This window comes from Trachurus trachurus, assembly GCF_905171665.1.
Source record: "Trachurus trachurus genome assembly, chromosome: 24".
Taxonomy (NCBI): domain Eukaryota; kingdom Metazoa; phylum Chordata; class Actinopteri; order Carangiformes; family Carangidae; genus Trachurus; species Trachurus trachurus.
In genome coordinates, this window is record NC_139910.1 from 28,635,788 (window position 1) to 28,707,429 (window position 71,642).

Below are 71,642 nucleotides of genomic sequence, written 5' to 3' on the forward strand. Positions count from 1 at the left end.
TTTGTACCTGGTATGTTTGTACTTATGGGAATATGCGGTCCAGTCTCATATTTTTTTTTTTTCTTTTGGTTTGGTTATATGGGCAAGTGGAGATCAGTAGGGGGGAATGTAACGGAGTTAAAAGATAATTTGATTCCACTTGCCATAAAAACTCACCACACAACACAAAAACTTGTTTTTCCTATGGTAATTAAATGCATCGCCCCTGCGGATTAGGGTCGTGCACCCCGGGGGGTAGCCGCAGTCGGACGATGCTATTTCCCTGGTAGGTGCACAAGCTACGAGCTCCGCTATTGTTTCATATTAATTACTTTATTTTCAATGCTAAGGGGTGGTTTAAGTTGTATTTCTTAAGCATATAGCTCTCAAACGGTCAAGCATGTCCTTTTCCATATAAAGTTGACGGTGTTTTTCTTTTATTTCTGTTTACAACATGGCTAAGGTTACATGTGGTAGCTAACCTGCACTTTCCTTTCGTTTTACATTTTTCAGCCGTGTATGTGTGTGTGTGTGAGAAAAGAAGAGCTGGACTGACTGTAAATGTGGATTTCTCTGCCAGGTACGCTTTGTGTTATTTTATGTTAGTTTTGAGAATGTTTAGGCAGTCGGAGATGCTGTTTCCCTGCCGTGTATGTGTGTGTGTGTGAGAAAAGAAGAGCTGGACTGACTGTAAATGTGGATTTCTCTGCCAGGTCAGTCCCTGTGTGCACAATAAACGGCGAGGTTGCCAACGGTGAAAGTCTGACTCGTATGTTAAAACTACACAACGCAAGGATGAGTACCAAAACCGCTACATAAAGGAGGATTCTATTGTTCCCTATGGTGCCCTGATGCTCTGTCCCCTCCCAGGTTAACCACAGAGATACTGAAACTGTGATGCAAGACCATAATGGACACATGATATCTGTGATAATGGCTTCTTACTGGCTCAGAGAGGGTATTTTGATGATCAGTTCTGTCTTTTGCAAGTGACGTTCATCAGGGAAAAAAAAAACAACAACGCCAAAGGCAGACACAGATGCAGGAGATTGTTTAGCAGGTTTATTACAACAACAAAAAAGACTATGATGAAGAAAAGGGGGAAGCGAGGCAGAGCGGGACCGAGGCAAAAAAAAACACGGAGCCGGGGGCAGAACCAGGAAGGCTGACCGGGAAAAGACAGGGAAGCAGGCTGGTTATGGCAAGGCTGCAGGCAGAGGGAGACAAACAGCAGGTAAAACTCAAGAGCAAACCCATCAGAGAAACACGAGGGCTGAGGAGTTACCACCAGTCCATCAACAACCAACTGGCAGAGAGATGGTTAAGCTGCAGGTGGTGGGAGTGGCAACCAGTGAAGATGTGTTGGAAGATCAGGTGTGGGATGTGTGGGGGCAACACCAACATTTTTTGTTTGATTCACAGTTGCCAACTTGATAATGTTTGGATAAATGAATTACAGGAAGAGTTTTGACAGCAGTTAGCTAGAAGATAGATCACGAGTTGAGTTCAGGTGCTTTTGTTTTGGACAGAGAAGGACTGTTGAATGTGATGTTGAATGTCTGAAGTAACTGTGAACTTTTCACTTCACCCACCTTAAAGGAGCAATTTGAAAATTTTTCAATAACTGCTTCATCGTCAACTTCATCTCTAGGCAATTGAACCAAGTCAACTGGACTTAGTTTCGCCCCTTGTCCAAGTGACTTCATCAGTTTGTGTAGACTAGACTGGCTAGACTGGCATCTGTTTGTCAGCCGATTCACAAGTCCAGAAGAAATTTTGTGAGTTCAGTATCAAACATTTTACCTTTACTCACCAACAGCTATGTTCAGAGGTGGAAAACAATGTCTAATGACTTCTATCACTTTCTGAGGTTAGCATGCTAACAGCTAGTCCCAGCTGAGTTGGACTGTGTTGAACATAGCGCTCAAAAGACAAAATACAACTCATTGTCTTGTAAACAAGGCTGGCTGAGGCTCTTGGCAATAAACAGCTGTTGGCTAAGTAGCAACTGAAAAACGTACGTACATACAACAAACATCATCACGTTTATTCTTAATCAACATACGGCTGTAGGGAATTCAATGACCTCTTTTGACTCTGCAATGGAAAAAAAGAAAAATCCTGACTGCTGTCATCAGCTGCGGTCTTTACTTCTCATTATTAACCAAGCCTTAAAAGTTATGCAGCTGTTAGGACTTCACAAACTGACCGTTTTACTGATTTAGAGACTAAGAAGATGCTGAACATTTGTTGAAGATTGTTAACACGAGTGCAAAACTCTCCACCTCCACATTTCAAAACCCATGTCTCTGAGCAGATTACTTGACGCTAAGAGCTAATCCTGTATTCTGAGCTCATAGGAAGGAATTTCCACCCATTTGCAACCTCACAACACAAGACAACTTTTCAAAGAGGTTGCATCATAAGCCTGTATGTGTAAGCCATGACTGTTTGTTTTTCTCTGTGAAAACTGTAACATTTAAGATGATATCAGACTCCCTGATCTCTGTCATAGTTTGCATGCTGTTTGCTCAGCTGTTTGCTCAGCTCCCTGCATCATAAACAGGAAGATCAGGTCACACCAAAGGTGCTTCTGCGTCTTATGTAAAGAATGTGTCCGTCAAACACCTCATTATATAACGACTCATTCCTGTGAAATTATTCAGCGCAATCTGCCTCGCTGACACCTCAGATATCAGGCCTTCAAAAGGCACAAGTGACGAGCAGGCTGATCGTACCGGGCTGAGTCTGCTGTTTGGGAAAGTGTGTGTGTGTGAGGTGAGTACACAGCGCACTGCACCTGAAGCACCTGTCACTCTGTTGCAGCACACACACATCGTGGGGATGAGCGCTGAGCTGGCCTCCGTCTGTCTCCTGACTCACCTGGCTGCCAAACAAATGGAAGAGATCATGTTTTTTTCATTTGAAGCACAGATTCTGATGAGACATTCCCCTTTGGATGTGTTTTTAATAAGAGAAACTGAAGAGAAAATGAGGTGAAGGTGCAATAAAACACTGCACAATTATTGCTCACATCAGCGATTAAAACAACACTGCTTAATACTTTTGCCGCCAGTGTATTTCTTTTTATTTCTTAAAATGTTTTTTCATTAGTAAGTATAGTTGAGAGACAGAGAGGTGCATGAGATGGGTAAAGATTCTAGATTTCTGTAAGATGTTAATCTTTCTCCACTGTGATTTGATACATTAATACATTTTTCTTTTTTATTAATGCCATATTTTCTGTTGACATGTGCAAGTCACTATACACATCAATTGTTGTATTATTTATGATTTTATTACAACTTTCCAGTGTGTGTGTGTGTGTGTGTGTGTGTGTATGTGTGTATATATTCACATACCTAAACCTGACTGTTTTTGATGGTGTATAAGCACAGGCACATGAAAACTCAGTAGCAGTAGCAGCAGTAGCAGTGGTAGTGTAGCTTCTCTTTGATGTCTGATGGAAGTGATTATTGTGCTGCATAATGAGACTTGTGCTGACCTTTGTGGAATAAATTGGCTTTATTAATTCAAGAACAAAGTAATCTCAGAGTTTGTGCAGCAAAGACTGGTTCATCTGTCTTTTCCTCTCTCTCTCTCTCTCTCTGTGTGTGTGTGTGTGTGTGTGTGTGTGTGTGTGTGTGTGTGTGTGTGTGTGTGTGTGTGTGTGTGTGTGTGTGTGTGTGTGTGTGTGTGTGTGTGTGTGTGTGTGTGCCATCTGATGTGATGTGTATAGATGTGTATTGCCATGGGAACAAATGGACAGTTCACCGAGGGCAGCTCCCAGTCTTCAGAGGGTAATGTGATATGATAAAATTATTTTGGCATAGGCGCCTTAAAATGTCCCATTCACTTGGTGAACGTAGAGAATGTGACGTGTGACAGAGGTCAGTTTACTGTACTGGATGGAAAAGAAAAAAAAAGAAGAAAAGAAGAAGAAGAAATCAAGACAGGGTTTGTCCTCTGAATTCTTCCTGTCACACAGTCTTTGTGTGTTTTAAAGCAAGTCAACATTTTAATAATGATCAGTTTTCTACAACTAATTAATTTTACACTTAACAAAAAAACTGACTGTTTTTAGTGGCAATGGAAAGGGATACAATTGGAATTCACCCGAGATCAAATGAATGACACTCCAGTTAGCATTAATGCAGACCAATAGTTCTATTCTTGACTTTTCTTTAAAAAAAAAAATCATTTCTATTTAGTTTCAATGTTGTGCAAAACTGCAACTCCAGCTGCTGAGCTGTCTTTCCACATAGCCTACGTACGTACTTCAGCTGAGTCTCTGATTTATTCTGATTAATAGCATTGCAGTCCAAATGTTACAGCTCAGCTCTTGCTCCTTTTTCATTCTCTTGGTTATTTGATCGTGATATTGCATTAGGTCCCCAAACACTTGTCCAAGTCCTCATGTCCAATAAAGCTTTGCAGGATAATTTCTTCAACGTCCCTTGAGAATTATTTTTAATTTAAAAAGTTAACAGGTTGCTTGTCATGCGAGTTAGCTTATATATTTTAAATAATCTAATAATATTTTGCTATGTAAGTTATAAATTATTAATTACATGTAGGAGACTGTACTGACAACTGTCAAACATGATGGAGAAGGTATTCCAGTTACACGTGTGCTGTATCCATGCTGTAACCAAAGACATGATAGGATGTAAGAATGAGAACACCATCACACAATGTCATTGTCATGACAACAAAGCCAGGACAGGTTGTCAGACTGTCTCGGCTTCTGGTCCCTGAGTCCGTAACTAGCTGCTGTCACACATATCCACAGCACAGAATCAGCAGCTGTGGCTGAACCGCTTTTAAAACATCTCATCTGATCCCTCCAAGTGAAGAGAAACCTGAACTGGATCCATCCCATCATTCAGACACAAGTTCCTGCTTCCAGAAGATGGAGCTGTGTTTTTTCCACAGGTCAGAGAAATCCACCACTTCTGCTTACACTGACATTAAGAGGTGGTTTATCATAAAATATGCTCCATCTTCTACACCCCGATTTACCAGGTTTGATGGTTTTCTTCAGTTTTTAGGATTTATTATGCAATAGTGTTTCATATAATATCTGTGGATGAGCGTGTCAGAGTGAGGCTGTCTCTGATTGTCTAAATATCTATTGAAATAGTCATCTTAGTGCCTGATGTGGTGGTTTTATTTGTAAAAACAATAATATCCTAATAATAATAGCGAATAATAGCAAACTACAGATTTCTTTGGCCTTTTTTTTTTCTTTAATGGAAACAGGCAATAGCATACACAATGTATAAACTGACACTACACTGACCAAAACAGACAAAACAGAAAACAAAGGACAGAACAAACCTGACGATGTAATAAAACAGGACCAAAACAGGATCTTTGGCATTGGCCCGACAGTAAAATATGTATTGTGCTTCATTTGACAGCAGGAACATGTTGACTGCTGGGGGGACTTCCCATGATGCACTGAGCTCCTTTCTCCTCCTCTCACTCTCCATCTGTACACACACATCCCATTAATACATGTTCCAAACTCAGCTTCTCCTCTTCAGCAGTTCTGTGTTTTCTCCTCCTTTCTGTCTTTGCCAGTGTTGATGCCTCTGGAGTTCTAGAGTCTCAGTCTGTGACTGTGAGCCTGAGTACTGTCCCACGATCCTGCTCAACACTTGCTGCTCCTGTCATAATTAGAGTAATGAAGCTTAGTGTTGGTTCAGTTAAAAAGACTATCGCTTTTCCACTTACAATTACGATTCTCCTGTTTTCTCCATCACTGACCTCGCTCAGCTGAACTCTTGTTTAACAACCAATCAGATCTCACAGCCCTTCCCACCTCCTCATCCATCCTGCTTCACCAGGTAAAGTTAAACCACAATGTTTGTATCTGGTCTTCCCCTCGGTAGGCGTGATCTGAGATGACCTGCTGGACTTTAGCTGGACTGGCTCCATTTTACAGGATTCAGTGAGTTTGACTTTCACATCATCTCATGTCTTCTCCAGTGACTTTGGGCCGGAAAGAGATGGCTCAGGTATGGCACATTTGTTCTTATGCCAGGTCCAGGTCCTCTCTCTGGACCTCTGGTTCTTGGAGACCTCGTCATCATTTTCCCCCACTGCCACTATCTCACAGAGGTGATCAGCTGTTTTATGATCAGTGTCACGTTACCTTCCAGTGGTCTTGGAGTTGAGGTTTATGCCTGCTCAGTGGGGTAAGCATGAGCTCTTCCCTGTGCAACAATTACCTGGGTTGCTTGGTAAAACCTGTACCACAGGCCTCTGCCGAAACTATTGTTTTTAAACAATTTATTTATTAACATTTTTCATACACAGATTACAGCATCAATAGCAGCAATAGAACTACAAATTCCACCCAAACCCACTCCCCTCCCAGAACAAACCTTGTGGGCCAACTCTTGCCTTCATCCCTATAGAAAAAAAATAAGAATAAAAATAAAAATTACAATAATAATAATAATAATAATAATAATAATAATAATAATAATAATAATAATAATAATAATAATAATAATAAACAATTACTTAATTAATTGAAATAAATTAAAATTATAAAACGAGAAAGAAAATACAAAGCACAGCAAAGTACATACAGCAAAGGTCACGACATTGGCAATGGAGAGGCACAGCTACTCCTATAGGTGTGCTAAAACCAACAACCACCACCATACCATTGGCAACAATCAACTAGTTAACTATGAGAAGTTATCCAGATACATTTTAAAGTCACTCCAGCATTTGTCAAAAAGATGGGCTTTCGCCTCTGTGGAAGCTATTTAATGTCAGTGTGCACTGGAGACCTGGGATTAGGTTACCCATCAGGCATCAGGCATCAGGCAATTGTTGATGCATTGAAGGAGGTTTGGTGATGATCAGTGACTTAATGATATGAGTCATAAGCAAGATTCAGAGACACTTCAGTGACTGCTCGGCTCACATCATCAGCACTAAAATAGACTAATAGACTAATTAACTGAGGCTCCTCGTCGAGTGTTAATGATTTCTTAATGGTTAAGTCCAGCAGCATCTCCACAGCTGTTACACCGGGATTCCCTCAACCTTTAGTAGCCTATGACGTATTTATTTTTTGAGAAGATTGAGGTCATTTGGAGCAAACAAACACATCCTGTTATTATTTTTTCAATCTATAGTGCAGAGTGTTATGCAGTACGGAATTAGTGCCTGGTTTAGTTGTTTGTCTGTCCAACTTAAAACCAAACTAACCAGACTGCTTCATATCTGTTCAAAGATTGTGGGTCAAACTTTGGAGTTACATTTTCAAGCAGCATACACTAAAAGAATGTTGTCTCTTGCAAGTAACATCTCATCTGACCCCTCTCACGTGTTATTCGAGGAATATCAGCTTCTGCCATCAAACAGAAGGTTTAGAGAAGGTTCCACAAGCTGGACTGAACAGGCTGAGGAACTCTTCTGTCCCTCAGTCTGTCAAACTGTTAAATCAGAGTTTGGTCTCTAAGTCGACCCTAGGGTTCATGTACAGACTGAGCACTGGGTGTTGCACCAAAGACACATTGTAATGTTGGATTTATGTTGTGAATGGAGTTAGGAGGTAGTTTGTGTTTTTCTTTAAATGTGACTTTTGAGGGTAACATTTATGCTTTCTGTAAATGTATGTTTTTTTGGATTTTGTTATTATTTGTGTGAAACTTTGGACGTCATGGGACGCAAGACAAATTTCAGAGTGATCTGACAATAAAGTATAATCTTATCTTATCTTATGATGTCAGTGTCAGCCTCTGCATGGGTCAGCAGATGATTCCTGTCTGTACCTCTGTTGGACTGATCTCAGAGCAGGCTTTAGTCATGTTCATCTTCACTGGCTCAGATCCCAGAGCTGCTTGGTGCTCTGCGTTTTTCTTCTCCTGAGCTGTTTTCCTTGGCTCCTTCAGCCTAACTGTTGGTAACTGTTGCTGTCCCCCAGCTGGTAGTTTAGACCTACAGCATGTAGATGTGTCCAGGCTAACTCATTCAGTCTTTAGGCAGACTTCTCTTCTTTTTCACTGAAGATGCCATCATGCTCAAGATGGTATCTTCTTCATCTTCTAGTTTAAAGCAGAAGTGAGTGATCCGGTCGTTTTCGCTAATGCTGCGTTCCAGGCAGGCTTTTGAAATCGTAAATTACAGATTCAAGTCACAACTTACGACTTTGTAGCGTTCCAGGCAACCCACTCGTGTTTTTCCGACCCGTTTTACCGGTGAAAGTCACTATAACGGCCACTCGTAACTTCCGACCGGTGAACTCGTACCAGATCGAACTGGTACCACTTCACGGTCGGAAAAATACGAGTTTCCTTGAACGCACCATAACAGTCCTCGTCGCTACGTCGCCACATTCACGGCGTTCCTTGGCTGCACACACAGCCCTGCATGCCGTTCTCTCTCCTCATTGGATAAAAACTGTAGGATACGATAAATGTTTTCTCCTCGGCTCAGAGCAGAGCAGAGTGACTGACAGACCCGTGTTTCAGTCCAAACACTCTATGTAAGTGATTGCTGTCGGAAGATATAACTATTTAAGACTTATATTAACACAAATATATCACTCACTTCTGCTTTAATGTCTAATACTTGATACAGTGTTGTGAGCTGTACTTCATCCTCTGATGGTTGTTGGCCGTCAGTGGCGGCCTTAGACATCTGGGGGCCCGTTTCAATATTTCATATGAGGCCCTACCCTGTTAAACATAAAATTATTTGCCAGCCATGTGCCCATGTGTCGCTGATGCTTTAAACCCTGAAAGGACGCAGTAAACGCACTATCCATGCATCCCAGGTACGCACAGTGTTAAAATCACTACCAGGGCAAGAAACCAGGACTTAGCAGAAAAAAACGAGGACTGAAAAAAAAAACATGAACAGGAATCTTAACCCAATCAAAAACTACAGGCTTTATAATAATATTCTGAATTCAAATTGGCAACAAAAGTAAAGAGAGCAAAGTGCTCCGAGTTATTTCAGCACCACGGACAAGGAAAGGACGAGACATGCGGACAGACAGACGTCTACAGGTGCTGCGGTGCTGGAGCAGCAGACAGACAGCTGAGTGTGTGACCGCACGGTGGACAGAGCTGTTTGTGTGTGTGGTGGATGTAGGCCTGTGTGTGTGTGTGTATGTTAAGGTGAAACCGAGGTGATGAATTATTGTACTGTCTTTTACTTGGTGGCTGGCAGCTGGGGGCCCCCCTGGTGGCTGGGGCCCGTTTCAATTGAAACGGTTGAAACATAGGTAAGGCCGCCTATGTTGGCCGTGCTGCTACTGAGGTGCTTCATTCTTGGTCAGGTTGAGTTGAACCGAGGTACTAGCAGCATCTCTCTGGGGTCTGAGTGAGACATGGTTCCTACCCCCTCCACTGCAGCTGTAAAGGCTTTCAAGGCCGTGCTGTCCTCACCTGGTCAGTCACCAGGAACCATCTCCCTCCCTCTGGATCAAGTGTTGCTGGAACTTCTTCTCAGGTCGTCTCCAACTGAAACAGTCTCTGATGCCTATGATCATTGGACTGCTAACTGCCACTGCAGTCAGTCCTTATAGACACTGAATAATTGACAACCACTTGACAGGCAGACATTTCTGGTCTCTGCAGCAGTCAGTGACTCTTTATCTGGGCCATGAGTATACTCGTGGACAGTGACCTGTTATTAAGGTGCATTTAAGGAACCAGAAATATTACACTGCCACTCCAGATGAGTAGCTGAGGCACTTTAAAGTGATGAAGATGACCTTGTGTGCTCTCTGAGCTACACAGGCAGTTCTGTCAACCTCATAGCATGCTTTTTCTGCTATATGCATTGTCATCTGTGACATCAAATCACATCATGTCTAATGAGTTATGCAAGGTCTAAAACATCTCAAATGTTGTCAAGAGAATGGGAGGAGAGCTAAAAGTGTTTCACTTGAATACCTGATGTTAGAGTACTTATTTCAACAATATTGGCATAAGGTTACAACATTACAAAATGTGAAAGTGAAGAGGTTTGAATCATTTCTGAATGTTGTGTCCTAATGGGGGCTGCTGCATCACTCAGTACGTTTACATGCAGAGCTTAATCGAGCTATGCTCAAAATTCGATTTTGGCGTCAAGTCGGACTTCTGTCCTTGTCTCAATATACATGCAACTGAGAAAACCGAATAACTGACGGGGTCCGCCCCCGCATGCGGCGTCACCCGTTGCTTCAGCCGGTTAATACGCCCCCCTGTCCTGTTGACTTCTCTGTCACCTCGTAAAAACACTGAATATAAACAACGTAGTAAGCTTAATACTAAATTCTCAACTGCAGTTCCCGACCAGACGCGTCAGTCTGGGCTGGATGCGCGGAGAATAGGATACGGGCTCTCTCTCTTTTTTCTTTTTTTTTTTTTAAACAAAACACTCTTGCTGGTGGCGCTGTGTGAAATGCATTGAATCGGCGCTGATGTTGGTTTTTTTCTTTACTTCGCCGGGATCGGGCGGCTTCTCTGCTCCACTTGGTGCCGTCTCTACGGTTGTGGAGCATGCGCACATGAATTGTCCAGTTATACTCCGACTAAGGTGTTTACATGACGGAGAAAATCGAATTCCAATCGCATTATCTGGGTGTCTTAATCGGAGTTCTCAACTCCGATTTCAGTCGGACTAAGGTGTTTACATGCACTTCAGTTGTCCAGTTATAGTCGGATTAAGGCAATAATTCGTTTTTTTCAAGTGTCATGTAAACGTACTGAGTCAGTACGTTTACATGACAGACTGTGTTTGGTGCTTCTGACCCAGCCTAAACATGAACATACAGAGATTTAGACAAAGCACGTAGGGCAATGTGTGCACTAAAAACCAAACTACTCAACATTAACATTCCAGTTAGAATATGGACAAAAATATTTGATTATGTCATTTTGCCAATTGCTTTGTATGGAAGTTAGGTCTGGGGTCCACTCAGTAGATTAGATTATGGCTCATGGGATAAACACCCAATAGAAGCCACCCACACTGAATTCTGTCGAAGAATCCTAAATGTTCAGAGGAAAACCCAAACAACGCCTGCCGAGCAGAACTGCTTAACATACAAAAACGGGCAATGACATTTTGGACACATCTAAATACAAGTCCAAACGACACAGTTCCATTTAAAACACTAAAAACCCAAGAGCTGAACCCTGAAAACAGCCTCCTCACTCAGCTGATGGTGACGCTCAGTAACCTGGCTCCCATTAGCACAGCCCCAAAACAACACAGAATAAAACTCATCATCAATCGATCAAAAGATCTATATTTACAACATTGGGAAAATGAAACAAAAACTCAAAGTAGACTAAATTGATATTTGACTCTATGCTCTAACAGAGAATATAAATTGCACAGACGGATCCTGACCAAATACAGGCTGAGTGACCACCAACTAGCCATAGAAACAAGACACAGACAGACATGGCTGCCCAGAGAGCAGCGTGTATGTGGTCACTGCTCCACAGGACAGACAGAGACAGAGATGCACTTCCTGCTCTACTTTGAGAAGTATTCTCCAATAAGAAATTCTCACTTTGGGGAAATAGAGAAGAAAATAAAAAAAGTTCCACATGTTAACCCCCAGAAGAGAAAGTGCCAGTTCTGTCAGGTGAAGGGGCAGCAGCTCCTCTGGCATCTGCCTGCCACAGCCTGAGGGACTCACTATAACATCCCAAAAATGCATAGATTTATATCTATTCTATTCTATCTATTTATATAGATTTATAATTGTATAAAATTGCATTGTACTGTACTAAATATGAATTGTAATATTGTAATGTATGTACGTAAATAACACATTTCTGTTCATGTCAATAAAGCTGTTTGAATTGATTTACTGGGAGGCTTTTGGACACATTTTTGTTACATTAGCTCTGTAATAAAGCATATTAAGGAAACAATGACCCCGTGTAGTTGCTGGCTTTTCATGAAACCGAAACTGTGTCAGAATCATAAAGTAATAGGATGATGTGTATTTATTTTATGATGCCCCACCTCTTCCGTTATAGAGGTGAGTGAGTGACAACAGGGTGATTTCTCTGTAGTGGTCTGAGGGTCTGGGTTATTTGGTGGAGAACAGCTCCATCTTCTGGCAGTAGGACAGTGTATCTAGATGATCATGTGAAAAGTCATCATTATCTGTGTGCTTGCAGAATGTAAATCACTCTTGTAGGCTAATTCTTGACACATTTTAGGATCTATTTAATCTTCTATTGCAGGACACTAGTTGATGTTATTACAACTAAGATAGATTTTGTCTGCATGACCTCGGTGATCTGATGAAAATGGGGTATAAAAATAAGGCTATAAAACTGGTGCTCTTTTAAAGGACTCATAGAGGCAGTAAAAAAACAGACATTTTAAGACACAGTTTATAGGGAAGTATACACAGTAGATAGGGAAAACATGCATAGCAAGTGCTTAAGAACTTGTACAATGACCTGAATGACAAACAAAGGTGGAACTGCTCAGGCTTTTCCTCAGTCATTTATGTCACCCTATTTTTTAGCCTGTACTCTTTAATTGCTTCAATATTTAAATGTTTTTGTTTACCAAAAGTCAACATAGAAACCACTGAATCAATAATATTAAGAATTTCTTTAATTGACAATTTGTATTTAAGAAGTTATTTAAATGTGACACATGTGAGAGGTTAGGCTAGCCTACTTACATATAGCCGACATCCTACTGTCAATTTATTGTTCATTATTATATTTCTGTATGATTTATTATTCATTAGAAATAACATAAAACAATTTTTAATTTACCGAATATGCGCCAATTTGCCAATCTCATTTCAAGTTGAGAGCCTAAGCGGAAGCAGGAAGTAACAGTCGCCATGGGACCTCAACCCATGGATGTATTATATTAACTAACTATATTAACTGATGTATTGACCTCAACTCGGAAGAAGTCTCCATGTAAGTGAACGGGAGTCAAAGTTTTATTTCGTGATCTGATTGAATTGTGCCATGAGAAGAAAATATGACCTCTACCTGTTTAAAACATCACGTTTCATGAAGAGAAATCAGCAGTTTGTTGTAAAACTATTGTAGAATAAAATTCCGAAGAATCCGTAACCAGAAAGACTACAAGTCGCGTAGGTGACGTCACACACCAAATGCCGCCCTTTCCTGTGTCAGTTGGTGACGTATTTTTTGTGGGACACCAGATCTGTAGTCCATCGAGCAGTTATAGCAAAAGGAAAATAACTCCACATTGAAAGACTTATTGGAACTCCCTCTTCAATGATATAAACTGGAGTAGAGCTTGGCTTGTCCCATTTAAATTTTTAATTTCTAACAAAATTAGAGAATTACATCTCAAGCTTTTACATAACATCTATCCTACTAATGTATACGTATCCAAGTTTTCTGACATTGATGACAGCTGTACCTTTTGTAAAAAAAAAAAAAAAAAAAAAAGATAGAGAAAGTATCATCCATTTATTTTATAAGTGTTCATTTTGTATCACTTTTTGGAAAGATTTGGAAAATTTTCTTTTAGCTAAAACCAGTTAGGTATCACTTTGATGAGAAAATTATTATTTTTGGCTCCTCCTCTCACAATAATAAATTTAACATAATTAATCTCTTCATATTACTAGGTAAATTCCATATTCATAAAGCCAAAATGTCTAATACAACCCCATCATTCCCATTATTTTCAATTGAATTAAACATTTATTTTGAGTCTGTATTATATGTTGAATCCAACAAAAAATGTGTAATCTTGTCTGCCTTTATAACTTGTTCTATATCTTTAATTTCATTTTTTCTTTTAGGTCTTTTTTATAATTTATTTCTTTTATTAGACCTATTTATTTACTTACTTACTTATTTTATCATCTCTATATTTCTTATATTATTTATCTACTATGTTTAAATGTTTTGATTATGTTTGCCTTTGTCATGTCTTGGAATGTCTGTCGCTTTGTTTCTTGTTCCTTTTTCAATTGTTGATGTTATTTGATGATAAATACATTTATTTAAATAAAAAAAATAGTCCGTAGAGCAGTCTTCACACAAAATACATTCTTCCGTTGCCGTTTTATGATAATTAAATTAAAACGTGGGGAAGTACCTGTCTGCATTTCGCTTCCGAGGCTCTCTATCTTTTTTATACAGTCTATCTATGTATCTATCTATATGAGTTTTAGGCTGCAGTCCTCTGCTTCCGCCACCAGGTTGTGCCATCGAGTCGCCTACCGTGAACGCGAGGGGCAACCAAAACACGAAGATCCGTGACGTCATATTGGAGCGACGACACGTCTTCAAGTGGCACCATGGCGGAGTCCGAGTATGTATTTGTTTATATATCTATATCTAAGTCCATCCGTGGTTTGTACACGTCCAGCTGCGTTGTTTCCACTTTGAACAAGTCATTTAAGTGTAATGTGTTCGGTCTCGACCTTTATTGAGATTATTAGCGGCAGTTATATGAGATTGTAGAGGGTCTGATTTCACATGGGGCTGAGTGAACCTCCACAGATACACAGCTAGCGTGATGTCTGGACTGTACAACTATTGATGAGAAAGTGAAGCCGGCTGCCGCTGTAATACGTGTTTCATGTATAATGTTTAAATGTATGTATGCATGTATTGTTAGCAATAAAGTTAGTGAGCTGGAAAACTAAAGCTGAATGCAGCTAGTTTACTCTTCCTGACAGTGATAACATTTTTCTTGGCAGTCAGAAAATGATTTTACAATAATGACTTTCTTGATAAACAGCAGCCACTTAATTGTCCAAAGCTTTCACGACTGACTGTGTTTTTGTATGCTGGTGTCATCAGATCAAACAAAGTGATCAAGTTAGTTCCTGAGTATCTACTGAAGAAGAGGAAGGCGTACCAGGCCATTAAAGCCACACAAGCCAAGCTAGCACTGCTTGAGAAGAGAAAGGTGAGTGATGAATGATGATGCTTTTCCTCATATTTGAAGTCAAGTTCAGTGTTTGACCTGCTGCCATGGTGGTGAAGTGTGACTAGAAAAGCAACAACCACAGTTTTCTGCAAACAGATAACTGTACTAATAAGCAAAGAGCTTCTGTAATGGCTCATATAATTACAACAAGTGAAACTCCAACGTTCAAAGGCAGCAAAGTTATTTATTATTTAAACTTTATACTCATCATTACATAATTTGTGTGTGTGTGTGTGTGTGTGTGTGAGAATGTCTATTGTCATAATAATATGCAGGTCAATGTATTTAAATTAGCCATCATCATCTCAGCCTATTAAGAATTATTATTCACTTTAAAGGGATAGTTCAACATTTTGGCAAATTGGCCCATTGCCATAATTGCTATAGTCATAGCAGTAGGTTCGTTACCTTTAATTGTAGGTGTAAGCTATTTTTAGTACAGCGGAGCGCAGCAGCAGGCTGCTCAGAGCTACGCTATGGAGGCTAATGGAATTTCTTGGTTTCCCTCATTAAACTCATCAAATTCAACATCCCAAAACTCCACAGCGCTTTTGTAGACAAGTTGTGAGCTGCACAACCACCACGCTATGAGATAATGACGGAACGATACGAAACGGAGCCGTTTTCGAGGTAAATTCATACAAAACCGCTGATGCGCGTTGCGTTCAGGGACAGTTTTTCAGCAAGCAGTCTCCGTATTTACCCTGTATTTACCTCGAAAACGGCTCCGTTTCGTATCGTTCCGTCATTATCTCATAGCGTGGTGGTTGTGCAGGTCACAACTTGTCTACAAAAGCGCTGTGGAGTTTTGGGATGTTGAATTTGATGAGTTTAATGAGGGAAACCAAGAAATTCCATTAGCCTCCATAGCGTAGCTCTGAGCAGCCAGCTGCTGCGCTCCGCCGTACTGAAAATAGCTTACACCTACAATTAAAGGTAATGAACCTACTGCTATGACTATAGCGATTATGGCAATGGGCCAATTTGCCAAAATGTTGAACTATCCCTTTAAGTGTCATCTGAACTGACATGACTGCACTTGAGTCTGTCCATAAACCTACTGATGTGTATTCATGAATGCATCCTTCTGTTGTTCCAGGTATCAAAAGGAAAACCACTGAAATTCAAGCGTTTGGAAGACTTCTTGAAAGACAGTCACAAGAAGCATCGCGATGAAACCCGCATCCGCAGAGCAGACCACAGGCCGCCGCCCCCTCTGCCCCCTGCTAAGAATAAGCTAGCCTTTGCTGTCCGTATCAGAGAGTGAGTGTTTTCTTATTTTACTCTGCAGTGTAAAAAATAGTTCTGTATTGACCTGGGGAGAAGCTACTTGTGTGTGTTTGTACAGCTCATTTTTAGCATTAACAGCTGTTTATTGAGCTGTGGAGAGCAAACGGTAGGAGTTCAGATCTTCCAGAGGACGATCTTGCTGTTCTCAGGTTAAAAACCTGTCAGGATCTGGTCCGTAATTCTGAAATGAAATGTTTTTGCTCTATTACACCAATGATCACAAATCAGAATCAGAACAGTTTTATTGCCAAGAGCAGTAAAGGTCAGTTTACAGCACGTGGAACTTGTCTTGGTGTCAGGTGCAAACATAAAAGTACCAAAAATAGAATAAAATAAGAAAAGAAAAGAAAATAGAAAATGCCTGGCCTATCCTCTGCTGAGGCTTCATGGTGAGGGAGCTGATGTTCTGCTCCCATCTGAGCTCCTGGGAGATGGTGGTGCCCAGGAATAATAATAATGATAATAATAACATTTTTATTTGAATAGGGACAGCGCATATTGATGAACATTGGTATATTAAAAAGAAATACTGCAGTAAATATGCCGGATTATAGCCAGGCGACTAATTTACATCCATCGTCCCAAATAAATAAATAAATAAATAAGTAAGTAAATAAATACATAAAAAACAGAGGGAAGCAGAAGGACTCAACCAGGGTCCCTGTAGAGTCACAGAGGATGACGGGGGGGGGCAGCTTGGTCCTTGCTGAAGTCCACTATCATCTCCACTGTCTTCAGAGCGTTGAGCTCCAGGTTGTTCATGCTGCACCGTGACACCAGACGGTCCGTCTCACTGCTGTAGGCCGACTCGTCCCCATCAGAGATGAGGCTGATGAGGGTGGTGTCGTCCGCACTATGGTTGGTGGTCAGATGTGCAGCTGTTGGTGTACAGGGAGAACAGCAGAGGAGAAAGGATGCAGCCTTGGGGGGTCCGGTCCTGATGGTTCGGGTGTCAGAGACCTGCTTCCCCAGCCTCATGAACTGCCGTCTGTCTGTCAGGAAGTCCTCAGGAACACACACATACATGAGATTAACATTTGTGGTCTTTTTTCTTTTAGGATTAAAGGTGTGAGTCCCAAAGTGATGAAGGTGATCCAGATGTTGAGGCTGAGGAAGATCTTCAGTGGAGCCTTTGTCAAAATCAATAAGACCTCCGTAGCAATGATGAGGATGGTGGAGCCTTATGTGGCCTGGGGGTGAGTCATTCTTCATCTGCTGCTTTATTAAATACAAGTTTGGATTAGGTTTGAGTTGGTACAAGCTGCTAACACTTTGTCATCTTGCCACCAGCTTTCCAAACCTGAAGTCTGTTCGTGAGCTCATTCTGAAGAGAGGACAGGCCAGGATAGGCAAGAGGAGAGTTCCTCTCACAGACAACGCCTTCATTGAGGAGCACATGGGTAAGTGTCTGCAACAGAACACCAACAAAAAGTAGTGCAGTGCAGTCTGATAAATGGTGTATTCAGATAAAACATGAAGGTATTTATATTTACACTGATCAGCCATGTGATGGCCACTGACAGGTGAAGTGAATGATAAGTAACCTGATGCATTATTGAAATTATTACTGTTAGCATTAAAAATTGACACAAAAGCAGTTACATTAATGTACATTTATTTAACACATTGTTAAACACATTTGAAATTTCAAAATTCCATATCTTTTCCAGACTTCTCAGTAAATTTATAGTGCAGTTTGAGCCGACGCGACCCGGCTCAGGCTGCAGCGGCAGCACCATTCATCCTATTAACCATTTTTCTACCATTGCAATGAGTCTGGAAACATTATCTTAAGGCCGATAAACTCCGCAATGTTGCTTTAAGATAAATACATTTCCATACAATAGTTTCCATTTTCCATACTTTTCCAGACCTGGAAATGTCTAAAATTAAATTCCATACTTGCATAGGAACCCTGTTAACATGACCCCCTCCAGAAGTAAACAGCACGATTCTTCAGTACATTCAGGGAAATCATTCAAGAACTCTAATTAAAGCAGATATCAGTGGAATGTTTTTGTTAATATAAGTCCTAAATAGTCCTATTTTCCGTCAGCAATCACTTACATGAAGTATTTCAGCCTAAACACGAGTCTCTCCGTCACTCTGCTCTGCTGTAACCCGAGGAGAAAATTTTCCTTGTGGGATACAAGTGTTATCCAATGAGGAGAGAGAACGGCATGAAGGGCTGTGTGTGCAGCCAAGGGATGCGCGTGAATGTGGTGACGTAGCACGAGGACCAATTGATGCCTGACAAGGGCGGGGGCTGCTAACTCATGGTGCGTTCAAAGAAACTCGTACTTTGTGTTTTTCCTTCCTGTGAAGTCATACCAGTTCGATCTGGTACGAGTTCACGGGTCGGAAGTTACGAGTGGCCGTTATAGGGAACTTTCACAGACAACAGGATGGTAAAAACACGAGCTACGGGTTACCTGGAACGCTACCAAGTCGTAGTTGTGACTTGAAGCTGTAACTTACGGTTTCAAAAGCCTGCCTTGAACGCAGCATTAGCCGAAACGGCCGTGAAGCTGATATCTGCTTTAGTGTATACATTTCAGCAGTGGCTGGACACAACTAAATGTAAACAGCAGCGAACATTCAACGATTGATCTATGGATGTTATATCAGATCTTTCAGAGGAACATTGATATGAATCGGAAAATAGTTTTTTTTGACCAGCCCAAATGATACCGATTATCTCTTTATAATAGTACCTGACGGCAGATGGGATATATTAGGCACCAAGTGAACCTTTTATCCTTGAAGTTGGTGTGTTAAAGCAGAAAAATAGTTGAGTGCAACGACCTGGGGCCAAATTGTACAGGCTAGACCACCGGCATCTAGAACTGCAGGTCTGGTTGGGTGTTCAAGGCTCAGTGATGTCGCCTGTGAAGTGAAGAATCGCCTGTGTTTTCTGATCCCATGGAAGAGCCACAGTAGAACCCATGGCTTAAAGCAGAACTATGCAACTTGGCCGGAAATAGCTCGCTCCTTCGTTGGTTTCTCTTTTTTTCCCTCTCCGGGGCTCCCCCACAGTTCTGGGAGGCACATGTCACTGTCGTAAAAAAAAAAACTCGCCGCCCCACCTCCTCCACCCCCTCCCTACACGTGCTTGTGTTTACTGCTGAAGATAGAGAGCTGTGTTTGCTAAGCACGGAGCTAATGCTAACACGGAGCTAACGCTAACAGGGAGCTAATGCTAACACGGAGCTAATGCTAACACGGAGCTAACGCTAATACGGCCACACACAGACAAAGACACAGACATACACACACATGAATAAAGGTTCCAAAACGCGAAGGCGTGTGTGTGTGTGTCATGATGTATTACATTATCTTATAAAAGATCCATGGTGTGTGTGTGTGTCTGTTAGCATTAGCTCCGTGTTAGCCACAAGCCGAACTTCATCAGTACAAACATGTTTCCATGGTTTCCTCCGACTTTCCGAACTCAAACCAATCACGATTCATGACATGCATGACGTCATCTGCGTTCTTATCTCGTACTGCCGTAAGGCAGTTTCTCGCGATAGTTCTATCCATTGATGAGATTTACACCGAGACGGAGGACTGATCTTGCAAGTGCGGTTTTCAGCCAGTGGGGGGGGTGAGCGCATTGGCCTAGACCCCATTCACCTCATAATAGGTCACTCAACCATCACAGTGACTCTGAGCCACAATAATTACAGCCGAAATCCTGCATAGTTCTGCTTTAAAGGACAATTCCGGGCAAATTCAACTCGGGGCTGTATGTTCCTAACATTTTTGGTCTAAAAGAAGGAATCTGAAGATTTTCAGTTTAATTGCTCCTGTTGCGGTAGTTGTGTCTGTCCCCGCATCGCCACGGCAGCGATGAATGGGAGCCGATGGAAGTTCTGCTGCTTAGGCTGTTTACATCCCTCAAAGCTGCAGTGTTTTTCCACAGACAGCATCAGATGGCGACTCAAACATGCACCCAGAAGTTTATTTACTTCAAGCAAGCCAACATGTTTGTAAAACTAGATCTAATTCAAAGTCTCAGGAGTCTCGCGCGAGACCCAAGTTGCGGTGCTGGTGTGTTCACATGCAGTCCGAAGCTCCCGTTTGTGTCATAAACACAGGAATATCAACTCTTTACTTGCTTCAAGTAAATAAACTTCTAGGCGCATGTTTGAGTCGCCATCTGACGCTGTCTGTGGAAAAAAATGTACACTTGAAGCAAGTAAAGAGTTGATATTCCTGTGTTTATGACACAAACGGTAGCTCCCACTGCACCTGAACACACCGAGCACTGCAACTGGGTCTCGCGCGAGACTTTGAATTAGATCTAGTTTTACAAACATGTCGGCTTGCTTGAAGTAAATAAACTTCTGGGTGCATGTTTGAGTCTCCATCTGATGCTGTCTGTGGCTTTGAGGGATGTAAACAGCCTAAGCAGCAGAACTTGCATCCACTCCCATTCATTGTTGCCGTGGCGATGCGGGGACAGACACAACTACCGCAAAACAGGAGACATTAAACTGAAAATCTTCAGATTCCTTCTTTTAGACCTAAAATGTTAGGAAAATACAGCCCCCAGTTGAATTTGCCTGGAATTGTCCTTTAAGAAGTTATTGCTGGTTCTGATAGAAAGGTGTGAGAACACACACTGAGCCCTGTCCACGGCTGCTCCAATGGGCAAGTGAGGATCAGAAGTTGACCATGAACCAATGGAAGAAGGCGACCTGCTTTGATGAATCACGGTTGTTGGTTTAGTTGACGTCATGTGGATGGCAGTGGGACACTCAGGGCAATGTGCTGCTGGGAAACCTGAGCTGCTGCCATTCATGATTTAGATTATAGTAGATATTTTGTTGTCTTTTAATTTTTAATTTGAATTTATTTATTCAGGATAGCCGCTTGAGGGGGTCCTTACAAACAGGAAAAAAGTCACAGAAATATTGGTTTATACGATAAATAAGATGCAACAATAATATGAACGAGAAAATGATGAGAAATAAGAATAAAACAAGAACAAAAAATCAGAAACAAGAACAAGGAGTTTGCAAATGGATTAGAAGTGATGCTTTGAGACCATGAAGAGAAGTAGTAGACCTGCCTTTAGGCACCTGCACAACCCTAAAAACAAGACCACGGTTTCACCTGGATATTAGTGTGTACACTGAAAGCTGAATTAAGCAGTGTTGTTGGATGTTCAGTCACAGAATGGTTAGGTTGGATCATCCTGTCAGTGTGACTCAGCTCCCTCTCTCTTGCTCTACAGGTAAACATGGCATCATCTGTCTGGAGGACCTGATCCACGAGATCTACTCGGTCGGCAAGGGCTTCCGGGCCAGCAACAACTTCCTGTTGCCTTTCAAGCTGTCGGTGGCTCGTCACGCTGCCAGGGATAAGGCCGGGCTCCTCAAGGACTTGGGAAACCCTGGATTCCGCGGTACGGAAATTAACGCCATCATCAGACAGCTGAACTGAGGAGAAACACCTAAAAGATGGACACCCAACAGCAGCTTAAAGAATGCTGTACTTCCTGAAGAGCAAAGGCCATTGACAAAAAAATGTAACTTTTTTGTTTCATTGGCAGAGATGCTGGTGGACTTCACTCTGTACACCACTTCTCTGGTCTCACTCTCTCTGGACACAGAGACGTCAGAAAACTGGAGTTAACTGCTTTATCCATGTTCTTGTTTTGAACTCATGTTTAAAATATATAACGTGGTTCCCCTGACGGTGACGGAGGGAAGCAGTTATGTTCTGTAATGAAAATGTAAAAATATTGTATGTTAAATTGTGCTCAATTAGTACACATGATATTCCTCAGGCTGTCAGAGGAAGGGATCAATACTCGCTACATACACAAGGACAGGAATTGATTAATTAGGATCTGTTGTCCTACATACAGGAACCACCAGCCCATCTCCAACTCATTTACTGCAGTTCAGATTTCAATGTTAAAAGGGGTAAATAATACATCTATTTAACACTGATTGACTGTTGTACACTTGCTTTGTTTTTAATAAAAGAGATATTTAGTACTTGGACAATGATACTATAATGTTTGCTTGTACAATGTGGGAGACTATTCTACACAAAGTGAGGATTCTCTGACTAGTTTTTGTTTACAATTCATTTCATATAACAGAAAGCTATAGCAAATCAGTATTTAGTGACCACCACCTTGTTGAAATGACTCCAGTTCTCGCTTCTCTTGTGCACATGTCAAGGTTCTTGCAGGTAGACCGAGATCACAGATGTGCGAGTCTGTTGTTTCCATCTCTTTGTACAATCCCAGGCTGACGGCGGTAGTGACAGTGATGTGGGAGTAGCATTTGACAGTCATACTGTATATGGGTCAGATTCAGGCTATGTGAGACCAGAAGGAAACAAACGGGAACAAGTATAGTCTGACTGCCATGACAGCAAACTGAAACTTGTGGATCTTCAGAGTCAGAGTCTGGGCCATGTACTCCACATGAGGGCAGATGTGGGCTATGAGCCACCAGAATTTGCTGACAGACGGTTTTGTGTGTGTCAGATTCAATCTTGTGTGTGAAAAGTAGCATCTGATAATCATGCTGTATGTGGACCCCAGTTGAAGAATATGGGTTAAATCTATTTTAAAATAACAATGGCAAAAATGCATGATCATACAACAACATCACATGACAGCATATACAGTATTATAGGCTATATTCAGCTGGAAATGTGTTAAAATAGGTCTTTCCCCTGTGGTGGACTGGTGCCACTGTGAAGTCAGCGAGACACGAGTCCTGATCTGGAGGAGGGGGAGAGATGTGGAGAGATGTGGCGACCTATGCGGCTGCGCCTTCACGAATGCGCACTGGGAGAAATGGAGGACGACGTCGGGGGGGAAGCTCCGTGAAAGTCACCGATGTGTTCTGAGGACAGGATGAGACCGCGAACCGCTGGACAGATGTGCGCACGAGAGAACATCCCCGTCACAAGCCCCTCAGCTGCTGTGGACGTGTAGATGGGGAAGAGAAGACAGGTAGGAAACAGATGGTGTTTAATGTGTGATGCGATGAGTGCGTGTGGACTCCAGTGTCACCTTATGAAATCAATCAGCAGCTGATGCTGATCACCATGGTGACGGTCTTCCCTGTGGACGGGGCCTTGAGGTGAACCTGCTCCTGTTTTCACAGCGCTGACAGGACCGCGGTGATATCACCTACTGTAGAATAACTAACTGAAGCTCACAAATCATCGTGCTCGTTAAGTAGTATGATTCATACTACCCGAGCACGTGTTGTGATGCCTTCAGTGACGTAGGAGTGGTCGTTATTATGAAAAAGGATGCTGTTGAAGGGTGCTCAAAGTCTCAACTATAGGGCAAAGCCTGCAGTCCTGGCTTTACATGTTAAAACAGTGACACATAGTAACACACATAATTATGTGAGATGTAAAGTAATCATAATTATATAACTCCCTGTATTTAATTGGAATTAATTTAGCTTAGCCAATCATTAAGTCTCCCTATGACCTCACTGTACTCTCCTGTAGACCTCTGTATTGATCCTGATGGATTGATTCTGTCAGCAGTGAAATCGTCAATAAATACCAGTGTGTCAGTCCCACTGGCAGCCATGAAAGAACCACCACCATGTTTGACAGATTGAGGTGGTGTGTTTGGATCAGGAGCTGCTCCTTTTTCTTTTTCTTTTTAACCGGCTATGCAGTCCTACAGAGATTTTTGTATTTCGTGCAAATGATTTTCCAGTCGCCCACAAGACTACTCGGTCTGTCAGGTTATTTGCAATTTCTGGTTTTCTATTTAACATTTATTTTTATTTATTTTTTTACAAGTACTCAGCTAACTGTTGATTTTGGCTACCAACTTGTTTGTTTTTTATTCTGTCATCTGGATGGTGACCTCTTTACTCCTCATATTGACAGACAGCTCCATCTCAATTTAAATAGCAACTTGTGAGTTCTGTGTGAGGTTTTGTGTTGTGCACAAGCTAATGACGCTGAAGAACAGTAAAGCATACAGAGCCCCTGCTATTTGAACACTGTGTGAGCTGTAGTGTGCATTCAGCCTATTTCTTTCCACGCAGACATACATCCACTTAAATTAAAGCTAAAACTGACAATTTAATGTAGTGTTATTTAATGTTATACTGAATAACACGAGGAACAAAAGATAATGTAAACTGCCATGGCAATGACTGAAAAACCTATAGGGTACTTGACTGTTCAGTGGGAATCCTTCTGTTTGTCTCACACATTGACAGGGTTTAAGCAAAAGTCAGCTTTACTAAGAAAATCACCATTTACTATACACAGTAAGGGACTGGTTTTAACCAAAACGATTTCAATATAATGTCATTTACAAATGAACACGTGACAGTATTCGTTTTTGCAGTGGTGAGTACGAGCATCTATTCTACGAGGAGCACCTGAAGGCAGCACTCGTCAAGGAGAATGGGGCGGTCCATACGTCAGCGCTGCCTGACCCCACGAGCAAAATGCAAATGATGGACCGTGGCAGTAGTAACGTATTTGGACAACGACGGGCGGTCTGAGGTAAGACACTATAGCTGTCGTTAATTCAGACGATATTCTCACTGTGACGAGTAATAATGTTTGTTTTTTGTTTTTTTGGGTTACGCCATGGGCACGCGGGTTGTCGGTTATCAGTTGAACGCTGGTGCACGCGGTAGCGGTGAAAGTTGGACTGATTGGGCAACAGACAGTGACATGTGGGCTGCATGCTGAAATATCAATAAGGTTTAGAAGCTGGTCTCCTCTGTAGTTACTGCGTATTTACAGTGACAGGGCGTGTAACCTTGTTGTATCATTGACAATAGTTGGTTTAAACGGTGTAAACGTAACGTAAGCCGGTTTGGCTAGCTCCGACCGTGAGCCCTTCAAATGAATGACTGGTCGGAGCGTGTGGGACTAATTAGCCAACCGTGCAGCACTGTTCATGTCGCCGGTCAGAAAATGAATGTGTTCAGGCACACACTTTATCTCCTCACCTACATAAATTAAACGTGCTTATTTGTCTAGATACACTAAGCAGTTACCGGTAAGTTTGAGTTCACTATGAGTCAACATCCTTAACCCTTTCCGGTATAAAGTAAATGTTTACCTTTGTAAAGAATCTGTTAACAGACCCCTTGAGGACCCTTGAATCAGTATGGGCTAATTCATTTACAGAAAAATGGGTGCAAACATGAACTATTTTCTTGAGGAAATTCTTCTATGGCTAATATAGGCACCAATGATCAGTTATTGAGGCAGCTGCATGACCATAAACACAGGTTGTTTAGTCCAACAGCATGTGTGGAGGTAAGATGTCACAAGACTGTGGAAATATTATCAGGAGGAGTCAGGTTTTATTGCTGGACATGTTGTATAGCAGTGATCTATATCTTTATCAGGGTTCCAACCTAAGGTGCTTGGCTCAGTAGTTCACTGAAGAACATATCTAGACTGACAACATAGATATTTTCAGTGAATCTTGTAGACATTATTGACATGATCGACTCCTTTCACAGTTATGAGTCAAAATATGGTCATGTACTAATAATGAGGGATTCCCTCAGGCCATGTGAGTAATTATGGTCAGGATGCACTGAGAAAATGTTTAGAGGCCAGTAGCCACAGAGCTCCATCTCCTCAGAGTTGTGTGTGTATGTTCCTTTCAGATCAGCTGGAGAGGACCAGGCCGACCTCAGTTATCTGATGTGAGGAACTATCACATCTTTTGCAGGCTAATGATTACACACAATCCTCAAGACAGACCTCATTCTCCTTTGGCATTATCTGTTGTCATTCTAACAATCGTCACAAAACAACTGACTCTGTCTCAGACTCTGTCAGTCTTCAGTGAAAACACCTATGCATTGCTAAACACAGCACTGTCTTGTAGAGCTTATTACAGCTCATTAATCCAATATAATGGTGTAATATTTAACTTCTCAGTTGGCGTTTATGTTTTGTGAAAACAAATTGAGATGCTTGGAGTTAAAATACCTCACTGATCAGTCTGTCATGCTGGTAGTTGTTTGACAGATGAGGCCATGGTTCAGCCCAAAGTTTAATGATTGCTGAAATTATCAACCCATACCACCTTGACACGTGCCATGTGGTTATCTTGGTTGGAATATTTTGGTTTACAAAATATTTGTGAAAATGTTCCTTGACATATTACTATGGTGGTGTTTTATTAAATCTGAATTCAGTTCAGAATCTGCTTATTGAATTATGAAGATCTGTTCAATGTCAGCTTTATAAGAAATGCACAGTTTTTACTGAATTCACTCCATTAGTAAATCAAATTCCCACTGATGCGTGCAGTGACAGATATAAAGAATCTAGTCTCCTCTAATCACGCCAGTAGTTTGTGATAAGGTTGTGAAATAGAGGCCAGTGACACTTTTTTTATACAGTCTATGAGTGACACTTAAAGGGATAGTTCAACATTTTGGCAAATTGGCCCATTGCTATAATCGCTATAGTCATAGCAGTAGGTTCGTTAACTTTATTTGTCGGTGTAAGCTATTTTTAGAACGGAGGAGCGGAGCGGCAGGCTGCTCAGAGCTACGCTATGGAGGCTAAAGGAATTTCTTGGTTTCCCTCATCAAACTCATCAAATACAAAATCCCAAAATTCCAAAACGCTTTTGTGGACAAGTTGTGACCTGCACATTCACCACACTGTGAGATAATAATGGAACGTTACGAAACGGAGCCGTTTTCGAGGTAAATACAGGGTAAATACAGAGTCTGCTTGCTGAAAAACTGTCCCTGAACGCAACACGCATCAGCGGTTTTGCATGTATTTACCTCTAAAACAACTCCGTCTCGTAACGTTCCATTATTATCTCATAGCGTGGTGATTGTGCAGCTCACAACTTGTCCACGACAGCCTTTTGGAGTTGTTGGGTTGTGTATTTGATGAGTTTGATGAGGAAAACCAAGAAATTCCTTTAGCCTCCATAGTGTAGCTCTGAGCAGCCTGCCGCTCCGCTCCTCCGTTCTAAAAATAGCTTACACCGACAATTAAAGGTAACAAACCTACTGCTATGACTATAGCCATTATGGCAATGGGCCAATTTGCCAAAATGTTGAACTATCCCTTTAATAGAAACTGAATCAAACCTGAATCATGTACATGCAGCCCTATTCAGTCTGTGCTCTGTGATCTTTCCTCACTCAAATCAAACATGGACACGCTACAGTTAATGCCTTCTCCTCTTCCAAGCCCAGTGCAGCAATGTTATATTAGCGGACTATTGACCAGAGGTGGACTCTGTCTCACTGATCTGATCTGGTGCACATGGAGATCACACTAAAATAAAATCACGTTTGTATTTGTCTCAAGGCCTCAGTGGAAGTGAGTAAGGGATCACACACCATTGGACCGTCCGTGCCTTAAAGGGATAGTTCAACATTTTGGCAAATTGGCCCATTGCCATACTCGCTATAGTCATAGCAGTAGGTTTGTTACCTTTAATTGTCGGTGTAAGCTATTTTTAGAACGGCGGAGCGGAGCAGCAGGCTGCTCAGAGCTACGCTACGGAGGCTAAAGGAATTTCTTGGTTTCCCTCATCAAACTCACCAAAACGCTCTGGTGGACAAGTTGTGAGCTGCACATTCACCACGCTATGAGATAGGACGTTACGAGACGTTGCGTTCAGGGACAGTTTTTCAGCAAGCAGGCTCTGTATTTACCTCGAAAACGGCTCCGTTTCGTAACGTTGTGTTATTATCTCATAGCGTGGTGAATGTGCAGGTCACAACTTGTCCACCAGAGCGTTTTGGAGTTGTTGGATTGTGTATTTGATGAGTTTGATGAGGGAAACCAAGAAATTCCTTTAGCCTCCGTAGCGTAGCACTGACCAGCTCACGGCTCTGTTCCGCCGTTCTAAAAATAGCTTACACTGACAATTAAAGGTAACGAACCTACTGCTATGACTATAGCGATTATGGCAATGGGCCAATTTGCCAAAATGTTGAACTATCCCTTTAAGTCCTGAATCCTTTAAAACACCTGTGATGAAGTTAACATTTTACCTTTGTACCTTGTGTCATTATTCCAAGTTTTTTTCACATTACAGCCAATTACTTTACCACTGTCTCTTGAGGCTGGAGAGAACAGGGGCGGGCCAACTTGGCTCAGGGACCACAATGAGTTGACAGGCCGGGCCAGTAGCCTATCAGGTTGATGGAGAGTGTTTGTGTGAAGTCGTGTGGTTGGTAACCCTTCTTTTGCCAGTGCATCAAAGTTTGTGATCTAATTGGACAATTTTGTACCAATATGTTTGACCGGCCGGATCAAAAAGCCCAAGGGGCCACATATGGGCCTGAGTTGGTCCATGCCTGTTATTGTTTCATTGGAGAAAAGACTTGAGAGATGAAGATGAATGTCTGGTATACAGGCCCGCCTCTGTTTAAGAGCAGCACAATCACTTCCCTGAGCTTTTCTATAAAACCATCGAGGACTGTCTCCTCAGCTGTGTGGGGGGAAATAAATTACTGAACAAGGAGAAACAGCCTACTGTGTTTACATGAAGAACATCTTTTTAGCCAATCTGTTTCTGTGACAGTGCTGTCGGTCTGTCAACCACTTTGGGCCAGACTCAAATATCTCAGCATCCATCAGATGGATTGGCACAGCAAATTAATAGAGATTCATGTTTCCCAGACAGTGTCTCAAAATGACTTTGTTGATATTTGCCCTTGAGTGCCAACATCAATTTCACTTCTGTGGTTTTAAGTGAAATATGTTATGTAATGTAACACCAACATCCACGTAAATGGTAAATGTGCTTATTTATGCAGTGCTTTTCTAGTCCCTAAGCTTTTTACAGTGAAAGCCACATCCCCCCACACACATCCATTAAACACTTTCCCCCTATATTTCTAGCACTTTTGTACCATAGAGACATTCACACACAGATGACATGGTGGGTGGCAATTTGGGGTTCAGTCATTTTCCCCAAGGAGCTGCGATCAAACCACAGGCCCTGCAGTAGTTTCATACCCCATTGTTACAGTTTGAAGAATCTCTTGTACCATTTGGTCTGTACTTTGGTTTATGATTAAATATCATGCCAATAAGATAAAGTAAGATGGTGAACAAGAGAAACACAATTTTAGCATTGTCATTGTTAGCTTTAGCATTTAGCTCTAAGCTTTGTTATTCCTAACCTTTTCCTCAGTAGCTCTTATTTTACAACTTAAAAAAAAATCATATTTCTCTGGTTAACCAGTTTAATACCTGTTAATCCTGCTTGATAGCTCACACACTGTGGGTACAATGTGGCTGGTTATGTGAGAATGAACAGATGTGGTTTACTTTGAGCCACCTTTTCGTGCTTTGTATGGCACCGGTCACATTCAGCAGTGGTGTGCAGCTGTAAACCTTCCCAGGCTGCCGCTCCTCTCACCTTCAAACAGCTGTTTTTCTCTATTCACCACCATTTACACACGAGATGGGGGTTTGGGGATAAACACACCGATGCCACCGGCTCAGACTGCTTGATGTACAGTCACTGTTCCTGTGTTGCCAGGCAACCATAGCCTCAGTGACCTCCTTGTGTGGCGTTTTGCGATGCTTTTGACACAGCCACCACCTATTACTCATACAGAGAGCCGAGCCAAATATTAAACACAAGCAGTAGGCTGCTGCTTAAGCATTGATTACATGTAAGAGAGTGGGTGTGATAGAACTCAATGGCAAATGTGGGTCTTCACTGTGTGTGTGTTTCTATTGTTGTCCTCTGTGTGGGGTTTGGTGGTAAAATGAACTGCAGCTTAATCAATAAATCCAGTGACAGAAAACCGACTGCAGTTGTGCCAGTTGATTGATAGCTTGGGTACAATAATGAGCCACATCTAGCTTCTTTAAAGCAAGACACTTGGCTGCTTTTGGTTTGTCATTTAATTTCATGTTGAATATCTTTTGTGTTTTTGATGTTGGTCGGTTTAAACATTCAATCTACTCGAGGTCTCATAAAAGACTTTTGACTATTTTCCTACAGATCAAGCAGCCGTAATTCATTAAATAAAACAAAACAACAGCAGAAACATGTCTTCCTTTTCCAAGCCTGCACAAGAAGCTGTGCTGTACTGTACAGCCACTGTCAACTACTGTTTTACAGATATAAATAGTGTGATGTTAGCTGTTAGCAATTTTGCAACAATTGGGCAACATGATACACTGGAATGTCCCACCAATAAAAAGTCCACATTTGCAATAGGGCAGTAACGTTTGGAATCATTATGTAGGAATTATTTTTTCCTACCATTTCAGTGTTTCCACTAGGATTTTTTTAAGTAGTGAGTACTGAGACTGTTGTTATTTTTTCACCTGAATTAAATGATGCTGTGTGGAAAACCACACTCTGGTTCGTTAATGAGGTGCAGACAGGGTCCAAAACTAACACTCGCCACTCGCCAATTACGGGTAGATTTTGTCTCTGGCTGGTAAATTTTTAAGACCACTCGCCACTCTGGCGAGTTATTTTTTTACAGACGAAAATTTCATTTTTTCGTTACTGGTGGAGAACGATGCTGGTATGTTGTTTCCTGACAGAGTAATGTGTCTTTCCAGCAGAGACGATCTTTGGTCAGGTATGCGCGTCAGGCCGTCATTCACAGCGTCGAGGTGGATAACTGTTGTTACTGTCGTACCCGTTTGTGTAGTTTAGCGCGCCCGGTAAAAAATGCTCTCATTGCTTTGGGCAGTGATCAGCTCCGGTGACCGCGACGCTGACTGTTTATCCCCATGTTAATTAAAACCAGACGCGGCCCGACACACGGGTGCTGAAGCACGGACCAGCGTGGTCCAACTTTAGTCTCGGTCCAGACTCCGAACCCGCGCGTCTGATTGGGTTGGTTGGACACATGTCAATCGCTGGTCGGACCTCACCGCTGACAACATGTGTGTGCGCGCGCGCCTGTTTGTTTGTGTGCGCGCGTGTGTGTGAGAGAGAGAATCAACACTACATTACCCCCCCCACACACACACACACACACACACTCAGACCCCGTCCAGACGAATACGCGGCTTCACCGAATCCGATCTTTTTCTTAATCGTTTTGAAAAAAATCTCCGTAAACACGGCATCGTTTTCAGAAATATCTGCGTCCACATGGATCACCTGAAAACGACCCAAAACGCTGTAGTACCTACATACTGCAGGCGTGTGTGGAGTGTGTGTGGCGCTGCAGCGCTGCTTGCCACACATAAACACTTAAGACAGCTGAAGAAGATGGAAAGTCCCCGCTGTAATTCAATAGAAGAAGTTCCCCGCTGTATTCAAAATACATCCATGATTCAAACTCAAACATGGGATTAAATGTTGACAGGGAGTCGTGATAATCAGTGATGATTAAACAGGCGCGATTCAGCCGCAGCGTCTGAGCGACCCGGCGGTAGTCGGCCGAGACTGTCAGTGTGCAGCTGCTGCAGCGGTGTGTGTGTGTGTGTGTGTGTGTGTGTGTGTGTGTGTGTGTATGTGTGTGTGTGTGTCTCAGGTTACAGGTAGAGCGGCGGGGGGCATGACATCATCGTTTCAGAAAAAAGCCGTATTGGCCGTCCAGACGAAAACGCTGGGGCGGCGTTTTCAAATTTTCCCACTCTGGGACCCGTTTTCAAAAAATACCGTTTTCACCCCCTGAAAACGCCGGATTCGTGTGGACGCGAGGCCAATCCGATAAAGTATTTATCCGGATTCGAAAAAAACAGACAGGAAAGACAGTAGAGCAGTGTTTTTCAACCTTGGGATCAGGACCCCATGTGGGGTCGCCTGGAATTCAGATGGGGTCGCCTTAATGTCTAGTAATTGGAAAAAAAGAAATTACTGATCAAAATATTTTTTAAACTAATTATTATTCTTTTTAAAAAATATGATTAAAAACACCACACACAATCCTAAACAACTGTAAGAGAGAGAGAGCATTTATTAGAATTAGAAGTGTCTCAAAAAAACTGGATTTTTACACGTATTTTGAATTTTACTCGAACACAAATACAAATAGAAATACTTTCCCCCCCTCAACAAATACAAATACCGGATGCTTTGCACACCCCTAATTAGTGCATACTACTAAAATATTGATTGAGAATCGCATATAAGACCCAAATGACACGTTAAATAATACTGATAGCAATATACAGCACTTAAACGCAATTTTTACTTGGTTGGCTGGTAAAATATCTGCCTGGCTGGTAAGTGAAAAAGTTAGTTTTGGACCCTGGGTGCAGACAAGTGAGTTTGGAGCTGATGAGAGGAGAGAAAAAAGAGAGCGAGACGACGTTGCCGTAGCCTCTGTGATATGACGACCCCGACCCCGCTGAGGAGAGGAACTGTGAAGGACTCAGCTGGAATGGAAAAGGACCTAAACCGAGTCGAGTAGAGTTGTAACTGTGTAGTGGAAAGGGGTGCAAAGAAGGGATGTCACAATTAAACGTGGTATTAAACGCCACAATTAATTGATCGTAAAGGTTCCTAAATACCGTCACTTTCTGAAAAAGATTATGTTGGAACCATATCGGCAGATGTGCACCAAAATAAAGGAAGATGCACAGATACTGGTCCAGTTACCTAAAGTAACACTGAATTAGTAGGAATTTAAATGTTAGCGTGTCATTTGTATTAAATGTAATAAACTTAAACATTTGATATAGATGACAATTAATGACTTAAATATTTCAAACACTTCCCCCAGTGGATTAATAAGTGGTCCTATATTAAGAGATTAGTAATGTAATTATATTTTGACTATATTTGATTTGACACATTCATAGTGTTGTGAAATTAATAATAATAATAATCGTGACATCCCTAGTGCAAAGTAATGGTAACTGGTAGTGGAAACCCTGCTTTACAACATCTAAAGAAGAAAAAAAATCATCATATGAAGGTGTGGCGGCTTTTATTTAGCTGTGGCTGTGTATTTATCAGTGCGGTTTATTACAAAGTGTTTGTGCGGAGCCCTGCCATCCAACAGTGCTGTCATATCACATCCTGGGTTGGTGGCGCAGTTCAGAAATGTCCAACACACAAGTTCAGGTAGAGTAAGTTGTTATTATGACAGGAGATCAGAAAATCTCTACTGCAGTAACTGCACATTTCTGATCAGTTGTTGCCAATTGTGTGCGATCTAGTGAGACAGGCCCGGGCCAACTGGTGCAGAAGCACATCGCGAGCTGGGAGCCATGTTCCTTTGTGCTGTACATTCCTAAGTGTTGTCTTGTGCAGGATGCTATTAACTGTAGCTGTGGGGTTGTTGTTGAGCGACTGCTCAGTGGCCCGCACCTAGTTGCATTGGATAGAGAGAAACTGGACTCATTAAGAAATGAGTTTATTAGCGCCAACACACACAACCATGATTGAACACATGGTCATACAGCAGTCAGTGTTGAGTAGTTCATTGATCTGATCACTCTGAGGTCAGACTGTGTCAAAGGCCAATCACCAGCCAATTGCCTGTTTTCCATTGAACAAAAATTGCAGAGTCACCCGAGACAGACGGATGTGCTGTTACTTTTTTTTTTAATAGTCATTCCTAAATGTCTATCTAGGGTTGGTTGACTTTTCCCATACTACATGTTAAATTAAAAGTTGCATCACTTTGTTTTTAGTTTGCAAAGGAATAGTTAAACCTGTTAAATTTCTTCTGTCCTCAGACTGTTGCTGTCTATTGGATGTGACCTACACCTTAATTTCACAAGCACATGTCAGTCTGGTATTTTAAGTAGCTTTACTGGAGTACAGTTTCCACAGGCCACCCTCTGTGAAGCCCTTTGACTACTTTGAGGGATTTAAATCTAAGGGCCCTTTTGTAACTTGGCAGGTTTTATGCTTTTTTCTTTTTTCCACACTGATGCTGCCCAGTTTAGAGAGACGACTTGACAGCAGGGGTTTTATTATCTCAGCCCAACAGTGTAACAAATCCTGTAAGTAACAACAGGAGCAAAGGCCTCTGAGAAACAGCAGACCACTATGCTCCTGAGAGGCTGAATTAGTAAATGATACAGCAAAGGTTTATTTACATTCCAAAAAATATTGATAGTATTGGATTTTTATATTAAATACACTTGCCTTTGAAAGTGACTTTACATCATAACTACTTGACAATCCTTTAAGTGGCTGCATTTGGTGTGAACCAGTTGCTCCTGCTCCCAACCAGTCACATTCAGGTGGATTAGAGATCAGCCATAATGGGCTTTAATGGGCTCCTGTGTTTGATCAAACCAGCCCAGAGTATTGCAGAGACACAAGTGGTCAGCAGAGAACGCTGCTTCTGCTCCATGATCAGATCACACATGAAACACAATCTATCTCACAAACTCCCACCAATATACAGTTTGAGTCCCACACATCTGATTTTGGTTACTACAGTTAAAGGGATAGTTCACCCAAAATTCAAATTTCACTCATTATCTACTCACCCTCATGTCAATTAAGAGCTGTGAGAATTTTCAGAGTCCTCTGTTCCTTCTCTGAGTTACGGGGGGGTCCGCGCAGCAGTATTTGTCCATATAATGGTTGTCAATGGATACCAACTTTCTTCGTCCAAAAAGACACACCAAAAAACATCCAAATACCTCCATACTGCTTGTCTGTAATGTCCCTCTTGTATTGAAGCCCCGACATGAGAAATTGTTCAGAAAAAAATTAAACAAGTCTATATTTTAAGCTTGTTTGTAGCGGAAGCTCCCAGTGTCTCAGTTCACTGCTCCTCCTGTGTCTGACCGGCGGAACAATTTCTCATGTCGGGGCTTCAATACCAGAGGGACATTACAGACGAGCTGTATGGAGGTATTTGGATGTTTTTTGGTATATATGGACAAATACTGCTGCATGGACCCCCCCGTAACTCAGAGAAGGAACGGAGGACTCTGAAAATTCTCCCAGCTCTTAGTCGACATGAGGGTGAGTAGATAATGAGTGAAATTTGAATTTTGGGTGAACTATCCCTTTAAAGTTGCCCAAAATGGCACCAGGCAAGCGCTGCATGGAGCTGCTAGAGAGCTGCACTCCACGGCAGCCCTCCTGGCCCAGATCTTTATGCTTTCTGTTATTTGAACCAGTTGCCCTTCGCTGCCATTTACAGCTGCCAGCATGTGAACATGGCCGGTGGAGGGCCTTTCTGGGGAGCAGCTCCACAGTTGTCCATGTGCGTGCGAGTAGAGCTGTAATCACTCGTGATTTCCACAGGTCGCCTTGACACCTCACCAAGCGACCTTGTGCAAAACAAAAATGCCTAACTAGAAATCATAAAAAAGAAGCAGCTTATTTATTGCTTGTCTTTACTGTGCTGGAGATTGTAATCTGAATGTATGGCCAGACTGGTTGTCTGGTCTGGGAGTATATATACGAAATATTACAGTATGGATTGTCAGATGAGCACAGCATGAAGGGAAACGAAACCGTCTTGTATGTCGACAACAAAAGAGGTCCCTGAAGTTAAGAATAGTGCTGTGTCTTGTGAAAACATAACACAGGATTGGGTTCTGTTTGGTTAGAATGCTGTTTACCCAAAAGATATGGACGTGCTGATTTTGTAGTTATTGTTCAGGTATTGAATCATTTGTAACAATATTTTGTCAGGTCACTCTTCTTGTTTTGCTGAGCCTCTTCCTCCGTCTCCACAGTGATCATGACTGGAGCTTTTGACTGACTTCTCCTCCAGTCCCACCGTGTTCACCAGCAGCAGCAGCAGCCTGCTCCCAGTACCTGCAGTAAGTTCATCGCTATTGTTCAGTGTTTCTGGCTTTTCTTGACATTGTTGTGCTTTACAGTTTGCAATTTTCTTTCACACTGCAAGAATTTACAGTTAATATATTTCAAAGGTCGATCAGAATGGGAAAGCGTGTGTGTTTTTGTTATGTATGCAGATGACTTTCAGAACAGAAGCATTCGATGTCAAATAATGTGCTTTTGATTTCAAAGGAGCTAAATTTTAAAACATTTACAGTTAATTCTTATCTACGCTTCACACCTTACACTTCTATCAGCAGATGTGTGCAGTGAATGTGAAAACTATAAATGTGTTTTAAAATTGTATAGCAGAAATCTGTTTTGTTGAAGCAGCATCGACATCACATGGTTTTTTTTTAACTATCTTTTAACTTTTAGTTCAGAGTATCTAAGTTACCATTTCCTCACAGTCTTTAAGTCTTTCGTGAAAACCCTCTGTGACACATACTAGTGTTGTTTCTCATAGTGTCTCCACTTGGTTAATCTACTTTTCAGACTCAAGTAAGGTCTATCTCAGTTATATAGATACATATATGTGCAAGGTCCCAAGAACATGCCCTGAAGTAACGACGATATGTCAAATTACTAGGACTCGCCCTCCTAACCCCCTAACCCTAATCTCCTGTTTAGGGTAAACAGCTTTTTTCCAACTAGTTGATGGACTGAAAAAAATGTGTACCGTATATAACAGCAAGTAATGGTGCATTTTATTGACAGTAAAGGTAACGGGGGAAACAGTCACTTTTTGGATTACTCATTACTGAAAAAAAGTAGCGCCTTTAGTATGACGGACGTCCGCGGCGCAACACGTCAGTTAAACAGACTGTCGCTTCTTTTCTTTTTTTTTCAATCGTTTTTGGTCAGTGTTCTATGATCTTTTGATCCCAGTCTGGAATGAGAGCAGAGCATAGACTGTAAAGGGTGCAGAGCTTTGTTTTGGTACATGATGAGACCATAGAGTATGAGACACGACCGGCGCGATGATGTGGCGTCACGTAACGCTCAACGTCATCACGTAAACTAGCGGGTTGACCCGGGTCTGGCGTTCCCACTGCAATCGGAGCCGAGCCGATTAAAGACGATTTGAACCCGCGACGCTTGCCGAGTCGTTTGACGCGGGTCGACACGGGTCGGTGCGCCTTTCCCACTGCCACCAAAAGCCGATTGTTAGCGGGTTTAAACAGGTTTTTTGGCCAGTGGGAAAGGGGTGTATGCAAACTAGAAAGCAGTGTAAGGACAGATTCATGTCCTTAGTGAGTATGACTGAGACGGTAGTGAGAGAGTTAACCAGAGCTCTCCCCCTTGTCTTCCATCCTGCAGCTCTCAGCAGGTTTCCCTGCTGGCGAGGAGCTTTCTCTGCTCTGACGGCCCACATCCAGCCTCATCATGGGGGGGGTGGTCCAGATGCACTTCACCACCGTGGACTACGTCATCTTCGCCCTGCTGCTGGTGGCCTCAGCTGGCATCGGGCTCTTCCATGCCTTCTCCGGCGGGCGCCAGCGCACAACACAGGTCAGGCACTATTTCCTGACAACACTGACCTTTACCTACAAGAGTACAGGGTCAGTCTCCAACTGTTTTCTACTCTTTGTGTTGGTAACGAGGTCTGAGATGAACATTTTGTCCGCTACAGGAGTTCCTGATGGCCGACCGCTCCATGAGCTGCCTGCCTGTCTCTCTGTCCCTGCTGGCCACTTTCCAGTCGGCGGTGGCCATCCTGGGGGCTCCGTCAGAGATCTACACCTTTGGGACTCAGTACTGGTTCCTGGGCTGCTCCTACTTCCTGGGCCTGCTCATCCCAGCTCATATTTTCATACCAGTCTTCTACAGACTGCGCCTGTCCAGCGCATATGAGGTACATACAAGTAGACATGACTGTCCCACTGTGGTGGATTTGACCTGTTAATGTGTGTGTTTTTAAACATTTCGTAACAGTGATGTCCTCTTTCCTCTGTCTGCCCGTTTTTCTATTTCACACTTTCTCAGCACTTTCTCTTGCCCGTTGTCGTCTTCCTCACGTATGATCTCAGAGTTCACTTTTCTTATCTGTCTCTTATCTGCGCTACCCTCGACATATTAACGTCCGACACAGATGCACGTTCCTGTCTCGAGATTATCTTGAAAGGGTTTTTATCTCCTAGATTGACTACTCTCATGAACCTCAAGGACATTTACAAGTCATTTGCCAAGATCAGTTTTGCTGTAATGTCCTGTGAACAAAGAATTATCTCTAATTTAACAATCTGGCTCAGCTGATCAGAACCTGAACACACAGTTCTGATCCTGGTAGAAAACGTCCTCAGCACCAACCATACCACCTCTGAGATGATATATAATCAGCCTTTTGATTTTATTTGTTCTTTATGTTTGTTTTTTGTTCTTTTGTTTTTTTGTTTTTACATTCTTTCCTCTCAACAGTATCTGGAGCTGCGCTTCAACAAGACGGTTCGCATATGTGGGACGGTGACATTCATCTTTCAGATGGTATTTTGCCCTACTTCATATTTTTATTTGTGTATTGATGCTAATTAGGACAAGATGCCTTCCCTACTAGAAAGTAAAGCCATGAATTATCTCATCTGACAAAGAAAGACTGAGCAGATTGATGTGGGCTGTTGAGAGGCTCTGGTAGATGATGCAAAGTTAAACAGTTGTCTAATCTAAATGCTGACCCTTCAGAGATCACAGAATCTCACCCAGTAAAACAGGGTATAATCTGGCACCTGAGCCCTTAGCTCCAAAGCACGACCTCTGACTCAGCTCTGTGTTGGTGACTCATCCTGTTGTGGATTTCTTTTCCCTCCTCCCTCCTCCCTGCAGGTCATTTACATGGGGGTGGTGCTGTACGCTCCAGCCTTGGCACTTAATGCCGGTAAGATGAGCAATTCTTGTTTTCAATGCAGCTTTGAAAACAGCCAACTAGAGATCAGGCTGTAAACATCATACCGTGTTTACCTGGACAGTTGAATAACCTGTGGATCATTGCTCTGTTCACCTGCAGTGACAGGCTTTGACCTATGGGGGGCAGTGCTGGCCATGGGGTTGGTGTGCACACTATACACTGCTCTGGTGAGTCACCATATTTATTAAACTACCGTTCACAACAATAACTGTTTACAGACAATTTGTATTGAATACATGTTTTGGCAGCAATTGAAATTAAACAATAATGTAAGAAAGGGATATTTTATACATTTTTAAGTGGATGACAGCAGTGATTTTTTTTTTTTTTTTTCCATCTACCCATACTTGATTGGAAAACTTTCCTCAGCTTTGATTTTATTCATCTGTCTCCTCGATCATCGATGGTTATTCTACAAATATAGACATTAGTCACCATATTCTGTTCTGACACACATGCACATACATTTAGTACATTTAGTTGTAATATTGCCTGTGTGCTCCTGTCATGCAGGGAGGCCTGAAGGCCGTCATGTGGACGGACGTGTTCCAGACAGTGGTGATGTTTGCAGGGCAGCTGGCTGTCATTGTGGTGGGGGCCAGTCAGGCAGGGGGCATGGGAGAGGTCTGGAGGAAAGCAATCAATGGCAGCCGCATAGCTGGACTAGAGTGAGTATTCACCGTCTTTGCATTATGGGAAATAAGTCTGATTCTGTTGTGCTTCATGTGATAGGGCATTTTGCTTCAGGAATCGCACTTGTGAGTTCCTCAAACGTTCATTTTGTTCATGCAATAATGTGTGTGTGCGCAGCCTGAACCCAGACCCTCTGGAGCGCCACACCTTCTGGACCCTGGGTGTGGGCGGAGTCTTCCTGATGCTGGCTCTGTACGGGGTCAACCAGGCCCAGGTCCAGAGATACCTCAGCTCACGCACAGAGAAAGAAGCCGTCATGTGAGTATAACCAGTTTGTTATCCTTTTCATCATAACAGTAACATGATGCAGACTAGGGTTGTTCAGTATACCGCTACTAATTTGGTACCGGGGTACTGAGGCATTTAAAAAGGTACTATACTGCGCTTGGATGAGTATAAATTTTGCGCCGCCGGCAGCGGTGACGTGGCCGCATTGTAATTTGAGCGGAGGCGAGTGAGTGAGTGAGCCACAAACGAAGCAAGGTGCTTATTTTTATTACCGTTACAACACGGGCCGCCACAGACTCGTTAATTAATGCAAACACTGCTGGTTGATAAGTTTCCTTTTTACCGCGCACCACTGGCATGCATCTGTGTGTGTGTGAGAGAGAAAGAGCGCTACGCGGAGATGAATTAACGGAACGATATTGCGGTGATGGGGGGGGGGGGGGGCAGAGTCAATTTGTGGCTTGGTCTTGATTCTGTGGCGCTGCACCACACATTGGTCTACGTATGGGAAACAATAGGTGTGTGTTTGAGTAAAATGAAACAATAGGTGTGTGTTCGAGTAAAATGAATGTTTGTGTTTCATTCTATAAACTACTGATAAAAATGTATAAATCAAGTTGATATTCATTTTTAAACAGACCACTAATCTTTTAATTTAGGAAGAGTTCAGATTAATATCGATGGAAATTTCAATTTTAATCCTGCAACAGCAGTGATTGTTTACTGATTATTTACTGATGCATATATAATCGTTCTAAGATTTTCTATTAAAATAAAATCAATAATGACATTTTTTGTGTTCTCTTTTTATTTGGAAAAGCATCGGAAAAACATGTTGGTACCGTGACAACACTAATGCAGACACTATGAGGCATTTATGATCATATACTATTCACCCATCCTAAATTCAAGTACACGTGTGCCCCTTTAATGTCTGTCATCTTATGTCTATTGTTTGCAGTGATTTTGTGGCCCAGGACGGTCATGTGTCTTACTTCTCATGTCCTTCCAGGTCCTGCTATGTGGTTTTCCCATGCCAGCAGATCGTCCTGTGTTTAGGTTGTCTCATGGGTCTGGTCATGTTTGCCCGGTATGGAGAGGACAGTCCTCTGGACAAGGGCTACGTCAAAACCAATGACCAGGTGAAGACTCATTTGCTTTCATGGTTCCAAAATTATCTATATTATATTTAACTTTACTTGCTTTATAGTTAATGTAAGTAAAGCTAAATATAATATAGAATATTTGGAAGGCAGAGTGCACCTAGAACAGGTGGCCAGTCGATCACACGGCTGTGCATTGTTTTTTCCATCCTAATGTTGAGTTTCTCTGCGTAGATGGTGCTGTACTTTGTGATGGATGTGTTCAAGGACCTGCCAGGGCTTCCAGGCCTGTTTGTAGCCTGTCTCTTCAGTGGCGCTCTCAGGTAAATGAGCCAACAGCAGACATGGATGGAAAGGATCATCCACAGCTCTAGCTCCTGTATTAATAGTGTGAAAGTATCAAAGCCTCAGTCCACAGTGAAACACACAGCCTTGTGTTCAGAAACTGTAATGTCACAACAAAGCAGTCACTGCTCTCAGGTGTAACTGCACTTGTTGAACTTGTACCCAGTTCTCACAGCAGTGTGTTGTTGCTGCCTTAGATTCATTTTTATAAGACTGGGCTTCAAGCCAGTCAATCTGTAAATATTAACCTCTAGAGATAAGACAGGTAACTGCCAGACACTAGATTATTTTAGTTTGAGTATAAAACATCAAAGAGCTGCTGCTACCCCTCTCTTCTTCTTATATCAGTGCATCATTCATTTGATGGTCTTACACTAAATTTTACTCATGTGACTTTTACATGCGTTTATATCATCCTGTCTAGGACATGGACACAAAACAAATGTCAACTATTAATTAAAATATTATTTCTGTATCTGTCTCCCCCCTTATTACAATTTAAGGAGAAATCCTACTATGTGCCACCAACAGGATCGTGTTCATACTCCGTCCTAAAGGCCTGTGTCATGCAGCTACTGTATGTATATGATGTGTCCAAAAAAACACCAGTCTCTCAATGTACTCCTGTTTTTGTCCTGCCAGCACCATCTCTTCAGCCTTCAACTCCCTAGCAACAGTAACTATGGAGGACCTGATTAAACCTTTTTTTCCAAACATGACCGAGTCTAGAGCCACAATGCTGTCCAAGGGACTCGGTAAGATTTGTTGTTGTTGAAATTCATGTGTAGATCTCCAAACACATGTACGTGCTTTTTGTCTCTGCAGGTGTGTAGTAATGTTAGAGTGACAAGGGCCTGACACCCATTTAAATACCATAATAAAATCAGTGTGGCTTCTTTTTTAAGTGATGTGTTTTCAACTGATTTTAAGTGTAATATGAGGCCACACTAGGTTCACACTAAAACACAACCCCAATGGTGTGAAACATCTTGAGCCATCTCAGTCTTTCTGGTGTTCTCTGCTCCACAGCTTTGGCCTACGGTCTGGTGTGTCTGGCTATGGCCTACCTCGCCTCCATCATGGGATCTGTGCTGCAGGTAATGTGCTCACACACTCCACTCATTTCACTGGCTGGGATTTCTCACTTAAAGGGATAGTTCAACATTTTGGCAAATTGGCCCATTGCCATAATCCCTATAGTTTTAGGAGTAGGTTTGTTACCATTAATTGTCGGTGCAAGCCGAGCGGCGAGCTGCTCAGAGCTACACTACGGAGGCTCATGGGATTTCTTGGTTTCCCTCATCAAACTCATAAAATACACAATCCAACAACTCCACAACGCTCTGGTGGACAAGTTGTGACCTGCACATTCACCACGCTATGAGATAATAACACAACGTTACCAGATGGAGTTGTTTTAGAGGGAAATACAGAGACTGCTTGATGAAAAACTGTCCCTGAAGGCAACGCGCATCAGCGGTTTTGCATTAATTTCCCTCTAAAACAACTCTGTGTGGTAACGTTGTGTTATTATCTCATAGCGGGGTGAATGTGCAGGTCACAACTTGTCCACCAGAGCGCTGTGGAGTTGTTGGATTGTGTATTTTATGAGTTTGATGAGGGAAACCAAGAAATCCCATGAGCCTCCGTAGTGTAGCTCTGAGCAGCTCACTGCTATGACTATAGGGATTATGGCAATTGGCCAATTTGCCAAAATGTTGAACTATCCCTGCATTTTAAAATATCTAAATTGATAGTGTTTTAGATGGAAAAATTGAAAAGAAAGTGGTGCAGAAACTCTGCTCATATACACGAGTGTAGTTTGTGTTATTATGCAGCTGGACAATAGTCCTTGACTGGCGTGCTGTATCATCTGTGCCCTCAGGCAGCCTTCAGTATCTTTGGGATGGTGGGTGGGCCCCTGCTGGGCCTCTTCTGTCTGGGGATGTTCTTCCCCTGGGCAAACTCAATAGTGAGTCCTGTTGTTTTATTCACCTGTTATTGTGATCACAAATAAGTTGCAATAATGCAGGAGGGAAGAATGGCTATGAAATCATCTCTTTGCCCACCTCCTGCCCCCACCTCAGGGTGCAGTGGTTGGCTTAGCGGCGGGCCTTGCCATGGCCTTCTGGATCGGCATCGGCAGCTTTGTGATGCGTATATCTCCTGGCACCCCAGTCCCTCCACTCAACACCACTGCTCTGCCTCTGTTCGACAACATGACCACCACTGTCATGACCACACTGGCCAGCGTCACCACTGCCAAGCCAACAAGGTAACCAATAAATGTCAAGAACTACATGTGTTGGCTCTGCTTTGTTTAAGAATTCCTCACACCAAAAGTCAAACATTGATCTGAAAAATGAGGGATTCACATTTTGAAATGCTTTTTGTTGGTTTTGTTTCCTCAGGCCAACAGGTGTGGAGGCGCTGTATTCTCTGTCCTACATGTGGTACAGTGCTCACAACTCCACCGTGGTGGTGGTGGTGGGACTGATAGTCAGCTTTCTAACAGGTACACACACCAACACACACCGTATCACTGACCCTAGTGCCACAGCAACCATTCACATTTTCTTTAGACTATGAAACAGAAGAAATTCCCAGTTGCAGTGTAGAGACCACAGATCATGTGATGCCCACACTAATATAACTCTCCAATCTTTGATTTATGACATCAAGTCCAGTGTAATTAGAGTCAGAATATTATTTTCATGGTAGTGGTGCAAGAGGGCAGTGGGCCAGACTGGGTGTGAAAAGAGACACTAGAGCACATGTATCACTTTCCAGCATGTGTACTGGGTGAGCAGCTTTGAGATGAATAAGATGAGTGGGATGGCCTTTTTCAACTGAGTTTACAGACAGAGTGGCTCTAGAAATGAATCCAATCAACCTAAAAGGTAGGAGGAACTCATTTATGTATTTCTACTATCAAAGCGTACTGATCAGAGTATGTGAATACACCTATGAGCCAGTAACTCAAGTCATTTTGCTTTGGTCACATGGAGGTGAGTAGTCAGTGCTAGCACAGGCTGTAGTTGCTGTCATTCTGATGATGATGATGATGGATTTTGTGACCAAAGGTGAAACGCTGCCTTGTCCCTGTGTCTGTCCACTTGTCAGGACCGATGAAGGAGAAGGAGCTGACTCCTGGGACAGTGTTTCCAGTGCTGGGCACTCTGCTCTTCTTCCTGCCGGAGCGCTACAGAGAGAAGCTGTGTTGCGTCACTCCTCTGGCTCAGAAGGTAGCTTCATATTCACTCTGCCCTGTATCATGTCTCTGCTTTGTTCTGTGTAACCTGAGGATTCAATAGTGTTTGGGTTTTTTTTTTTTATCCTTGTCGACCAGCCTAAAGAAATCGGCACGCAGCCTTATCAGATGGCCAAGAAAGACAGCAACGGAGCAGCTCAGTGCAAAGACGACACAGAGGACAAGGAGACAGAGGGCGACCGTGCGCAAACAGAGGAGGACGACCTGGGGACGAGGATCGCTCTGCCTTCCTGCAAGCTGGCGGCTCACACAGTTCAGGAGACGGCCTTGTGATCACTTTTTTCCCCATAACACACACAAGGCACGCACATACACATGAATGTCAAGTTGTTGTACTGTCCAGTGTGTGAGAGGTGCAACAAAAGACAGATGGTAGGCACTGAGGTCTGTGGGTGTTTTACACTGACAGAATCAGGTGAATGTTGTCATAGAAACGGCCCATGCACTTGAGTAACTGTGTGGGGACAGGGTGTTTATCCATCCCACTTCAACTTCCTTCTCCAAAAGACAAAAAACAACAATAACTGGAAGTCAAGGTTGTCCAGGCTGGAGCGGTGCAGAAGCACAACAAAGCAGAAAGACTCTTTGTCTCTTTGAGTCTGTCCAGGTGTGTGCAGAATGCAGATGTTGGTGTGCAGTGTGATGTTGCTCTGACGCACAGAGAGCTGCTCCACTCTGACTGGATCCAGTCATTCTGTTTCAGGTATTTACAAGATGTAAAAATGTGTTATTTTTGTAGAGAAGATGGAATCATGAAATCCCAGATAATGTATCAGAGAATATAATATAAAAAGAAAATAATGTCTAGAGAGACTGAACTTCAGTTGAAGGCATGACATGTCTGTGCTGATGTGATAGTGTAGTGTCTTTTACATGGCCTTGGTTAGTCGCCTTCTAGCTGCTACTATAGATGTCCACAGTTACAAAGAGCCCACAGAAGCACTGAGACCGGGGCAGAGATGGCATTCCATGGGAGCAGCAGAATCACTCTACTCCCCATATGATCACACTCATCCATTTCATTTATCCTGAGCAGAAAATCTGATTTCACTGAAAAGAATTGTAATTTTTGCATCTAAAATGCAACATATTGCATTGTGTTTTTTAATCAAACATAACCACTTTTTATTCCACTGTTGGAGCTTTTGAGCCCAGGATATATTTTATATTTTGACACTCAAATAAAAAGGGTGAACAGTAAATGTAGAGGAGAATATAGAACAAAGAAACCAAAGTAATTCTCTGGAGGAGCTGCCAAGAAAACATTCAAAAGTCAGAAATTAGATGTTCCAGACTTGAGAGCAGTTGTGTCAACAAATGATTCAAACAACCATTAGCTAAACTATTGTGTAGGAGCGCTTCCTGGACTCTTTGGATGGGGCAAATGCTAGTAGAAAAAACAGAATATCCAAGGCACTCTCTGTGAACAGTCAAGTTAACCTTTAAAAGACTCCTGCGTGTTTCGGCGACACACCTTTGTCAGGGAGTTTTGACTCCCACTTTTTCCAACAACCATTAGCTCTTTAAACATGTGTGGTGAGTATTGAGTTAAAGGTCTGTTCACTATTCCTCATGTTTGTCTCTGGTTAAGCACAACGTTTAGACGAGTGCAGTAGAAGAGCTTGGTGCGAGTACTAAACACTACTATTCAACATGGAGCTGTAGCCACACTTAGAAAGGAGCTCCTTTAAGAGCTGATATGTCTGCATGTGCATTGAGCTACTGGTTACTGTAATGGTTCCCAATGCCCAGAATCCATGGCGTCCGTCTGTGTAAAATGAACTTTATTTGTAGAGGTGAGGTGAATCTGAGGCCTCAGATGTCTGATGTTTCCATTTCCTGTACCAGTTGTACCAAAATCTCTCTGCATCACCCCAGACTGTTTTCTTGCTGAGTGGAGGAATACACAGACACTCAATTAATCAAATTCAGGCAGCCGAGGCCGCATGAGCCAAATGTTTGAATTCCCACCTCATCACTTAGATTGGGGTCATGTCAGGAAGCGATCTCTTCACAGCCAAGAAGAATAATTACACTGACAACAGATGTTAAAATGTACATGCAGGCATCTCAACATTGTTTTAAGGCAGATTTAAAAAGGAAATTTAAAAAAAATTGTTGTTGTGCTAAATGTAATGCTCACTTGATGAATCAAGAAATTAACTTAGTCACTTTGTGTTTTTAAAGTGCAGTTTAGAATTGTGATAACTAGAATGACACTCAGTGATGTGAAAGTAATGGAGAAAAAGAAATAGTGCCCGAGACCAGCCTTGAAACAAACCAACATGGACTCAAAACCTCATGAAATCCTCAAGCTCCTCACTGACCAGATGTTCCTTTGTTGAGCTGGTTCCAGAGTAAAAAGTCCAGCACATCACAGCTCAGTTACCTCTGTTTGGTCAGTGCAGATCTCCCCACATCTTCACATGTGGGCTGGCTGCTGCTCCCTCTGATAGACTGCCCTGAGTAAAGCACTGCAGTGCTCACTATCCCACATAGAAGCCATAACTCTAGCTCCCATCAGCCATTGCCTTGATATGTTTGACAGTGGCGACGAGTCAGTCCTCTGGTAATTTTGTATGTCGAACATCTTGAAGTGCGCGTCATTTATTTAATTTTTTGTAATTGAAGTCAGTGCCATGTGACTTGAGTTGTGTTTGATAATGTGCTTTTGTCATCATGATTGTCACCATTTTTGGAATCACAGAATTCTTGACCCTTCACCGCTTCATCCATGGTGGTCGTGTTACGAGGAGGCTGTTGTGTGTACGATGTTCCTGTGTCTCCATAACAGACTCCATTACCATGTTTTGTGATGTGATGTGGTTTGTGTTTGTTCAACCAGTCCGTATGAGACTTTTCTACAGTTTAGGGAGGACACATGTCTCAGATGCAAAACAGTTTCCTCTCTTTAATCTCTGAGAGTAGCTGGAGTAGCAGACACCAGACAATCAGCAGCAGAGACCAACACTGGCTCAGTTTGTGTCACTGTGATGTGACATGTGGACTGGAGACACCACATCCCCATTTTTAATGTTTAGCACTGATCTGTGTGTACCATCATCCTCACACCCAGAAATACCTGTTTATCCAAAGCATATAGAATATGACTTTTCTTTCATGTTCTGTTTTTTTTTTTTTTTTTAATACGAAAGATGTATCTTATATCTCATTTGTACATTTTTGTAATTTCACATAAAGCCTGCACACATTTCATTGGATGAAATGAAATGTGGAATTCTATATGCAAGAACCATGAAATGTTTGATGTTGGTGAACGTCGGGCAGAATCAGAGATGCAACAGTCCACTGACAACAGCTGGAAACAGCTGCAGCAACCAAACATTAGCATTTTGTTAGCACACTAGCGTCCTTTGCCTTACAGACAGCAAGTCTCAGTCACAGCTGGTTGTTCGTGTTGCATCCCAAATTCTGTCTGTGAGGATTCACCAATATTTCAAAACATTCACTGGTTCCAAGAGTTTTGTGAAGTACCGTACTTTTAATTCCACGTGACGATGTGTACTTTTTTTTCTGATAGCATTGTGTGGAATTCTCCTCCATACCTGAAATTACTTGAAGTGTGAGCCTGTGACGTTAGAGACACACAGATAAACCCTCTTTACACTGTGAGGGAGTGAAATTTAAGTGCCGACATATTAGCATTATTGCTGTTAAACGTGACCTCCGTCACCTCTGGGTGTAGCAGCGTGACATGAATCAACACTAGCACACATAAATAAAGCACAAAGATCTGGTCTAAAGCAGCTTCATGACTTATATTTATTGTGATAACACAAATGTCAGCTGTAGCTTTAATACATGCTCTCTCTCTCTGAATATGTGGCCTTTTTTACAGTGGATCAGTCCTGAGCGCGGTGATACAGTTTATGAAACAGAAACGCAACACTTAGTAATTTCCAGCAATAATAAATATTGTGTATTAATCAATATTTATTATATTTCTTCTCCCACTCTCAAGAATTCTTCCTGTTATGCATTCCAAAAAATAACAAAACACAATCCCATAAGCACTGAAGTCAAGATGGCTCCTCTGCTTTGGCTGTGCCTTCATTTTGGTGATTTTTAATTTGATTTTGTTTAGTTTTTGATCCTGTGTATCCTAAAGTTCATCTGCCTCCAGGATACCCCTTTAATTCAGTGAACAGCTAAACTGACTGCATTAAATCTGTCAATGTTTCACTGTGTCTGGATGTATGAATATTAGATTTATAAATTTGCTGTACTTGAACTGAGATGTTATTAAAAATTCTATCAGTTGTTCACTGTTTTTGGTCTTGACATAACTTCCTAAGAAAAAAAGGAAAAAAACATGTTGCACCTGTTTGTCAGTGCCACCTAGTGGTTAGATATGTCCAAGTGCTTCATTCTGTAAAGCTGTAAATGCAGAGTAAGTCGATGCTTTCAGCCAATCAGCTTGCTGTTTTCTGCTTTAAAGAAAACTATTCATTGCTAAATATTGTTCATCCATATGTGACAGTTGAGGTTCCTGTCACTATGCGCCCAATTGATCGTGCGCCCTGGCTACTTGGCCAAGGGGATGTCCCTTTGGCCAAGTGGCAAGCGCGCATGACTCTTACCCGGGAGCTGTGGGTTCAATCCCCACCCGGGCCCTCTTCACCTTGCCACACATACATAAGCTATAATATCCTAAGTTAGTGCTCAGCTTTGTGTAACTGTCCCTCAGCCATGTCATGTAATGTGACAATGTAGCAGCAGCAGTAAGAAACTTCATCAAAGGGATAGTTCAACATTTTGGCGAATTGGTCCATTGCCATAATCGCTATAGTCATAGCAGTAGGTTCGTTACCTTTATTTGTCAGTGTAAGCTATTTTTAGAACAGAGGAGCAGAGCCGTGAACTGCTCAGAGCTACGCTACGGAGGCTAAAGGAATTTCTTGGTTTCCCTCATCAAATACAAAATACAAAAACTCCAAAACGCTTTCATGGACGAGTTGTGACCTGCACAATCACCACGCTATGAGACAATAACGGAACGTTACGAAACGGAGCCGTTTAAATACAGGGTAAATACAGAGTCTGCTTGCTGAAAAACTGTCCCTGAACGCAACTCGCATCAGCGGTTTTGCATGAATTTCCCTCTAAAACAACTCTGTGTGGTAACGTTGTGTTATTATCTCATAGTGTGGTGAATGTGCAGGTCTCAACTTGTCCACCAGAGCGTTGTGGAGTTGTTGGATTGTGTATTTGATGAGTTTGATGAGGGAAACCAAGAAATCCCATGAGCCTCCGTAGCGTAGCTCTGAGCAGCTCACGGCTCTGCTCCACCGTTCTAAAAAATAGCTTGCACCGACAATTAAAGGTAACGAACCTACTGCTATGACTATAGGGATTATGACAATGGGACAATTTGCCAAAATGTTCAACTATCCCTTTAAGTAATATGATTGGCTGATAATATTCATGAGAAAGTAACCAGTGTTATTGTACTCATCTTTTCGGGGTTACTGTAAACATTTCCCTTCTGCTGCAGAAATGACTGGAATAAAAAAGTAAGGTCAAAGGTCAAATTAGGAACCTGTGTGCAAAGAAAGTTAATAAGTTATAGTAATAAGTTAATAAGTTGCTTGTTAAGTAAAATTGTGAATTTCATTTCATTTTTGAAGAGTGTTGCAGCAGGCTGTGTCTATATGTGGTGTTTACTGGCCCTGGTATCCTGACTGGCAGCTGCTGGGCCGGTTCAGCCAGCAGCATGGACCTGTGTCCATCACAGGATGAAGACAGTTCATGACTCCTCGATGTTAATGCTTTCCCCTGAAACAAGGGCTCAGCTTCCTCACAGGCTCCAACAACCTTGTTCTCTCATACGTGTCCCTACCCATCAGCCCCCACAACCCTACATGGATGATCAGGCTAGATCAGGGCTTCTCCACTAGTCTCACTCAGGGACCCACATTTTCCCATGGTCATTACAGTTTTTCTCTGTTGGTTTGGCTCAATTCTTGAAACAGAAATTACATTCTCAAAATAACATGGACAAATCTCCAAACCACCTTGCAAATGTTCACAACAGAATGGCATTTCTCATTGATTTCATCAAATTGCAAATGTCTTAGTACATGTCTCAAGTGTCTTAGTGCATCTTTGCAAATGGTTATGTACAAGTACCCTAGAGTTAGCACAATGAGCATACATTTAGCACATTTTCCAAATGAATAGATCTTGCTGATCTAAGCTGATTAGTTGATTCTCAGTCTAATGGTTGCTCTCTCTAAAACATGTCAGCATGATTTCACTGTGTAAATCATCATATGCACAATAGTCTGTTCAACTGTCAAAATTAGTCAACATACTGTAGGCTAATACCATGAAAACCATATGAATTTCTTGCAGCATTTCATAAATTCATGACAGTAATTGACAGTCAGGTGAAATTAGAACTTGACTAACGAAGGAGGAGTTCCTACATCTCAGATGACCAATCAATCAGCTGTTTAGCTACCCGACTGGTGCTGTCTATGATTGTGAATGCTGCCAAACGTGTATATATAGAGCTTGGCTAGGGCCTGTACCTTTTGCAGTATAAACATGGAGGTACCTGGCCAAGAAAATTATCATGAGCAACTCCCTGCTCAAGGAAGAGGAAGAGGAGGAAGAAGAAGAAGAGGAGGAGGAGTGCGGATGCGTGGTGGAATAGGCGGATTTCATACATGTACATGTACAGAGAACTGTAGGCCTATACATTTTGTTTTTACAGTACATAATCTTGAGTTACTTTATGTAGGTTATATGTGAATAAAAATAGTTACAATTTCCTTGGCAATATGAGTGTAGTGTGTGTGATGTCAAACTTTGGAGGCTGCTCTTACTGTAAAGTCCTTTTCTTAGGTTTTATACGTCTCTGCCATAGTGACAAAACATCTAAGCATTTTGACTTGCAGTGCTCACAGAATGCCACAGGGATGATGCATTTTGGGGGCACTGACTACTTACATGAGAAAGACGTTTGGTTTTGACACATAAGTAAACTGTTTTGGGAGAGATATGAGGTTCTGCAGCTCATCCATGGTGTTATGCTGAACCATCCAGTTTATTTTTGGTAAAAGCACTAAGTGAATGCAACTGAGCCAAAAGCAATTGAGAAAGATCTTTGCCATTTTGATGGTACTGACACTTTACATGGTAAAGGAATCTAGTTTTGAAGCATGTGTGAACAGTTTTGGGAGAGATATGCGCTTTTGCTAGTGAGCTGTAATGTTGTGCAGAACTGTAAGACTGTTTGGCCAAATGGTCTTATAGTTTTAAGAATGTAATTTCTGTTTCAAGAAATGAGCCAAACCAACAGAGAAAAACTGTAAGTCGCAACCCACTTTTATAGAATTCAAACCAAGAATTTTTTTTAAAGCTTTTTTTTTTAAAACTCATTTTGCTCTTTATTGAGCAAAGTACATTTCAGGGCACATGAATGAAACTGAGGAGGACCATGACAACTGCATGTACGGTAGTGAATAAAAAAATATCAAACTGCACAAAATGGAGACCAACAAAACAATATATTTGACTTCTAATGCATCTCTGCATTCAGAGCATATTCACAAGTGAATAAATATCAAATTGCACAAAATAAAGACCCACAAAACAAGATTCACTGCATTCAGGCCACATTAATAATATTAATAATATATTAAGAAACTGATATCTTTGCATTCAGAGCAAATGGAGCAAATAATAAGAAACTGAGGAGGACCATTACAACTGCATGTGTTCACGTGTCTCGTGCCTTTCAAAATAAGTTATTTTTCAAAATAAAAGACATGTCCAACATCAGATGTGCATTAGGCCTAAATATTATTTACTTTTTTGACCAGCTGTCCGCGACCCACTTTTGGGTCCCGACCCACCAGTTGAGAACCACCTGGCTAGATAATGAATGAATGGTTGGATGGATGGATGGATGGATGGATGGATGGATGGATGGATGGAGTAACATACTATACAAACTGAAACATTATCATCAATTGTCCTCTTTACTAAATACATTTGCATGACCAGTCAGATAAAGCTAATTCTGATGAATGATTTGCACAAGAACTCTTTGGGCCCTAATTTCTTGGCGCAACTCACGGGGGCGCAGCGAAGCGAGCCCTGACGCAGCTGGCGCAGTGGCATTTTCCTCCAGTGCAACAAGGTGCGCAGCGGATTCGGTAAATTGGCAGACTGCTGTGCGCCGAGATGGGAGTGGTCGCGCAGCAGGGGGAGGTGTCGACAGATTCGCCGTGGCGCAGTGACAATTTGTTGCCGATAGACCGCGCGGAGAGTGCGCCGAAAGCTCGCCAGCTCCAACCTGGTCTAATGTCAGCGCAAGGCGAAGCGCAGCCAGCGCAGTGGCAATTTGACTGCCCAGCGCGCAGTGCAGACACGTCACCAAGACCCCACAGGCAGATTTCCACAGTTCCAGGCAGATTTAAATGCAATTAATAATAATAATAATAATAATAATAATAATAATAATAATAATAATAATAATAATCATCACAATAACCCCTATTTATTGTATCTGAATCAGCACATACACCTATATCTATATAGATTGTCCCGTCACACTGATGACAGATCAAAGGCTTGCGTAATGGAAACTCAGCCTGACTGAATTAACACAGATGAAACCAGGGAGGGACTGAGACAGCCGTGGATGTCCCAAGAGCAGGTGTTGACACTACACACTGTGCCGTTGCAGATGATCAGCTATTTATTTATTTATTTACTTATTGATTTATTAGGGGCCAGCGCCGCATCGTCACGCGACCATAACAAATACAACTGAAAACAAATAAACTATCATCTCTCACAGCAAACCACAATCAGCCTCGGCACCATAGTGAGCAGATATTAACATCTCCCATCTCAGGTAAATTCTAAAGAAAAAAGAAAAAGAGAGACGCTCCGCGATGCCTCCTTACGCACAGCTGTTTGTTATGTTGTGATCTGTGCACACGTGTTTAAATATAGGTTACTAAATATGAGTGTCTTTATTAATGGAAAAGGGGTGTGTGTGTTTTGTTTTTTTTTTTTTTTTTACTGGGCAACAGCTCTCAATCTGTCAGAGCAAACATCATAACCTCCTCCCTCCCAGACTACTTTTGCACCATCAGCCCGTGAGGTCTGTTCGCGTGACCGGACACTGCCAGCTTGGACTCACACCCCTTTTCCATTAATAAAGACATATTTAGTAACCTATATTTAAACACGTGTGCACAAACAGCTGTGCGTAATGGATGCATCGCGGAGCGTCTCTCTTTTTCTTTTTTCTTTAGAATTTACCTGAGAGGGGATATGTTAATATCTGCTCACTATGAGCACTATGCCAGGCTGATTGTGGTTTGCTGTGAGATATGATAGTTTATTTGTTTTCAGTTTTATTTGTTATGGTCGCGTGACGATGCGGCTCAATAAATCAATAAGTAAATACATAAATATAGCAGATAATCGTGTAGTGTCAACACAGCAGTAATCCATCCTCATCTTTCATCTGTGCAGCCTTTGATCTGTCATCAGTGTGACGGGACAATCGATATAGATGTGCTGAATGTGTATGCTGTATAGGTGCTGATTCAAATCTTCTCTTCCACGGTGAAATCAAACGTCCGCCTTGCGCGCGCGGCGGATTTAAAGGCGAGGAGAGGAGCTCATTTGATTGGTGAAGATCTGACTCGGCTGTGTCAAACCCACTCCACGCCTTCTCTCCTCCCTCTATGCCATTTGCGCCGGTGGGAGGGAAGTAGGCGGGATGCGCCCCGCTGCGTCTCGAAGCAAAATCGCAATCTGCTCCTGGCCACTCCCCGTTGGCGAAGCGAAGGCGAGGCGCAGGCCTGATCCGCTCCGCCTGCACCTAGTTCACGAAAATAGAGCCCAGTATCTCTGTGAACTTTTCCAAATTTCACTTCACATGAATCAGATTGAAGATCAAACGACGGATAAAATGAATGAAAATGATGTCAACTTCACTGTGACATCATAAGTGTTTGTGCTACTAGAAGAAGTAGAAGTTTTCCAGCTGAAGCATCAGTTTGACCTCTGTGACCCGACAGAGAGCGAAGTAAATGAAAGACTTCCTGGTTCATAAGGGTGATGGTGAACCAAGATTAGTTTTATAACTGTTAACAATAATCTAATCTAGGACACATCGGGTGTGATTTATTTATAACATTAGCATTGCTCCGCTGAACTAAAGAATTAATAATTTGTCCGTATCCTCACCGTTCTTTGCTCTCCTCCCACTTACACCTTCATCTTCTGACTTTATGACTTGTTCTCCTTTGTCTTCTTGTCTTCTCTTTTCCTTCTCTGATATTTATTTTCTGTTCTCTCCTCTCTCTCTCTCCTTCCTCTCCACTTGTCCTCCTCCTCCTTGTCGTCCTCTCCCTTGACATCAGCCCAGTTCCAGCAGAGAGGCTCAGCCAAAGCCGGAGGGTGGGGGAGGAGGAGTGTGGCCTCAGAGATCCATAAATCCAGGCCTGTAATCAGCGTGTACCGGCCATAATGAGCAGGAGATAAAGAAAATATGTTGATCATCTCCCAACATGAGGGGATGAGGGGGCAGACACTTTGGATACACGCTTTCTTGAAGCGCTTCCAGTGGCAGAAATAGCTGTCTTTAGATGGGAGCACTGGTGAATACACACTTTAACACAGCTGTATGGTCTGACTCTGCTCCCACAGGAGTCCTGCAGCAGATGCTCTGAACCCCACAGAGACCTGGTCTCTATGGAGTCCAGCTGATCTCACATGAAGAGACCACAGAGGAACTGTGGCAGGTTCTCCAGGATCCCTGCTACCCAGAACTAAGCATGTGTCAAACCAAATACAGATTTGATTTTGTTTTTCTGTTTGTTTTTCCTTTTTACAGCACTTTCACAGTAATATATGAAGTTCAGTCATTTTCAAAAATGTCCCACTGCAATTTTTAAGCAATTTAAAAATGTTTGCATTGAGTATATGGATGAAACAAACTTACATGTTTGTCAAGGAGAAAATTAATAAAATTTCCAGTAATACGGGAAATGTTTAGTTGTATGATTTGATAGGAGAAGTGGATCTGCAGTGTTTAGTGGTAGTCCAGTGTAGACACAGGACTTGTCTCTACACTTGTCCTATTGAATCTTCAGTCTTCTTCTGGAGGTCTGTGCTAAGACAGATACCTTTCACCTGACATTATACTTCCCTCAGGAATATTATCATGTGACCACGTAACCCTCCGTTATCTTATCCCAGAAGCCAGGTGAGACTAAAAGAGACATGTGAAAACTGGAAAATCAGAAATGTTTTACTCCTCAACTCAGACACAACTAAAGTTATTGTACTTGGAACCTGAAAATTCAGATGTCATTCATTGCAACAATAAAAAATAAGAAACAGATCTATCTAAAGAATGAGCCAGGATTCTTCTTCCTCCTGTGAATTATACTGAAGTGCAGGAACACCCTGTTTCAAAAGGAAGCTGAAAACTAGTATTGTATGTATGCATTTGTTATTGTACTTCCAGACTGGACAACTCTAATTCTTTATTACCAGGACATCCCAGTGACTCAGCTGATGCTAAATGCTGCAGTAAAGGTTTGTGAGCTCAGACAGCAGCTGGACCCAACATTGTAAGAACAGAGTTGATGGGGAAGATAAAGCCACATCTCCAAAAAAGTAAAGTTTGTGCAAAATATGATGTCCAATCAATAAAATAAAGGCCCAAAAATGCACCACACAACAGTACAGTGACCAGTAACAGATTGAAATCATTAAAAAGTTGTTTTTTTCTTTTCTGTTTGTAGTTGAGTTCCCTGTGGGTTCTATTCTGAGCTCAGTGAGCTGCTCTCCTCAGAGGCCCAGTCACAGTCCTGCTGCTCCTGTCCCTCTGTAACCTCCGCCTTAGTAGTCAGACCCAGATTAGTCATCACCACCAGCACACGGGAAACGGGGAGCTCCACCCCCCCCAGCGACCCTCCACCAACTCTACAGCTAATTTATAGAGCTAGCCTTGAACACAGGGCTGTTGCTGGTGGAGCCGAGCCCATTTAGTTCAAGGACGAGATGATTTCAGTGAGTCTGCTCTCTCTGGTCTGTAGAAGGTTTCTCTTATCCACTCCACATGTTTATCGGCATGATTTACCTCAGCGTTGAGTTCTTATTTTTGCAATTACAATACAGCAAAGCAACACGCTGTGAATTATGGGTGAAGATAGTGGAACAACAAATATTGTGAAACAAGGAGGACACTGGAAACTGGCTCTCTTTTATCTCAAGATGTTGTTCATTCAGACTGTGATCATGTTTGGCTTTCCAACCGTTTCAACTGGATTTATTCACACTGTACTTTTTTATCTATGAACAAAAATAAGCAAAATATCGAGATGGCTATTTTGGTGACATCATGAGAATGTAAACAAATGAAAGATGTTTTGAAATCTTGAATTACTGTCACGTAGATGTAGTAGCCATCGTGGAAATAAATGTCCACAACCAGAAAAAAAGATTCAATTGATTGGTTTCATGATAGGTTTGATTTGGAATTGAGCTTTTAATTATTCTCAGGTCACAATGCTGTGCAACATGTGGGCTCTATACAGCATCTGTAACGCTATCTAAAATCACTAGGAATTATTACTTCTTTTTTTTCAAGTTATTTTTGCTGCATTTTTTTTTGCCTTTATTAGATAAGACAGTGAAGAGAGACAGGAAAGCAGGGAGAGAGACTGAGGGAACGACATGCAGTTAGGATTGTCCCGGTTGGGAGTTGAACCAGCGATCACTGCTTCAGGCCATGCCAACATGGGATGTGTCCTAACTACTGGACCACCCTGTAGCAACCAAAAACGTAATAACAGCCAATAACGTAATAATTTTGGCCATTTTAAATGTAATAAAACCAATAATGTAATAACGTGCCAATAATGTATTAACATTTTTGAGCCAATAACGTAATAACCTTTTGCCAATAATGTAACAAGTTATTACATTATTGGCACATTTTTACATTATTGACTTTATTACATTTAAAATGGCCAAAATTATTGGCTGTTATTACGTTATTGGTTGCTACACACCCCTTTTTTATGGAATGGCAAAACACATCTAATTATACAATGATTACACTTCGTATAAATGTGTATCTGAATGTTTTTATAAATCATTTTTTATACATATTTTTTTCTCTGTACTCTTACTGCTCTTAAAAATGAGTTACAATTTTGAATGTGAATTTCAGTTGTTGTAGATTCTCAGTGTGAATGGCCCCACTCTCTTCTCTGACTCCTCACATGTTGTATCATCAACAACTCCAGTCAGATGTTTCCATTCGTTCCTCAGGTTCTTCATCCAGATGGATAACCTCTTCAGCTGGAGTGATCATGTTGATTTGGTCTGTTGTCGTTTACAGCAAAGGCTGTATTTTCTACGTAGGCTGAGGGTGAGGGTGTTTACACTGAGGCCTGGGAGGTGCAATAACTCTTGTTTTTATTTTATTTTTTATCTGGGAGATGTGCAATAACTGATGCTTGTTTGTTTGTTTACTTTTTAATCTTTTTTAACCCTTAACTGGGTGTGTCATGAGTGTGTGTGTACATGTCAACTGTCATTTATGTATTTTATGTATATTAAGGCAGCTTTTTACCATGCACTGAGTCCACAACAAATTTCCCCTGTGGGACATTAAAGTTTATTCTATTCTATTCATTATTCAGCCGGGGGTTGAGATACTGTATGTTTGTTTTCACCGATCAGCTGACCAGTCAGGGAGTGGGGGAACAGGTGTGTCTGGTTGAGTCTGGGCCGTGTCCCTGTGGAGAGATCATGATGAACTACTCTGAAGGAAATGACGCATGGTTCAACTTTGTGCACTTACAATGATGTAAATTGAATGCCCACTGTATGTTGTTGTTGTTGTTGTTGTTGTTAGCAGTAACAGAAGAATGCATGGGTTCAATTACGTGGTATGTTTGTGTATGTGTGTTTAGGTCACCCATTGAGCAGGTGGTATGTTCCAGTGAAGTGACCAAATGTAGAACAAGTGAAGTGAATGTAAGAAACTTTTTTTTATTTCTTTTATTTTTCTTAAACTGAAATGTCTCAGTTAAAGGTGTATTGCAGCCAGCGAGGTTGTTCTGCCCTGCTTGTGTTATAGTAGGAGGTGTTAGAAGAAGAGTGGTCATTACTGCAGTCTGCCATGTTCCCACAACAATCCTTCCCTCACTGCTAATCTGTCTGCCCCCACCTCCTCACACACACACACACACACACACACACACACACACACACACACACACACACACACACACACACACACACACACACACACACACACACACACACACACACACACACACACACACACACACACACACACACACACACACACACACACACACACACACACACACACAAACTCCTAAAGAAAAGTGAGAACCTAAAGAAGATAGATTTTATTTTTCTGTAAGAGCACACAGGTGATTGAACTCTTCTTCCATACAGTGAGCATGAAAATAAAACACTGAATAAACCTTTAAATCAAGATAATAGGCTACACACTGTTCCTCCATGAAGTGATTTGTGGCATAATTAGTCAAGTGAAGCAGCCTTTTCATTTCCTTGTGTTAAATCCTGTCCTGACAACCTGCTGTCTAATGTGCACATGGTGGAATATGTTCAACACTATCCTGCTTGTACATGTAGATACACACAGCAAATCCAAACTTGAATTTTTCTATTCATCCGGATTTGAAATGAAATAACTACAAACATAATTAGCTTTTATAATTTAATGTCTTTTCCACCAGCTGGCCACTGTCCTTGCAGATGTGCATTTTGAGCCCCGTCCTTCATACTAAGATAAACCGAAACCTGCCAGACTATATTCAGCTGATGTGTCCGGGAAACCAAACTGGCTCTCATGTGTCCTTTGTCATGAATAGAAGCTCTGTGGTTAGATAAGAAACACAGCGAAAGTTACATCACAAGCTCTATTATCACTCTTTGTTGGCCCCTGAGGTGGGTGTCAGAGGGTGTGTCCCGTCCCGTCCAGGTGGAGGAATCTGATTGGCCGAGATCCCTGATAGCAGCTCTCCAACGCTGCCACAGTAGAGCAGGGAACGCATGGGCCACTTCTGAGGTGATACCACAACATGTCAAGACCATTTGGGTAGATGAAAAAGAACAATATGTTACCAGACATTTCACTGAGTTGATGAAATAATAATAACATATAATAGTAATAATAATACAATATCATTAATCCTGCACAACTGAAAACCTTCTGTGTGTAATGTTAATGTAAAAACTAACAGAATATAATTTAGAAACCATCCCACTGAACAGGCTGTCTACACTTTGTTACATTAACTCAACAATTGTCAGCTGTATCAAGGTAAACTCATACAAAACGGCTGATGCGTGTTGCCTTCAGGGACAGTTTTTCAGCAAGCAGTCTCTGCATTTCCCTCTAAAACAACTCTGGTAACGTTGTGTTATTATCTCATAGCGTGGTGAATGTGCAGCTCACAACTTGTCCACCAGAGCGTTGTGGAGTTGTTGGATTGTGTATTTGATGAGTTTGATGAGGGAAACCAAGAAATCCCATGAGCCTCCGTAGTGTAGCTCTGAGCAGCTCACGGCTCTGCTCCGCCGCTCAAATAGCTTGCACCAACAATTAAAGGTAACAAACCTACTGCTGTGACTATAGCGATTATGGCAATGGGCCAATTTGCCAAAATGTTGAACTATCCCTTTAAGACAGTAACGGTGGTTTCAATGTTATCATGGTAGTTTTATGTAACTTAAATGGGTGAGCTATCTGAAGGTCATATCACATTAGCATGTCAGTGTCTTTGCTCTTTACCAGCAGGTCAATGTGTCATTTAAATTCTGTTAGAATTTGATTTTGAGGCTTATCATCTCTGTATATAATGTATATCAGTAACAGCCAGTGAAATGTACTGGTTCCCCTCCTCACCTTAACAGGGTGCAGGTATCCACCCGGTCTGGAGGGCAGGGTGTGCTCAGCTATCCCTCCCTGATCCAGTGTCTCTGTTAAGTAGGCGATGTAGTCGGTGGCCAGAACCAGAACATCCAGTTTGGATAACTTGGTGTCAGGCGGGACTGAAGGCAGAGCAGCCTGCAGAGAGATCAGCTGGAATTCAGCTCTCTACACATGAATGTGTTCATATTAAATCATATTTAAATGTTTGAGTATACTGTAGGTAGAACTGTTTTTTTCTGGAAATGCAAGTGAGCCGACTTTTGTTTTATTCCACACTAGATTTCACTGAATGCAAAATAAAAATGATAAAAAAGTAATCAAACCTAAATCAACATATGAACAGTTGGGCATTGTGAATGAGCTGCTGGACATGTGTGTGCTGTACCTGCAGACTGTGGAAGGCCTGCCTCAGGTTGCGTACTCGGCTCCTCTCTCGTGCTGCGTTCTCTGGGGAGTGATGACTCCTCAGCATCCTGGACTGGACCCCAGAACCACAGCTGGAACCGGAGTTAGACCTGGTCCCACACACTGACTGTACCTGCAGTACACAACGTGATTAGGTACAAACATGACATGAAAACAAAATTAACTCTAACTCGGAAAACTTTTGGATTTGGATCCTGGTGCGGTGCACGTTGTATGTCTGCAGGTGATTGTTGAAAAGTACAATTTTGGATTATTTGTTTACTCAACATAATGAGTTGTCATTTAAGCCTCTTTCATTATTACTTCATCTCAGTGGATTCTGCCTATAGTATCTTGACATATATTCTGTCTCAAACATCCACAACATGAATGAAAAATGTGCACGTGTACAAGAGAACAGGCAACAATACGGACACGTGCATCATCCACATGTCTTCTTTATAACTAGAACTTGTCTAAATTAGTTCTTTTAAGGTTTCCATCAAACCCTTAACGCAAAGATTCATCACATATTTGACTTGTTGGTACTCACAGTCGCCCTCAGTTTTCCACATCAAACTACATAAATAAGAGTCAGGGAGTCCTGTCTGACTGCCAGAAATATTTAAACTAATTAAATCATGGATAAAGACCTGATGCATCCTTCATCCTTCACTTATCCTGCTGCAGAAAAAACAAGCACAATATGTACAATATGTATCACTGTTGGGAAGTTTTGCAAATTCTTGCTTACAGTTTGTAAATTCCTCTGTACAGAAGCTTGATGTCCGATTGTTTTAACGGAGGATTTGCAAGATTACATTCGACTAGTTTAACAAACAAAACCAGTTTCAAACAGTTGGTTTCTCTCACATTCTCTGGTCTTGTGAGGTTATGATGAAGGTTGTGCAAGATCCCCCTGGCTGCTCAAAATTATTTATTGCTGCAGTAGCAGATCCATCCCTGAAGCCAGAGTTGTGCTTCAGTTTCAGCTGCAGGAACTGTATCCTGCATCAATTTCTACTTTATTATCCTCTTGTATTTATATATAAATGTAAATGCGAGCACACTCTGAGGCTTTTTAATTGGACTCTATCTGATATCTATCTCAGACTCACCCACTTCCTGGGCTCCCGGCCACCGTGTGTGCTCTGCCTGTGTCGGTGCAGGGATGCTGTGTGCTCCTGGTTGTGTGGCTCGGCCAGCTGGTGGTTGGCTGCCACCGTCATCAGACCTTCCAGAGGATTAACCGCCATGGATGCTGCCGAAGTGGTGGAAGCAGATCCTTCCTCGAGGATTGAGAACTTCAATTGCTTACGCTCAGTCCACTTTTATCGCTGGATGAAAGTTTGCTTTTGCGTTAAAGACTGTTGTCAGACAACAGACAATCATCTATTAAGTCCGTTGGTAAACAGGCAACAGAATGTGCAGTGTGAAGTCATCTTTCCATCTGGTCAGAGAGCATCTTTTAAATCTTATCAAGATCAAGATTTTCAAAACCTGGATCAAGGACAGCTGAGATTACTCATCTATTCTCAAGAAAGGCTGAACACACTCATTTCTTATGCTGCTACTACCGACTGCTCTCTTCTAGCACCTCCGAGCCAAGTTCACCAGACTTCTGTGGAAGCCCAGGTCCACTCAGACCCTCAGGCAACTGGTGAAAACACCACAGTCACCGGCTGCTTTTCTGCGCATCACCGTCCATCCAGAGAATTCCTCCTAGTCTGACCCCCTCGCTCTCTCTCTGCCTCTCTGTTTCTCTCTGCTTGTTTCCTTATCGGGTGAGGTAATGTGGGGAACTTCATATGGTCCTTATCTCAGCAGCCCGGTCGTCCTGATCCTCCCCTGGCTGTTTGACTGCCAAGAAGAGCAGGCGAGCAGGCAGTCAGGTCTGGGGGAGTGAAGCAGTGGGAGGGTGTGCCGAGCCAGGGCACTTGGGGGGCTTGGGAATCTCAGAGCTCTGCTAAAAGCTGGACAGGGGTGGGAGGCCCGGGACAGTGCGACATTGAAGATTAACAAAAGAGAGGCGGAAATGCTTTAAGGTTTTGTTGGAAACATTTGTGGCATCTTTGTTCACTCACTGTTGGACTGCAAAGGCACCATCATGGGCAGATAACCTGATTCTCTGAGCAGCAACACACCAGTAGCATTTTGGGCACATGCACGATACCTCCAGGGTATTCCAGCAAGTTGACCACATCTGTCCAGAACTGAATGAAACCCTGCGTCTGTTACCAGCTGCTCAACTGAAGTTAACTGTCTCTAATGTAGGTTAATGGTAGGCTCATTTGCTCTTTATCTTCGTCCCAGAATGTTTACATTACAAACTTCAACCAAGGTGCTTAAGCACATTTCATCTGAAACTGTAATGGCAGTTTTTTATCTATCTAAACCACAATCATAAATCAGACATATCCGCATATCCGGCAGTCAGTCATTCCCAGATTAAAACGTGTTTTTTAATCTAAATGTGGGCTAGCTAGGTGGTCAGCATGCTATCTTAAGTAGAAGAAAAGATATGATAAAGACACTTGTGTTGGTTCCACTAAGTAAACAGCTGCCAGTGCTAATGCTAACTTAACCCCTCTCTCTTATTCTATCACTTGTCTCTCCATCATGTTATGGTAAATTCTTGTCACAGTTTGTCTGCTTCTGTTCAGTTATCCCAATAACCTGTTCAGCTGTTACAATATTAAAGCAGAAGTGAGTGATCCGGTTGTTTTCGCTAATGTTGCGTTCCAGGCAGGCTTTTGAAATCGTAAATTACAGCTTCAAGTCACAACTTACGACTTTGTAGCGTTCCAGGCAACCCACTCGTGTTTTTCCGACCTGTTTTACCGGTGAAAGTCACTATAACGGCCACTCGTAACTTCCGACCGGTGAACTCGTACCAGATCGAACTGGTACGACTTCACGGTCGGAAAAATACGAGTTTCCTTGAACGCACCATAACAGTCCTCGTCGCTACGTCACCACATTCACGGCGTTCCTTGGCTGCACACACAGCCCTGCATGCCGTTCTCTCTCCTCATTGGATAAAAACTGTAGGATACGATAAATGTTTTCTCTTCGGCTCAGAGCAGAGCAGAGGGACTGAGAGACCCGTATTTCAGTCCAAACACTCTATGTAAGTGATTGCTGTCGGAAGATATAACTATTTAAGACTTATATTAACACAAATATATCACTCACTTCTGCTTTAAGTTACAATGTATCCTCTTACAGTGACAAAATGAGCCAACCAGTCCAGAGCTAGCTCGTTAGCATGCTAGCTTAAAGCAGATATCAGTGGAATGTTTTTGTTAATATAAGTCCTAAATAGTCCTATTTTCCGTCAGCAATCACTTACATGAAGTATTTCAGCCTAAACACGAGTCTCTCCGTCACTCTGCTCTGCTGTAACCCGAGGAGAAAATTTTCCTTGTGGGATACAAGTGTTATCCAATGAGGAGAGAGAACGGCATGAAGGGTTGTGTGTGCAGCCAAGGGATGCGCGTGAATGTGGTGACGTAGCACGAGGACCAATTGATGCCTGACAAGGGCGGGGGCTGCTAACTCATGGTGCGTTCAAAGAAACTCGTACTTTGTGTTTTTCCTTCCTGTGAAGTCATACCAGTTCGATCTGGTACGAGTTCACGGGTCGGAAGTTACGAGTGGCCGTTATAGGGAACTTTCACAGACAACAGGATGGTAAAAACACGAGCTACAGGTTACCTGGAACGCTACCAAGTCGTAGTTGTGACTTGAAGCTGTAACTTACGGTTTCAAAAGCCTGCCTTGAACGCAGCATTAGCCGAAACGGCCGTGAAGCTGATATCTGCTTTAAGTTGAAGAAAATATTGGCTATGATAAAGACAACACGTAACACTAAAGTTGGTTTCCACTCAGTAGGCTAAGTAAACAGCTGCCAATGCTAGCGCTAACTTACAAGGCCCTTTAAAAACACTCTTGTTCTATCATTGTGCTCTACGTGTCTCTTTAGGTGTCCATCATGTTATAAATATAACAGTGACTAAATGAGCCAACCAGTACAAAGCTAGCTGGTTAGCACGCTCAAGTCAGAAGACAAGATCAAACTAGAAACAAAAAAAGAAGATTTTTTTTTCCACCTGTGGTGACAGCACCTGGTGGGTAAAGGAAGTACAATGTTGATGGATGGTAATGATTGCTATAGCAACAGCAAATAACTACTGTGGTAAAGATAACTTAAATCAGGCTTTTCACAATGATCATGACAACATAGTTATCATATTCAAAGATTATATTGTAAAACCTATAATGTGACAAGTTTGTCATAATACAATGAAAATATATTGTTATAACGCGTGGCAAATGCTTCTATATCTGGGTTTCTTAACTTCCTTTATAAAATAAACGTCAAAAGACAGTATGCATTGTAAATGATGCCCACACAAAATACGAGACTTGCTTTTACTTTGTGGACGGCTGGACGCCCCTGATGTAACAGATCGACAATGCACTGCTTAGTATTCAGTTCTCAGCTTTACTGGTCAAAAATAAAACCTCATCATCCTGAAATAGTAGCACACACTGCAGTTAATTTATCTGCAAATCTTGGAGTTAATTTCCAATCATTCACATAACAAAGTCATTCCTAGTATCCATCCATGAAGACATTTTTCTTAATTATATCAAAGTACTGAATATAAAAAAAAAACCTTTAAAAGAAATTAACTTTGGTGCTTTAACAGAGGCTTATACAGATATAAGCATGCAGTGCTTCTAGTGTTGGGGTTGTGCAAATCAAAGTCAATCTATGAGACATCATGTACAGTTGGCGCATGTTACAAACACTTAAAAATCAAGCATAAATTGAAGGATTAGGGCAATCATGTACATGTAGCATGATGGTTGTGTCTTCAGTAAAGTAAATGTTTTTTGTTAGTAGTTAAAGGAATGCTTGGCACCTTGTCTATGCCGTAACACAACAACATCAAGTGACCCCTGACCTCCCATCTGCAGCTGCTAAGCAAACTGTTCTCCAGACCACGAGGCTTGTTGTGAGGAAGGCAGAAACACAGTGAAGGTCAGTAGGAGACTTTCAACTGCACTGACACTTAAAGCTTTGTTAGGCTACATCTGTTAGGAAACTAGTAAAGCACCACAACTCTTAACCCTGGTAACACGATTGTAATTCACTGCTCAACGATCACCACTATTTTCTCTTTTCTCTGCTGATCGCTACTTTTATTCTCTACTTTAATTCAGTCACCTGTTCGTCTGTCCACTGTCTACTATTTCTTTTTCTTCTCCACTGTCTTGGCGAACTTCTGGATGTCCTCCGCCATCAGCTGCGGCTCCTCCATGGCAGCAAAATGGCCGCCACGGGCCATGGGAGTGTAGGTGATGAGTTTGCGGTACTTCTGCGTGACCCAGAGCTTGGGTGTGTGCATCAACTCATTGGGGAAGCAGGCGAAGCCGGTGGGAACATAAACCGGTATCCTATGAAGAGACCGTGATGGGTTGACAGCAGTTTTAGAGAGAGGGTGTTGTGCAGAACAATAACCATCCAGAAATTCAATATTAGATGTCTGTGCAATGGCCACTACTAGGGATTGGTATTTTTAAGATTTTAACAGTACTACTACTTTTACATACTTCTTATTGGTCTGGTATTTTAACGGTGCTCTTACCAATACTTTTGAGGAAGAAAAAAATAAAAATTTAAGAACATGAATTGCTTTAATTTGGAACATTCTTATGGATCATTTTTTGTTGACAAAATATATTGATTTAACTTATGATATATCACTTTCTTCTAAATTAATTAATTGATAGCATTTTAAGAAAGAAAAGGACAGCCTTGCATGTGATACATTTGTCACAATTGTGACAGCGTGTGGTGTCTGCATTGACTTTTGTAAAGTAGAGCCACACTTTGGATAGTTTGGCTCTCTCCTCCATGCTGCCACAAGCATGTGTGTGAAAAGCAGCGTTGCCTCTGTGCCCTTTGCTGACAGACAGAGCGAGCAGGCAATCAGAGTGAGCCGCTGAGAGAGGTTGTCTCGTTTTCTGACTACTCCACTACCGATAACAGCACTGTTAAGGTTGGACCTTATCAATACTGTGATTGATACCAATCCCAAACTACTACTTTTTTTCAGTGTAATCTGCTGGTCACACTTGTTTTCACTCACTTAGAGTGGGGCTGGTCGAGGCCTTTTCCAAAGTTCTCCTTGTAGAACCTCATGGACGAGATGATGCATCCAGACACCCAGTAGATCATCACATTAGTCAGCAAGTCGTCCAAGGAGAACTTCCTACAACACAAAGCACAAACAAGGTTTAATTATACAATGACAAATGACTGCCATTGGGCAGTACACACTGGTTGTGCATTAGTGCTGTGGGCCAACTTTACCAGAGGACCATAACTAATATGTTATGTATATATGCTGCTACTAATAGTGATATTCAGAACTGGCTGCTGCATATAATGATCATTTGCGTTCACTATATCTTCATGTAAATGAAGACATGACCACCCGCCCCCCCTTACCTGGTGAGACCTCCATCCTCCAGGTTCCTGAAGTCACGGCTGGTCCATGTGGAGAACTTCTCCAGGATGTAGGCAGCCAGACCCACGGGGGAGTCATTCAGTCCCCGACCTGAGGGACACGCAGCGTCACAAATCTTTTGATTAATGGATTTTGGAGATCAATCAATTTTTTAAAATATTTATTTCTAACATGTAAAACAAAATCAGGCACAATTTCAGGTTGCTCCTTCATACAGTATGTAAATAACATAAACAAGTTGAAGAACAAAATTAGGAAACAAAAACACAAAAGCATAATCATACATATTCAAAAAGGAGTGAGAAGAAGCTGTGCTTATTGAATCCCACCCCTTTTCCACAGATCATAAATAAATCGATCACTTGTCCCACTTCCTTAATTGCCCTTAATTCCATTGTTAGAAAAATGAAAATATTTGTATGTAAATCAGTGCACTTAAAATGTCAGTATCACAACAGATATTGATGTACTGACCATTTAAGATTCAAGCCGATCGAGTAAACTACAAGCACTTTGATCATAGTAGCATAAAAAAACAGCTAAAAGCTTCCTCTGTGGTGATGCTGCTTAATTACTTCCTGCCAGCATCCTGTTTCTTCGTTCAGTTAAAAAAATAAAAACTTAAAAGAAAATAATCTCATGTTGTAAATTGCAAATGGGCCCCAGGTTCTTACCCACGGTGTCAGGCTTGGTGGCCTGGATGTGCATGTAGCCAGACTCTTTGATGGACTCCACCACCAGCTTTTCCATGCAAGGGTACAGACGCTGAATATCCACGTCAGTGAAGCCGAAGAGCTTAGGGAAGCGACGGCCGAGCAGGATGGACAGAGTCATGGGTAGACCAGGCTTGGAGGGGGGGGCAAAGTTCACATGCAAGCCTTTGACTGACCTGGGGGTGTGAAAAGAATAAATCCTCAGGGAAAACATAAGGCATTTCACGTCCGTACACATCATTTAAGTGTACAGAAATTCATAAATATAGACGTTGCATCAAAGGCATGGTTGTGCACTGTAAAAACTGTGTTTGTGTGTATTACTTGGGGTCCAGCTGAGCCATGTTGGTGGTAACCAGCCAGCCCCAGTCTCCTCCATGAGCATAGAACTGCTGGAACCCCAGACGCTTCATAAGCTTGTGGAAGATGTTTGCCGCACATACCGAATCAAAGCCTACACACACACACACACACACACTTAGAAATTTTGGTTTGACACAATGTATGCTCTACAAAGAGAGGGGAAGATTTGGAGGAACATGACTGTACAGCTTTATGAGAATGGAAAGCCCTGATCAAACATCACTCACCTTGTATCTTTGCATGCACACCTACGTTCTACTTGGCTAAATGTAAAATGATCTAATGTACCATGTCCTACAATGTTCCTTCATAGCCTAATCTGTATTGTCTTTTATCTTTTACTCAGCTGGAGAACCTCTGTTGATTTCCTGTTTTACTTTGTTACTCTGGGTTTTACTTCCTGTCCTTGTCCAGTCTCCCTCTGCTGGGATTGTCTGAACCACCCGTATGTGTCTCATGTTCTTGTGTTTGCCTTTTGTTTTGGATTTTGATCTTGTTGCTGCAGCAGTTGGGAATTTGCTTCTCCCCAAATACAAGATGTTTTTTTTTTCACTTTGTTGAATGAGCTTTTGACTTGAACATGCTCAGATCTGCAGTCTGTGTTTGTAAGCCTTAAACCTGACACTCAGATGCAGATTCTACCTACAAGTAATCAGCTTACGATGCTTTTTTCATTTTTATACCCTGTTCCTGAGAGATCTGTATGCTGAACTATATAACTTCATGGATCTAATGACAAAAAACACAAATTGCATTTTTCTTCTGTAAAGAGTTGTGACTATCAAACCTCCGTCTGACTTACCTTTCTTGTGTGATGCTTCAGAGAAGCCGTATCCCGGTATGGAGGGACACACCACCTCAAACACCAGGTCATCTGGGTCGGATGGTTCTGTCAGCAGTGGGATCAACCCATAGAACTCGTAGAAGGAGCCGGGCCAACCGTGAACCATTATGAGAGGAATGGCACTAGTTCCCTCTGGCACCCTCTTGGGCTTCACATGCAGGTAATGGATGTCAATGCCTGTATGGCAGTTCAATAATTAAGAGCGATATGAAATAGGACAGTTTCCCCTTCTTGAATGTGTCACCTGTGCAGCCTCACCTTCGATTTTGGTTTTGAAGTGGGGGTACTGGTTGAGTTTGTCGACTTGTCTCCTCCAGTCGAAGTCATTTCTCCAGTAGGAGACCACCTTCTGCAGATAGTGGGAGTTGAAGCCATAATTAAACTGGCTGTCCTCCAGCGAGGCCACGGGACGGGTCCGGTCTATCCGACTATACAGGTCCTGTCAGAAAAGAGCAGAGGAGATGTGAGAGCTCTCGTAACCTCTCAGACTGTTTAGAGTGACTGAATGCTATGGATTGACCATCAATAAAGGAATCTAACCTCCAACTCTTCATCACTGGTGGTAACTCTAAATGGATGGATGGTGATGTCCTCCTCTCCATCGGGTGGAGCTCCAGCCCCCCACCAGCCGTCGTCTACCTTCAGAACCTGGTTCCTGCTCCTCTGAACCAGGAAGAAGATGAGACCTCCGATCACCAGACCAAACAGCACCTCTGTGAACATGCTGCTCAGCGTCTACACCGGCGCAGGGATGGAGGAGACAACAACAGGATATGTACAGTGAGGGCATGACAGAGAATATTCAGTTTTTGTGAAATTTGGTCATAATTACTCTGTGAATCTTTGAGTCATGGCCAAAAATGTGTTTTGTGAGGTCACCATGGCCTCAATATTTGACCTTTGACTGAGCTTTTGACTTTTTTATCCTTGAGTGACTGTTTGTGCCAGACATAATAAAATTCCCCCAGATGCTCTTGATATATGACATTCACAAGAATGAGACAGATGTCAGCCAGGTCACAGTGACTTCACCAAAACCTAATTCATTCTTCAGTACAAGTGAATTTTTCTGTCAAATTTCAAGAATTGGGGTTCTGCTCAAAAGGTTCATTTTAAACCAGCGAATCTTTCCCCTCCTGTACTCTGAGTCCTTTAAACTCCAGACAGGCTCTCGGGGGCTGTTACTCAAAGTGGCTTCAATTCAGCCCCACTACCATTAACGTCTGATTGGTGTAGTGATGTAGTCCCCTTCAGCAGGTTCTCCAATCTCTGCACAGGCTTTATGAAGGCAGGGTGAGGCAGGTTTATTGGTAGGCTATAGCCCATTTCTACAAACAGTTTGTCTCAAAGGGCTTTATAGCAATCATAACAACACCCAAGACCCTCACATGTGGGCAGATGTGCAATAGAGGTTGTGTACAGACAAGAAAACAGTTAACAACATAAACTGTGGAATAACATTAAAATGGGATTGTTCAGCTCTGTTAGGAGTGGCCTCCTTGATTAAGATTGGATTTTTTTTTTTTTTTTTTGGGGGGGGGGGGTTCTATCCTTAACTGATCTACTTCACCATAGTTTCATTGAAGGGGTCTACTGACTTGTCATGTCTTGACATAGTAGTAGGCTATATAGTTATACAGGCATGCACCTTTCTAATCTATGTCCAACCAATTCAACTTGCCACAGGTGGACTTCAGTCAAGTCTCATGGATGATTTCAGTCAACAGGAAGGGCCTGACCATAATTTGGAGGTAGGCTATATGCAACAGAGGATCTAAATACTTTTCTATATGAGATATTTCACTTTTTGATTTTAAAGCAGTACTAAAGAACTTTAAGTTTTGGTTGAGTTTGGCGGCGCCTGTGGACCAAAGCGGTAGTGTTTTGCCTGAAGGAAGACTCCATTTCCCATGAACACTAGCGTGAAGCCCTGTAAATATCCTGCATTAAAATTAACAGAAGACATCAAAACTAAGTTTCTGTTTCCAGTGGATCATTTCAAAGTGAAAACACAAACATAATCCATTGCTAAAGTGCTGTTTTGCCTGTTCCCTCCTTGTTGTGACTTGCAAAAGTGAAAGTGAAGGAAGACTCCATTTCCCATGAACACTAGCGTGAGAGCAGGGTTCCTACCATGCTCCTCAAAGCTGCTTAGTGCCAGAGAAAGAGATACAGACCCCCTCAGGCCATGACAGAGGTGTCATTCAACTTGTTGTAAGTCGATGTATCATCACAAAAGTTATGAAAATATTTTATGAAGGTTGAAAAGTTCCTTAGTGTTGGTTTAAATCAATTTGCAAAAACATCTAAACA

General features: G+C 42.1%; 4 protein-coding genes across 4 annotated transcripts in view; 2 read left to right on the forward strand and 2 right to left on the reverse strand.

The window, feature by feature from the left end:
- The first annotated feature begins 14,218 nt into the window (after positions 1 to 14,218).
- Positions 14,219 to 22,211, forward strand: rpl7l1 (ribosomal protein L7-like 1). Its single transcript, XM_084000545.1, has 6 exons — positions 14,219 to 14,286; positions 14,781 to 14,889; positions 16,010 to 16,173; positions 17,259 to 17,396; positions 17,491 to 17,600; positions 21,443 to 22,211. The coding sequence occupies exons 1-6, from the start codon at positions 14,273 to 14,275 to the stop codon at positions 21,649 to 21,651; spliced, it is 744 nt and encodes a 247-aa protein (XP_083856671.1). The 5' UTR covers positions 14,219 to 14,272; the 3' UTR covers positions 21,652 to 22,211.
- A 2,363-nt stretch (positions 22,212 to 24,574) lies between these two features.
- On the forward strand, positions 24,575 to 48,695 carry slc5a6a (solute carrier family 5 member 6a). Its single transcript, XM_084001244.1, has 18 exons — positions 24,575 to 24,720; positions 35,812 to 35,898; positions 37,238 to 37,429; positions 37,551 to 37,772; positions 38,336 to 38,401; positions 38,738 to 38,789; positions 38,919 to 38,986; positions 39,333 to 39,487; positions 39,630 to 39,770; positions 40,753 to 40,882; positions 41,078 to 41,166; positions 41,831 to 41,943; positions 42,218 to 42,285; positions 43,074 to 43,160; positions 43,276 to 43,463; positions 43,600 to 43,703; positions 44,312 to 44,433; positions 44,538 to 48,695. The coding sequence occupies exons 3-18, from the start codon at positions 37,304 to 37,306 to the stop codon at positions 44,730 to 44,732; spliced, it is 1,926 nt and encodes a 641-aa protein (XP_083857370.1). The 5' UTR covers positions 24,575 to 24,720; positions 35,812 to 35,898; positions 37,238 to 37,303; the 3' UTR covers positions 44,733 to 48,695.
- A 10,199-nt stretch (positions 48,696 to 58,894) lies between these two features.
- Positions 58,895 to 64,289, reverse strand: tcf23 (transcription factor 23). Its single transcript, XM_084000553.1, has 4 exons — positions 61,986 to 64,289; positions 60,848 to 61,000; positions 60,436 to 60,597; positions 58,895 to 59,590 (listed from the first exon to the last, which is right to left on the reverse strand). The coding sequence occupies exons 1-4, from the start codon at positions 62,121 to 62,123 to the stop codon at positions 59,453 to 59,455; spliced, it is 591 nt and encodes a 196-aa protein (XP_083856679.1). The 5' UTR covers positions 62,124 to 64,289; the 3' UTR covers positions 58,895 to 59,452.
- Positions 64,290 to 64,463: 174 nt separating this feature from the next.
- ephx1 (epoxide hydrolase 1, microsomal (xenobiotic)) overlaps positions 64,464 to 71,642 on the reverse strand; it is a 9,502-nt gene continuing 2,323 nt past the window's right edge. The window contains exons 2-9 of the mRNA XM_084001115.1: positions 69,870 to 70,064; positions 69,588 to 69,768; positions 69,288 to 69,506; positions 68,447 to 68,576; positions 68,084 to 68,298; positions 67,391 to 67,499; positions 67,029 to 67,151; positions 64,464 to 66,333 (exon numbers count right to left, since the gene is read on the reverse strand). Of these exons, the coding sequence (XP_083857241.1) occupies positions 66,126 to 66,333; positions 67,029 to 67,151; positions 67,391 to 67,499; positions 68,084 to 68,298; positions 68,447 to 68,576; positions 69,288 to 69,506; positions 69,588 to 69,768; positions 69,870 to 70,052 (1,368 nt within the window). The 5' untranslated portion in view covers positions 70,053 to 70,064 and the 3' untranslated portion in view covers positions 64,464 to 66,125. The remainder of the gene's footprint in view (positions 66,334 to 67,028; positions 67,152 to 67,390; positions 67,500 to 68,083; positions 68,299 to 68,446; positions 68,577 to 69,287; positions 69,507 to 69,587; positions 69,769 to 69,869; positions 70,065 to 71,642) is intronic.

Bases quoted from the DNA above. Each gene is read 5' to 3' on its own strand.
- rpl7l1 (XM_084000545.1), top strand. The intron at 17,397-17,490 runs GTGAGTCATTCT...TCTTGCCACCAG, and splicing joins GAGCCTTATGTGGCCTGGGG to CTTTCCAAACCTGAAGTCTG. The intron at 17,601-21,442 runs GTAAGTGTCTGC...CTTGCTCTACAG, and splicing joins CTTCATTGAGGAGCACATGG to GTAAACATGGCATCATCTGT.
- slc5a6a (XM_084001244.1), top strand. From the start codon at position 37,304: ATGGGGGGGGTGGTCCAGATGCACTTCACCACCGTGGACTACGTCATC. The intron at 39,488-39,629 runs GTGAGTATTCAC...GTGTGTGCGCAG, and splicing joins AGCCGCATAGCTGGACTAGA to CCTGAACCCAGACCCTCTGG. The intron at 42,286-43,073 runs GTAATGTGCTCA...CTGTGCCCTCAG, and splicing joins TCATGGGATCTGTGCTGCAG to GCAGCCTTCAGTATCTTTGG.
- tcf23 (XM_084000553.1), bottom strand. From the start codon at position 62,123: ATGGCGGTTAATCCTCTGGAAGGTCTGATGACGGTGGCAGCCAACCAC. The intron at 60,598-60,847 runs GTACAGCACACA...ATCTCTCTGCAG, and splicing joins AGGCCTTCCACAGTCTGCAG to GCTGCTCTGCCTTCAGTCCC. The intron at 59,591-60,435 runs GTGAGGAGGGGA...GTATCACCTCAG, and splicing joins GATACCTGCACCCTGTTAAG to AAGTGGCCCATGCGTTCCCT.